Source organism: Pholcus phalangioides, unplaced genomic scaffold (assembly GCF_987345545.1).
Source record: "Pholcus phalangioides strain wild (caught in Gottingen) unplaced genomic scaffold, Ppha-v1.0 ptg000015l_1, whole genome shotgun sequence".
NCBI classification, from domain to species: Eukaryota; Metazoa; Arthropoda; class Arachnida; order Araneae; family Pholcidae; genus Pholcus; species Pholcus phalangioides.
The window spans coordinates 69,127,737-69,181,695 of record NW_028301608.1 but is presented as its reverse complement, the minus strand read 5'-3'; the positions used below and the strand labels follow the sequence as shown (position 1 = coordinate 69,181,695).

General features: G+C 36.8%; 4 protein-coding genes across 4 annotated transcripts; 3 read left to right on the top strand and 1 right to left on the bottom strand.

Moving 5' to 3' along the window:
• Nucleotides 1-443: 443 nt before the first annotated feature.
• Nucleotides 444-31,973, bottom strand: LOC149076614 (zinc finger-containing ubiquitin peptidase 1-like). The gene is made up of 8 exons (XM_089244233.1): nucleotides 30,736-31,973; nucleotides 27,481-27,549; nucleotides 27,117-27,380; nucleotides 17,567-17,755; nucleotides 4,873-5,041; nucleotides 4,163-4,290; nucleotides 1,749-1,972; nucleotides 444-615 (listed from the first exon to the last, which is right to left on the bottom strand). The coding sequence occupies exons 1-8, from the start codon at nucleotides 31,532-31,534 to the stop codon at nucleotides 571-573; spliced, it is 1,887 nt and encodes a 628-aa protein (XP_089100359.1). The 5' UTR covers nucleotides 31,535-31,973; the 3' UTR covers nucleotides 444-570.
• Nucleotides 31,974-46,562: 14,589 nt separating this feature from the next.
• Nucleotides 46,563-48,178, top strand: LOC149076613 (uncharacterized). The gene is made up of 2 exons (XM_089242259.1): nucleotides 46,563-47,151; nucleotides 47,403-48,178. Exons 1-2 carry the CDS (start codon nucleotides 46,563-46,565, stop codon nucleotides 48,176-48,178), a joined length of 1,365 nt encoding a protein of 454 aa, XP_089098385.1.
• Nucleotides 48,179-51,746: 3,568 nt separating this feature from the next.
• Nucleotides 51,747-52,220, top strand: LOC149076612 (protein GVQW3-like). Its single transcript, XM_089242257.1, has one exon. It carries the CDS (start codon nucleotides 51,747-51,749, stop codon nucleotides 52,218-52,220), a length of 474 nt encoding a protein of 157 aa, XP_089098383.1.
• An 18-nt stretch (nucleotides 52,221-52,238) lies between these two features.
• LOC149076611 (histone-lysine N-methyltransferase SETMAR-like) lies at nucleotides 52,239-52,808 on the top strand. The gene has a single exon (XM_089242256.1). It carries the CDS (start codon nucleotides 52,239-52,241, stop codon nucleotides 52,806-52,808), a length of 570 nt encoding a protein of 189 aa, XP_089098382.1.
• Nucleotides 52,809-53,959: the final 1,151 nt, after the last annotated feature.

Genomic DNA, 53,959 nt, shown 5'->3' with positions numbered 1-53,959 from the left:
ACCCTTTCTCCTCCTCAGATACATTCTAGTATGCATTAAAATGTATTTTTAATTTTTTTCAGTTTTAACAATTTAACTCTAATTAATTTACCTCAATTTACTGACACAATCAACACACACGTTATATTTTTCCATCTTCTTTGGCTGTAATAAATTATTCATTTCAATATATTTGAAACGTGAATACTACATAAATAAAATGGATTAAAGACAAAAGTAAAATTGTAAATTGAGCTTACATGGGCACACAGAATCAAACCACCACACTATATCGGCAAAAAAATCTCATTCACATGGCACTTATGCAATTATATATATGAATCTATCACAAGCAATATATACACAGGAGATCAATCAGCCTTATACATACACACGCACATTTGAATGTCCAAATCTCACATACATATATATATATATTTGTATAAATGAATGACTAGTTGAACTCGTTCTGCTCTATTTATTTTGATAGGCACTGGTTATCAGCAAAAATATATGGGGTGTAGCGAAAGTATGACAGTGCTTTTAAAACAGGCAAAAAAGTTCAATGCTGCTTTTCAACAAAAATCATATTCAGTTTGTTGGAGGGATTCGCAGAGAATGCAATGTTTTTGAATCCTGAAAAACCAAAAGAAAAAAAATACAGTGTTCGTTAGCATCAACATTCAATTACATGATATTAGGATCTAAAGTGTATCCCACTTATACCATTTTTCAAAAAACCGTCATGACAAAAATGTTGTCAGTGGGAAAACGCTTTAAACGAAAAATCTCTGAGTATTACTTAAACATGGGACCATGGAAATAAGTTGTACCAATTGGAAAAACATAATAAATGGGATCCACTATAATACCCTTGCCTCAAAAACCAATTGTTGATAATCATAGCTAATCCCTCTTGCTGAAAATTACTGCTGAACCTAGCAGGTTCAGCAGTAATTAGTTGATCCTAGCAGGTATACTTCCAATTAGAAAAAGTATGGAAGAGTAGTTGACTTTGCCTAATAATACTCAAAAAAATCGTCAATGAATAAGGTATATACTGAAAAATTCCTTATGCATTTGAATAAGAATATCACGCTGACCAAGTTTCCCACTTGGATTGATTACCAAATCTTGAATCTCGGTTGCTCAGCAGAACGAAAAACTGTCTGTTCAAGTCAAATGTCATGGCAAGACTGAAGCGAAGCGCCTGAGTATAAGTCTTTTGCAACAACCTGATTGGTTGGTTGCAAAAAGAAGCTGTCCTATTGGGCTATTTGAATTTTCTTTAAATTCCCGCTCATAATGAATTTAACCCGTGGCGCTGTGATCTGATGTTGATTTTTTTATTTTTTAATATAGTCAAAAAATTTGGGATGATCCCGACCACTTACATTTCAGCAGGAACCGAATTCTCAATGCCACTCAATTCCCAATAAGTTTCTTCCTCCACGAATTCTAGCTATGATCAGATTTCATTTTCACTATTTTACTAATGCAAAAAAACTTGTTTCTCCCAAATGTGACGTTAAGAAAAGAAAAACTAAGTCAATTACTGTCTTGAAACGTGATGTTAATCCCCAAAATGTAGTGATGATGTTAATCCCCAATGTCAGTAGAAGATATGTATCTTCTACTGACTATTTTAATTGTAATCCTTTGTCAACCTTTTACCTTTTGTAACATCTTAATTTGCTAGCGCACACACACCCAAAACAAAGGAATTCCTCTCACAAAAGTTTTTCTTTCACGTTACAAACTGCACTTACTTGATACTCCTGCTCAGTTTCACAAAGACCATTGACTGCTACTAGTTGATACTGGCGAGACTTCAGCTGAGATAAGGGTCTACGTAAAAGCCGCATGGCATTCATATTAGCAGTCGTATTGTTGAACTGTTCCATCTGAGATTTTCTATGGCTAGGATCAAACACCAAGAGTTGAAGGCTTCCATCATTGAGTTGCTCCAAGCCAATTATTGTCCGACTGTGGCCTGAAATTTGATCAAAAACGCCAGAAATCAAAACATTAATATTAGTGAAATCTTCTAACGAGACCATCAGAATGCAGTTGTTAGAAGAACATCATTTTTTTAAGGTTTGGCATTTCTGAGAATGAATTAAATTTTTTGATTGCATGTAAGATAATGACAATCCATATTGTAATTAATTGGAACAAAGTGTTTTTGTTAACACATATGCTGTCTAGTAAAAAACAAAGAATGATGCACACTCTAACACCATATTGAATAGTCTCTATCGGAAACTAGCTATAATACCCGGCAGTGTCTGGGTTTTTCTCCATATACTGGTAGCATTAAAGAAGTTACAAACCATTGTAAAAGGATAAATGTTTGAAACTCATTATTATGGAATTGTGGTAACCAAAGTAAACATTCTAAAAATCATTGTTGTGACCTATGAACCATTGTTGCCCAACAATTTTGGTCATTTGCTTAGCTCTGATGAACTTTTAAAGTAGCCTATCATTCACATCTGGACCTGTTATATATATACGAGAAATTTGTAATCTTATTCACATAATATATACGTACATGTATATCACGTACACAGGGAAAATATGTATGTGAAATTTGGCAACAAATAATCTAAAATTGTAGATTTGTAGAGAAACACACACACAGAAAATCAGTTATATATATATATGTATACATACAGATTAAATATTTTTCGGGGCATTAACTTTATGATGTCATTCATGTTCAACTTATGTTTTGCTAAAAAAATTCTATATCAATATTTCTCCCAGATCTTTGGTGGATTTGGGAAGAGCTAAATGACTCCTCAGAATCGCCTCTGATAACTTCCATAAGCTCTTGATCCAATTTATGAAGGAAACTTGTTGGATCACATACATACAATGACATGAAATTCCTACAAACTTTCCACAGTTTGAAACAAATTTATTTTGGCAAAATCATCCTGGGGAACATTTTTTCACTTTCAGAGAAAAGAATGTTCATTGATGGGTGGATATATAGTAATTCGATATGATAAAGTACCTCAACCAAATTCACTTCATTGCTGACCCTGGTCCAACACAATTGAAACAATCCCCAGATTGTAACACGTTCTCCCCACCAAGTGCAGAAAAATGTGTTATGACTTTTGTTATAACGTTGTTACACTTTTTTATACTACTAAGCAGTTATTTTGCTAGACAGCAAGCATTTATTTCACATTAGAAAAAACTTAAGTTGAGACTGCAAGTAATAAATACAAAATTATTTTTCCCATCCAGACAGAAGTTTTTAATGACTACTATACTTGTTGAACCCTCAAACTAATCAAATGAAAAATTAATCAACCAAATGGTCCACGTACACCCCCCCCCCCAAATAACCTTAAAAATGATATAATTTCTGCTTTGGCAGAATCATTAATTGCATTCTTCAACATTTGTAATATTTGGCAATATATCAATGATTTCCTGCTCAATTAAAATCAATTACACAAGTTTTGTCGATAGGATTTAGTAAAAAAGTAGGACAAAAACTAGAAAGTAGGACAAAACCGAGAAAGTAGGACATTTTACCAAAAAGTAGGACGAGTGGGAGCCCTGCAGGTAGTAAAATACATTAAGGCTCGTTGACATAATTTAAAAAAGTGTCCTTCAATTACAGGTGTCCATTATGGGAGGTTCTACTGTACAATGTGGTGCCAGTAGAACAATTTTAATTCAAATGCACTGTAGTACACAAACAGCATTAGAATTGAAAAATAAAAGTCACTTGTCCCACGAACCAGTGAATACGATAACCTACTGGTCTACAGACATCATGAGTGTGGTTCACTAAACAAAAAATCTCTTTTGAATGATTCATTTTTCTAAACATATTGTCATTTAGAAGAATGATATACCACCAAGAGGTGCAAAAAACCATTTAAAAAAATTAAAACTATAGTCAAACCTCATGAAGGCCACCACTGTTGATTCTGTGGCTTTATCGATAAACAATTGTGGAGGTTTCTTGAAGAGGCATTGCTTTTTAAATTACATTTTCAGAAACTTTGATGTGTCAAACTGACTGGCAACGATTTTCGCCACTGGTCCCACGGACCACCACAACTTTTTTTTTGGTGGTCCAATTGTTTGATCACTGGTCTCTGACCAGCGGACCACCAATGATTTGGAATGCTGATAAATATATGAAAGAAATTACCATGGTGCTGCAGATAAATTGGAGGCTTGAAATCTTCTCCACTGGTAAAATAATCTTTGACCCAGTGAAACATCTCGGGATGAGTTCCATTTGGACCAGTAGGCTGATGACAATCAACAAGACGAGTTCTAAATATTAAAAAAATAATAAACCTATTAGGCATGCATAAAGCTCATTTCCTAATCCCTCTATCTCTTCAATCATTTTACTTATGAAAATTTTAAAATTCGGGGTTTACTACAAGATACATTTCAAAATTTATTAAAAATTTAACGCTGGTCGGACCTTGTGCTTGTTGAGAAATTATGTATTGCTAGAATTTATTTATGCTTGCTCAGAAAAATTTAAACTTTGCCTAACTAATTTCTAACATCATCCAACATTTTCAAAACACTACAAGTTCATACAGATATGTATCACTTTATACACATTAGCTTTGAAGTATCATTGCAAATAAATGCAGAGGATTCTTTATACAAATTTTTTAAAAGTCCCTTCAGACTGTGAACTACAATATTTCTTCAATAAGAAAGTTTGAAGAAACAGGGAAAAAAACCGATTTCCTTGGTTGTTTGCTTTTGTTTTGTTCACTTTTATTACCTTTCCCCATTTTTTGACGATGTCACGATAGCAGAGAAGACACCTTGTTTGCATGATTACCTGCCACAATTTTTTTCCCATACATTCTGATAGCGAAATATCATTCTCACCTGATACGAAAAAAAGAAAAAAATGTCACTACTTCTGTTGCACCAATCCATTTGCGAGTGTTGACAATTCTGCCACCCAGCTGCTCGCATCCTGCTGGATCGAATCCTTGTCTCCAAGCGGTTTCAATAAGCTCCTGAAGTTTGGAAACAGCAGGGATGGCCACTCTCCCTTGAAAGTATAATTTTAAAATACATATAACATTATTACTATAATAGTACATCATATTAATTTCACTATGAAAGTGATGGAAAAATACTGCATGTAGAAAAAATAAGCCAAGAACAAAAGGGAAATCAAACATATACTTTTTGTAGGACAAAAATTAAACAAATTATTTAAAATAAGTTTGCAAAGTAATCACAGCATATCAGGGGCATCAGAAGAGTTTCGCACCTGTGGGTGCTTGTCTTTAGTTTTATATAGGAAATTCTGATTTTTGAAACAATTCTGGGGGTGTTCGGACCCATGCCACAAATGATCGAGCACCCGAAGCTCCGACACCACTGCTGCTTATGCCTTACAAGAAAGTACTTAGCAGTCCTGTGTAATTGACGAGATATCTCGTCTTCATAAAAGCCTCTTATTTTAGCACTGACAAGCTCAGATATTTTAAATTTGATTTCTTAATGGAAAACTTTTCTCCATACCCCTGGGTTTACATCTGCTGTAAATCAGAAGAAAGCCTACTTCACTAAAAAAAAAGATTTGAGATTTTGAAGGGAGGTTTGGTGATTTCTAATTGCTGCTTAAAGGATTATACAAGGACTGATACACTGGTCAAAATGACCAGAGGTTGATTTTCACTATAAGCGATTTCCTGCTTAATTATACCTATGAGTATAGGTTAACAATAAAATATGAACTATAAGATTTTTTTGAATAAAATTACATGATTCAACTAGCTGTTACCCGCGACTTCGCTTGCAGGGAATTAGTAATCTGAAAATTACTCACGATGATTCCCCCCATACAACAGTTGAAAGCCTCGCGAACTCCTTGCGAGTTGAATTTTCAGAAATCCCACCTTAGTAGGTATATATTATAAAATATACTATCCAAATTTCATATTTATAGCTGCAGTGGGTTTCAGCTTGGCCATGATTGCCCTATATAAAATTTTTTTTTATTTATTTGGGTCCTTCAGAAACAACTCCTCGTGTTCCACAGAGTATGCCACGAGGCTTACAAACGTAAATAACAACAACAAACATATACAGTTCAAGAAACTCAAAAATTTCAATACAGCGTAATACAAAAGGATAAATCAGATCAGTATGTACAATAACAACATACGGATGCGATTCGAAAGCCCAATATTGCACCAGTGAATGCCATATGGTATCAATGCAATGTCAAAAAAAAAAAATTTTACAATACACATACATGAATAGAAAAATATACGACCACACATAAATATATACATACACATATATATATAAAGATAGTGAGAAAAGATCAAATTAAAAAAAAAAATAGAAGAAAAAGGAATTAGTACTTAAATGAAAATTTGATTAATTATTCAAGAATCAAAAACAGCACTTGCAAGGAAAATTAGAATGTACACAAGTACACACTGTATATACAAAAAATAAAATAGAAACCAATTATTTTTTCGCAAAGATATTTTGTACATATATTTTTAGAATGCGAAGGACTTCCTTTGATCTGACCAAATCGGACAATGCAGGCGGCCAAGAAATAGACAGTTTAAGTTCTTTTCTGAAATGAACCCTCTCCTTCGTTAGATTTTTGCATGACAGAAGAAGATGCGTAGGATCTTCTTCATCGGTTCCACATGTACACAGCAAACTACTGGCGAGTTTCATTCTCGCGAGATAACTTTGAAAATTCCCATGCCCAGTAATAAATTGGGTCAAATGGAAATTTGTGGAGAAATGATAACATTTCGTTCACGCCGGAATCGAAGGGAGGAATTTCTTTACAGGCCTGGCATTTTTGGAACTGACATATTCTGTGTTCCAGTGATGGATTGATTTGTGTCACACATATTTATAGTGAGATTTTAAGACTTTCACATTTTCTATAACATTCAGACCGTGAAGTGTAGCAGACCGTGCGAGATCATCTGCATCCAAGTGATGTCACAGTGACTTCGAACATGTGTGAAATCGATTATATATATATTTTTTTTTAAGATCATTTATAAGACATTGTGTCTCCACCACAAGTTTTTCTGTTGAATTTATATTTTGTAGACTTTGCAAAGAAGAGAGAGAATCTGAACATATTAGCGCGCTATTATTATTGTTTCCAACACAAGATGAAATCCACTTGGTGGCAAGATTCAAGCAGAGGAGCTCAGCGAAACAGGAGCTGATCTGAATTGGCGAAACAGGAGCTCATCCTCTTGCTTATAAACAACGTAAGCGAGACCCACTTTGCCATCAATTTTACTGCCATCAGTGTAACAGATGAGATCGTACTTAGGAAAAGACTCTTCATTGTAATTTACAAGTGCGATAGCAGCTCGTGTCGTCAATCCAAATGTATTTTGAGAGACTATCAAAAGGCCATTCAAAACACTTTCACATTTTCTAGAGAGGTATGTGGTGTTTTTTCCACTGGAATTTTTTGTCGACAATGATTCCTAGATATTTCATTTCTTGAACTTCTTCAACTGCCACTCCATAGGGTTACATTGACTCCACCTCCATATGGACATTTTTTATGCACCATCATAACTTTACTTTTTTCAGGATTGAATTCGATCTTATATAACATTTGAACTGCCTTATGATCCCCCCCTTAGGGGCTGAAATTTGTAAAGTGCTGTTAGATCTACATATATAAAATTGATTTTCTGTCTGTGTGTGTGTGTTCTCTTTACAAATCTACAATTTTAGATGAATTTTACATATATACCAAATGGGACCTGACTTGAATGATAAGCTACTTTAAAATTTCACCAGAGCAGGGCAAATGCCTCAAATGGGCAAAAAACTGTTGGGCAACAATGGTTTTTGGGCCTCAACAATCACTTTCAGAACATTTACTTTGGTTACCGTAGTTCCCTAGCAATGCGTTTCAGACGTGTTTATGCCTTTACAATGGTTTGTCACTTCTCTAATCCTGTTACTATATGTATAATAATAGTTTATGCCTTTGTAGTGGTTTGCCACTTCATTCAATCCTCCCAGTAACGAGAACTTTTTGAATAGACACAATCATCAGCATCACTTTGAGGGACGAGCACAGGATGATCCCCATAGAGATCAATGTTAAAATTGCCTATTTTTACTGTAGAAATGCGAAATTTAGTGGGGTTTTTGGACACATCAATAATTTTAAAAATTGTATTGAATTCTCCATTTTTGAAATATTAAGTTTGCTTAGGACACAAAGCTCAGAAAATTAAATATGAAGTAATTAGCCGGACCTACTTTTGAGTTGGATATCCATGCAATAACATTGATTTCAATTCCTTATTTATATTCTATCAATCATAAAAATTAATGTCCCTGTATTGTCTTTTAATTCATTCATTTCTATGTTTCCTTAAATCTAGATTTGTTTGTTTCATGTGTCACGCAGGAAGTCCTCATATTGGTTACCTTAGACACTGTTTGTATGTCCCTCAAAGAAAGAGGGAGATATCATGTGATCCAAAAAGCCTCATTGAAGAAAACCCGGGCAGTGCTGGGTGTTATAGCTAATATCCCGGGAGAGACAGAGCCTGGGTCGCGTCTGGTCTGACGGGTATTATAGCTAGTCATAAAATAAAACTGACTAAATTTCATATTTGTAACTTCAGCAGCTTCGCCTTGCCGTGTTTCCCTATGTAACCTTTGAACCAGGGTTGGGTTTTGGATATTACAAGCATCAAAAACAGGTTTAAAAAAAGTTAAACAGGTTCAAAAACCTAAATGAATGCTTTTTGATAGTGGGTCATTTCATGTCAAATCACCCAGCCATGACACCCATAGTCTCAGATTTCAATGATTTTTTTTATATTTTTTTTGTTGCTTTTACCATCCTTATTAACCGTGTGAAATATTATTTTCATATCTCTAAAACTTTTTGAGAAAAAAAAATGTTGAAATTTATCAAAAAATGCTGCAGATGACTTTTTCGAGGCTCAATTTTTAAGGGGCATTGTTTGAGAAAATAAATCGTAACTTTTTCAATTTTTAATATATTCAAGTGAAATTTTCACTAAAGTGTTCACAAAAACATACAGAATATGAATAAAAATAATTCATACGCTTACATTTGAAATTTACATGCAAAAAAACTATGTAAACTTTGTTTTTGTGGAATTTTTTGTTAGAAAAAATACAATTTTTCTAACGTATTTTTAGACCAGAGGCACAGCAGTTACCAAAACAACTTTTATTTTAAATTTATTCTAAATATATGAAGTAAAATACTGGAGAAAAAAAATAATGGTTTTTTGACCGTTAATATATTTATTCTGGCTCACTACACAAAATTCATCGAAATAAGACTGGATCGCTCCGATTTCAAATCATTCAACTAGATACTGAAATGCAACACATCATCCCAGATTCCAATTATTATTTTTTCTTTATTACCTCTACCATCCTTGTTGACCATGCAAAATTTCATGTGCATATCCCAAAAACTTTTTGAGGAAAAAAAAATGTTTTCTAACCTCACAAATGACGTCTCTGAGGCTAACCATTCAAGCAATATTATTTATGAAAATATATCATAACTGCAGATTTTCAATACATTCAAAAGAAATTTTCACTAAAATGCTCACAAAAAAATGCAGATTATGAAAAGAAAATGTAAACCTTAGAGGAAAAAAGTCATTTAAATTTAATTTTTGTATTAATTATTAATTTTTTTATTTTTAACACAATTTTTTAAACACTTTTTTGGATGCACAGCATGAATTTTCAATTTTTTTTTAATTTAATCCTATTAATATAATAAGAAAGAAGACTTTAGAAGAGCAAACATTATTTTGACAGTTAATACATTTGAATAACAAAACACAATTGTACTTATATGACTAATTAATTTGTACATTTTGACTTAATAAAGGCAAACTTTTGCAATCTGGTATTATATTTTTGCATAAAGAATTATTTTGTATTTAATAAATCCAGATAATATTATTAATCATATATATAGATGTATTTTGAAGTTTTTTTAACTTTAATTATAAAGTTATTTTACCAAAACAGTGTTAAATTTTTTTAATTTGATTTTTACAGCATATATTTTAATAAACATATCTTATATATAAATGTGAAAGTATGTATGTATGTATGTATGCTCTTTCTACAAATCTACAGTTTTAGACCGATCGTCGCCAGATTTTGCATATATACCAAACAGGTCTGGGATTGAACCGTAGGCTACTTTAAAAGTTCGTCAGAGCTGGGCAAATGCCCGAAATGGGCGAAAAACTGCCGGGCAACAATGGTTTTGGGGCCTCAACAATCACTTTCGGAACGTTTACTTTGGTTACCGTGATTTCCAACAATGCGTTTCAGACGTGTATATATGCCTTTACAATGGTTTGTCACATCTTTAACGCTGCCATCATTACAGTTTATTCCTTTATAATGGTTTGGCTCTTTTCCAATACTCCCAGTAATTGAAGAAAACCCTGGAAGCGCCGGGTATTTCTGCTAGCCTATATACAGGGTATCCTGTAAGTGCTAATGCGGCCTTTATCTCATCAACCGCCCATCGTAGACATATAGTTTCAATTTAAAAAATGCTTAAAAGGCGTTTGAATAATATTCGCTGCACAAGCTGGACGTATGATGTCACTAACAACAGAGAACAACAACTACGACGACAAAACCGAGAATAAAAATGTTCAACGCCAGCTGATGAACTCAATTCTTGCCTCAAATCATCAACACTCTGGCACGAAGCTAAAAAATTATCATTATCCACCAACATATGCGAGTTTCAACTGCAAAATGACTCAGCACTGCTATCATTTTCACATCAGTTGATCAAACTTGGCAGTGGAAGAATTCCCGTAGACCCAAGCACTGGACTGATAATGTTCCCTAATGGATTTTGCCAGTTCTTATATATATAGACTCGGTTCAAGAACTTGCAGACAAAGTCTTCCCAAACATTCAACAAAATCATCAAAACCATGAGTGGCTTTGTGAGAAAGCGATTCTGGCATCGAAAAATGACAGTGTGAACAAGATCAACGGGAAAATCCTAAAAATTATTCCGGGAGACTCCACATCTTACAAATCGGTTGACACTGTCACAGACACAGCGCAGACAGTTCTGTATCCTGCAGAATTTCTGAACTCTTTGGATATTCTGGGTGTGCCACCACACAACTTGACCCTCAAAGTCAGAGCACCTATAATAATTTCAAGAAATTTGGAGACACCGATACTCTGCAATAGCAACAGACTCTGCGTGAAGAAATTGCACAATTACATCATCGAAGCAACGATTCTAACTGGATGTGCCAAAAGAAGACGTCTTCATTCCACGTACCCCAATTATCACTGAAGAAATGCCATTCACTTTCAAGCGATTACAGTTCCCGATTCGTTTAGCTTTTGCCATGACAATAAACAGAGCGCAAGGCCAGTTGTTAGTAGTGGCAGGTATCAACCTACTTGAGCCCAGTTTTTCACACGGACAGCTTTACGTCGCCTGTTCGCGTGTTGGTAATCCTAAAACTTTTCACATCTACACACCAGATGGACAAACAAAAATATTGTGTATCCACAAGCGATTGCCTGAAGTTTTTAATTAAAATTATATTATTAATATTATTAATAATAATAATAAAATTAAAATAATTAAAATTAATTAAAAAATGAAAGTAATTTTTTCTTACTTAATGCAGAAATATTTTGATTAAGAAATAATTAATAAGCTATATATATGTAAATTTTTTACAGGGCGGGCAACGTCGCCGGGTATCAGCTAGTATTATATATAAATGTGAAAGTATGTATGTATGTTCTTTATACAAATCTACAGTTTTAGACAAGATCATTGCCAGATTTTGCACATATACAAAACAGGTCCGGGATTGAACCGCAGGCTACTTTAAAAGTTCGTCAGAGCTGGGCAAATGCCCGAAATTGGCGAAAAACTTTCGGGCAACAATGGTTTTGGGGCCTCAACAATTACTTTCGGAACGTTTACTTTGGTTACCGTGGTTTCAAGCAATGCGTTTCAGACGTGTATATATATGCTTTTACAATGGTTTGTCACACCTTTAATTCTGTTATTATAACAGTTTATTCCTTTATAACGGTTTGTCACTTTTCCAATCCTCCCATTAATTGCAGAAAACCCGGGAAGCGCCGGGTATTTCTGCTAGCCTATATACAGGGTGTCCTGTAAGTGATAATGCGGCCTTTATCTCATCAACCGCCCATCGTATAGGTATAGTTTCAATTTAAAAAATGCGTAAAAGCTGTTTGAATAATATTCGCTGCACAAGCTGGATGTATGACGTCGCTAACAACAGAGAACAACAACTACGCTGACAAAACTGGGAATAAAAATGTTCAACGTCAACTGATGAACTCAATGCTTGCCTCAAATCATCAACACTCTGCCACGAAGTTAAAAAATTATCATTATCCACCAACATGCCAGTTCAACTGCAAAATGACTAAGCACTGCTATCATTTTCACATCAGTTGACCAACCAGTAGACCCAAGCACTGGACCGATTACATTCCCAAATGAATTTTGCCAGTTGTTAAACTCAGATCAAGAACTTGCAGACAAAGTCTTCCCAAACATTGAACAAAATGACCAAAACCATGAGTGGCTTTCTGAGAGCGATTCTGGCACCGAAAAATGACAGTGTGAACAAGATCAACGAAAAAATCCTAAAAATTATTCCAGGAGACTCCACATCTTACAAATCGGTTGACACTACTACTACTTCACCAAACACCAACTCTGGTCATATCACTATATTGCAATTTACTGCCATTAGTGAGATGGGTTGGAAGTGAAGGCGCTGTCTATCGGTGGTCGCCTCGAGTTCGTTAGGGAAAGTATCTTATCGATATCCTCCCTTGGGTTCGAACCCGGGCCCCTGACAACAACCTTCATGATGGTAGACGAGCATCTTACCACGGGCATCTTGACGGGCACTAAATCGGTTGACACTGTCACAGACACAGCACAGACATTTAGTTCTGTATCCTGCAGAATTTCTGAACTCTTTTGGATATTCCGGGTGTGCCACCACACAACTTGACCCTCAAAGTCAGAGCACCTATAATAATTTCAAGAAATTTGGAGACACCGATACTCTGCAATAGCAACAGACTCTGCGTGAAGAAATTGCACAATTACATCATCGAAGCAACGATTCTAACTGGATGTGCCAAAAGAAGACGTCTTCATTCCACGTACCCCAATTATCACTGAAGAAATGCCATTCACTTTCAAGCGATTACAGTTCCCGATTCGTTTAGCTTTTGCCATGACAATAAACAGAGCGCAAGGCCAGTTGTTAGTAGTGGCAGGTATCAACCTACTTGAGCCCAGTTTTTCACACGGACAGCTTTACGTCGCCTGTTCGCGTGTTGGTAATCCTAAAACTTTTCACATCTACACACCAGATGGACAAACAAAAATATTGTGTATCCACAAGCGATTGCCTGAAGATTTTAATTAAAATATTTAAAAATAAAAGTAATTTTTTCTTACTTGATGCAGAAATTTTTTTGATTAAGGAATAATTAATAAGCTATACATACATAAATTTTTTACAGGGCGGGCTACGTCGCCAGGTATCAGCTAGTATTTAATATATATGATAAATATGAAATGGTTACACTTGTGTGGCAAAAAATTCTACATTGTAAAATTTAATGCAGGCCTATAGATTTTCCCAAGAAATAATTTAAAATTGGTGATAAAAAGCCAGAATATGAGGCATCAAATCACTGAATGAAATAATTATCAGATACAGATGGCAGATGGAAGAGAGTAGAACTACAACCTAATGTGTATATAATGCCTGTGGCATATATATTAGATGGCAATATATTAGATGTGTGGCAATATATTAGATGTGATGTTTCTTGTTGTGATGATGATTGTAAAAAATAATAGCTTCTGTGAAGATATAAACTATGGCGAGGAGTGGAGAAGTTCTGAACATTTATCTACTGTGTGTAAGCATCATAGAGCTTTTTTCTCAAAGAAGTATGAAATATACCCGAAAGTATGCTTTAATCCTTTTAAATGTCAAGAAATGAGAAAAAATAACAAAAGGTTTAAAGATATTAAACTTGTATTTTTCACAGAAAATAAATGAAATAGATGGTTTTACAAAATCAATTGTAGGGCAAAAAATATGCCATGCTTGTAGGGACAAAGTGAATAAACCGAACCGAAAACCGTAATTGGTGAAACGGGGTTCCAATGGATAGTTATAATCCATCAAACCCCCTTCATCATGACTCTGCCCAAAGTGAATAAACACATCAATAAATTAGGTGAAGAAACTGAATACTGTGAAGAGATAAACAGTGATATTGATGTAGAAATAAGTAACTTGGAAATGTCAATTTCTAAACAAGAAACACTTGAAGAAATAAATTCATCTCTACAGAACATAGAAGAGTCATCAGTTAAACTTCATAAGGTAGCTCCACAGTGCAGGTCAAACTATGCCAAAAGAAAAGTTGAATCTGCCTATAACACTTTAAAATCAAAGGTTTGTAAAGTTTTTGAAGAATAATTACCAGAAAATGAATCTTAAAGCACACTCAATGAAGATTAAGTGTTAAGATAAACATTAATTTATTATAATAATTAAAACAAAATATTAATTATAATTTGCAATTTTGAATTTTTCAACATGAGAGTCTAGAACATATAAAATAGTTTTGTGGTTCATTTTATCTAAGCTACTGATTACCTGTGTTCAATTTGCTAAGTGGAAAAGAGCTGCTTATTCGAAATATGTATGATAGGGGCATCACAGAGTTAGATTTTAGACTTCAGAAACTATAAATCAGTATTAAAACTGTGAAAAACTTATTGTCAATGATGTCAAATAATTTTTGTTAACCTGATAGATATGCTAAATAAAAAATACTTACTTTTATGTAGATTAAAGGGTTTTATATTAATTATAATTACTGAGAATCTATTTTGATATATTGAATTTTCTGATCTGCCCAAAATTTTATTCCATGTAAAAATTCTCACACAGAATCTGTTAATACACTAATTAAACTCATTCATTTTCATTTAAAAATTTCTTAGAGCTCAGGGTGTATAAATTCACAGAGCGTTAAAGAGTATTTTCAACCAAAGCAGAGCTGACAAGACTTGATACCCAAAGCATTTGTTTTGCACATTTAAAATTAAATACAGCTTCAATTGGAAAACCATTGCATTATAGATGCTAGTAAATATACCATATCATGTGAAAAAGTAAGAATAACCAAATTTGACTCAAGATAAGTAACAGGAGTTTCTTAAGCATCATGTACAAGCTAGCATTGCCAAATTAAATGACATTTTAGTTCTACAATTTAGTATTTTGATCGCTAGATATATTTCAATGTTATGCACAATAAGAATATCTCAGTGATTATCTAGATAATTTAATAACAGACATCAACATTACATATATGATGTAATAAATTTTTTTTAAACATTTATCTGTTGCAAAAATAGTACACCAGATGGTTTATATCATAGCACATATATATATATATAAGCAGTTGAAGAAATTTTGGAAGGTCAAGAATCATCTTGAATCAAAGAATGTCAAATCATTCCATAGTTTTCCTTCCAGTGTTTATGCTATGCTTTATTTAAATTGTATATTTTATAAAAGAAAAAAACATACATATTTTGTCCAAAATAATTCTGCAGAGAGTAGAAAATTATTTTAGAATCATATCAAATATTTATTCTTTGTATAACATAGTCACTTTAAACATTACATGCAATTAACGTGTGCATTTCCAATGGGAATTTTTATATTGAAAAGCAAAATTTGAGGTTTTTGACGTGACAGTTTAAACCATCAAAAACTGTCATGTGTCAAAAACCTACCAACCCTGCTTTGAACCCCCAAAAAACTCACTGGTTTTAGCTTGGCGTGATTTCTCTATGTTACCTTTGAACTTCCCCCCCCCCCCCATGACCCCCTTAGGGGTTTGAAAAATCCACTTCTTAGCAAGTCTTTATGTTATGAAATAAAACTACTGACCAATTTTCATAATTATATAATTTATGTTCATAATTTAATAATTACAGCTCCAACGGTTTTGTCTCAGCGTGATTTCTCCATGTTACCTTTGTAGCCCCTAATGGGTCAAATTTAAAAAAAAAACCCTTCTTAGCTAGTCTTTACGTTATAAAATGAAACCAAAAACTATTAAATGACCAAATTTAATAATTATACAGGGCTCCCTCTCAAAAAATTAGAAAAGGCCTCCTTAGACAGCATAATCATAGCATAACAAAAAAAAAACTCCTTAAAAAAAATTTATTCCATTAATTTTTCTTTTTCATATCACCATTTCAGTATCATATAAGATTGGCTCAAATCAAAGCAAAATGACAGAAATGACTTGGTTACAAAAACACTTTTTGGCCAAAACAGTGCACTAGCAACCACAGATAATTCTTTTCTGTCTCTCCTCACAATAAAAATTACATTGTTGTTGTTTTTTTTGGAGTCTTTCACAGTCCAACCTGTCAACTCTCCTCAACAATGCATATCAAATTATAAAGACATCTAAGATTTTTAAGAATGACCCTTTTTGAGACTACTTCCAAAAGCACAGTGCTAAATGTGTAAATAAGTCAAGGTGAACTGGATGGTTTAACTTGGTTTTACTGCATAGCCATCCCGTTTTTTAAAGGGATTTGTTTACATTTTACTGTTCAATACCAGTGTAATTGTTTTCGAAAAATGAAGCACTTTCATTTCTAGCTCTTTGCAGAGTATTGTATACATTGTTTATGCCTCTGCACATGCCCTAAAAATACAGAACACAATGAAATGCTATTGGGTAGCATCAAAATCACCAAACTTAGAACAGGCCTATGCATTCAACTGCTTTGTAATGCAAACTGTTGTTTCACCTATACACAAAATGTGCACCATAATTCTGAATGATGACTGCTAGTTACTGTCCAAGACCATGAAAAGTAAATACAAAATTATTTTTTATTTACTTTTCATTGTCAATAATGTTACTGGTCAAATTGACTGGTCATAGTCCTTTTAGGTAAAAATAAAACAGAATAGATAAAAATAGAAAAGATGCATCTCGGGCGATTCTTTCTTAAACTGATAATAGTTGAACAGAATAATGCTTCAGTATTTTTTTAGGCAAAGCCATTCTAAACCAGTTTCTTACAATGGGCAATATCAACCCGGGGGGGGGGGGGGTTGATGGAATTTTCCAGGGGAGCAATAGAAGTTGTGGATTTAGTATAGGATATGGGTGGTTGACTTGAGTGGGAGCAATGAGAAAAAAAATGCTAAGGGAGCAATGGAACAAAAATGTTTGGGAAACTATGTTCTAAGCAATCTGGCTCATTATTAAAAGGGAGTGAGAAGATCAAAAATAGTCAAAATGACGGCTTAGTCCTTCTAGTGCTAAAGGAGAAAAGGCTGTTTCAATGATCAAAGTTATTTTTTTTAAAAAAACTGAGCAAGAACAGCGTATCTTAAACTGGAAAGAAATTTCAAACATGTACCATTGAATAGTCTGCTGTTGTACCCTGTATGATGAACAAGAGAAGATAGCAACATCTGGATATTCCTGTAGCCACAGCCCCATCCTTTGTCGCCATATGTGGAGCCATAATGGTCTACATTGCTGCATAACCATGTATGTTCCACATTTGCAGTTGCCATGCTGAAAGCTCTAACTTTTGGAATGAGACCTGAAAATATAAAAAAACATAAATCTGTGATGACACAATAATAATGATAACAAACATTAAAATTGATCACTGCATTCATTCATATATACTGGTAATGGAAGATAGTTGTGTGCAGGGCACTTGTTTTGGAATCCAATCATTGTAAATGATCAATATGTCTGTCGGGGGGGGGGGGTGATTCAGTTTTTGTGGAACTGGCCAGGTTCTACCCACCCTCTTTTTCACTCAATGTTCACATGCGCAGCTTGCTCTCAAAATCACAAACTGATATAAAAATATTCATATTTTTCTCTCTCACTTAAATCACTTAAAGGCTGATCAGTAGAGTGAGGTGCTGGTGGACAAAGCTAGAGATAGTGATTTCCGACTATTTACAGGACGATCATACATTACAGGGTGTTCAATGGTTGTACGCAGGGATTGAAAAATCCGGGACACTGGGTCACCACAGCAATTAAAGAATTGGTATTGGTGAAAAAAATTTCAATGTACAATCTTTAACCGCTTAAATGTGGCACATATTTCAGATAAAATCAAAAATAGATATCTTTCCAGTTTAATCTTCTGCATTATTTCAATTAAAAAGATGAAAGAAATTGATAGCCTTCACAAAAAAAGTAAAACCTTTTTTTTCACAAAAAATAAACACCTAATCACGAATATTGTACCTTTTCAGTTGTCTGAACAGAGTTCTGATAATACAGGTAAAGAGTTTAATTGGTGTTTAAGGACAATACAAAATTTTCAGAATTCATATCAGTTTACATAGTGATACAAAAGGGGGTCGAAGTAAGGAAAAATTATTATAGACCATCTTTCTGGGGAAAAAATGTTTGGCTAACAACTATTTTTCATTTGTAAAGTGATGGGGGTGCACCACCATCTGATTCTTAATAAGAATGTGTTTTTTAACTACAGATTCAACCTTTAGCTAAGAAGTGAAAGGCAATTTCACAACCACATTCTTAACTAAGAATCATATCCCCTCCATAGTTAAGCTTGATTCTTAGTAGACAAATTTTTTCTTACATGCAAAATGTAAATTCTTTCTTTAATAGAAGCTTTTTTTGCGATTCATATTTATGATCATATTTTAGAAAATGAAAAAGTATTTAACAGATGCATTTTTATTGTCAAATAAGAAATTTGTCTAACTTTTTAAGTTATCAAAAAGATATCTGAAGGTTGCGTGGGAGAGTTGAAGACATTGTTGGAGTCTATATACAGTACACACACATGGGCTATATGTTGGAAATAGTGATAAAATATTGGATCATCCTGATAGTTTGATATATTTTGTTACATTTATCACATTTACCAGTGACTATGCATAATTCTCAAAATTTGAATTCATAAATATCATGATTCATTATGTCACAAATAATTTTCCAACTTTTATTGCTTTAATATAAGTTATAGATTTGAAATTTTTTTTAGTTTAAAAATTGAGGAAAATTGAATTTCTCACACAAAATATGTGAAAGGAAGATCTAATCGGCCAAAATATAAATATTACATAGAGATATAAAATTTATTATTTTGAATTGATCTTAATTTTTATATCACTGTACTATCTATCTAATAAGAACTATTTTCATTTAACTATGAACCAGTTATGCAATATATGTACAGTACCACATGCACTTTATCACAGAACTCAATTTAATTAAAGAAACGTGAAGTAAAATTATTTTCAGTCTTGTAATGTCAGCTTTGCTTAAGTAATGTATACACGATAAAGGCTTTTTCATTGCATTCACCATCCTAGACTACCCCAAACCAACTCTGGTCATATATCATCATACAGTGATTTCTAACCATTGGAGTTGGGAAGAAAATTGGGTGGGCCATTTATCGGTGGTCACTCCAGGCTCGGTAGGTAAAGAAATTGTTTCTGATGTTCTTGCCCAGATTCAAACCTGTGGACCTTGATAGTAACCTTCATGGTGGAAGACGAGCATCTTATCACTGTGCCACTCAGGTGCACCATCCTAGACTGAGAATTATGCATAATGCACTACAAATGTGATAGATTCATGGTATACAAACAAAATTTACCAGACTTACTGAAATGGCCATTGGCAATGCATAATAACCGATGTATCACTTTTACCGTAACATATATTGCATGGCCCTCATTGGGGAAGGCTGGAAAGGCCCCATTCCAGTGGCGTGGGAAGAATCTATGGATTAATCATATTGGGTGAAATTGGATATATAAGTTTTTTCATTTCAATTTTTTCAATTTTTTTTCATTTTTTCAATTTTTTCACTGAAACATGGCTTCAATAATATTATAATTTATTCTCAACTGCATATATCTGGATTTCTTTAAATAAAAAACATTTTTTTGCCATAGCATTGTTCTAAAAAATTCCTTTCTTTCCTCCATCTTGTCAAAACATTGTTTCAGTTGGGCACTTATTGGTCAGTGGCGAAATTCCCCAAAAGAGAAATTTTTCAGCCTGTCAATCGTCACATCACCTCAGGAATTACATTTAGCAATCACATCGTGGCTGAATTTGAAGCTTGATTTTTAATGTGCTTTGTACGAACCGACTCTTAAGTATGGATGATCGGTTGTTAAGAATCAGTTGGTGATACATTCCCTGGTTGTATTGGAGGGGGTGGGTCTCTTGGGGTTTAAATTGTCCATTGCATCAGGCTTAATTACTACTGCATTATTTATTTATTTATTTATTTATTTATTTATTTATTTTTTGTGCAGTTATCAGCCTCAGTCTGTCTTCCATCGGCCCGAGTGGCGCAGTGGTAAAGATGCTCGTCTTCCACTATGAAGGTTACCATCAAGGTCCATGGGTTCGAATCCGGGCATAGAACATCAGAAGCAAGTTCTTTACCTACCGAACCTAGGGCGACCACCGATGGATGGAGCCTTCATTTCCCACCCAACTCCACTGGTTGGAAATTGCTGTATGGCGATATATGACTGGAGTTGGTGTGCGGTGAAGTAGTAGTAGTAGTCTGTCTTCCAATTTGGAGAATATCAGATGAATCTTACACAACAATGTTGGATATTTTGTCCAGTCATTCATATAACTGTCTGATGACAGAGACATAAATATTTTTATCTAATCTGCAAAAAGCTCCATCACCTTTCATACCATGGAAATACTACAGATCCTCCCTTATTCAAAATAAAGGGGTTGAATCCATTTTGGATAATAAAAATTTAATACATGAATCATTATCAACAACCATTTTCAATCCACAGATGGATGAAGGTCTCCTCTAAATTTTTCCCATTTTGCTTTGTCTGGTGCTTTAGCCATCCTGTTGACTCCAGCCACTTTTCTGATGATCTCGTTGATCCATCTTGCGGAGAGACGCCTTCTCTGACGTTTAACACCACTGGGGTACCAATCTAGAATACTTGTGATCCATCTGTTCTCCTGTCTTCTTACAATATATCCAGCCCAATTCCATTTTAGACGTTTAATTCTTTCCTTTATATCATATACCTTTATGTAGTTCCTCATCCAAGTGATTCGTTTTCTGTCTCTCGTTGTGATGTCTAGCATACACCTTTCCATGCTCCTTTGTGTTGTCTGTAGCCTTTGTATTGTCTTGCTTGTAAATGTTTTTTCAGCTCCATGTCAGTGCTGGTAGCACACACTGGTTAAACATTTTTCTTTTCAGACATAATGGCATGTGACTCTTCAGAATTACACAGTTTTTGCCAAAAGTGCTCCATTCAATCCTGGTCCTTCTGTTTATTTCATTAATGATTCGGTTGTCTATGGTAATTTCTTGTGCCAGGTATAAATAGCTTTCTACTTCTATCTTTGTGTTGTTGAGCAAGAATGTACTTTTCAACAAATAGGGGTTGAATATAACTTTAGTCTTTTGCAGATTCATTTTCAAGCCCACCTGAATACTTGCCTTCGCTAGTTCTTGAACCATTTCTTCTAGTTGGTCTGGATTACTGCTGATAACAATAATGTCATCAGTAAAATGCAAATGGTTGAGAAAATTCTCCATTTATTTTAATTCCTTTTTCAGCCCAATCCATTTTTCTGAATACTTCTCCTAAAATAGCGGTAAAGAGTTTTGGTGAGAGAGTATCACCCTGTCTGACTCCTTTTCCGAGTTTAATCTTTGCTTTTCCTTTATCCAAACAAATTGTTGCAATTGCTTTGTCATATATTTTCTTGATAATATTGATATTAGTCTTCTCCACCCCAATTACATCTAGAGCTTTAACAACAGCAGATGTGAAGACAGAGTCAAACGCTTTCTCAAAATCAATGAAGGCCATACACAATAATAATTCCTTGTCTCTCTCTCTGAGTTCCCTGATTGTTTGGATGTGACCCATTGTACTAAATCCACTTCGAAATCCTGCTTGTTCTTTTTGTTGAGCTTCGTTCAATATGGATTCAAGCCTACATGTCAGCACTTTGGTGATGATGTTATAAATTACTGATAAGAGACTGGTTGGTCGATAATTCTTGATATCCTGTTTTTCACTCTTTTTGTAAAGAAAGATCACTGCGTTATTTCGATCTTCAAGCACATCCGATTTTGTGAGACAATTTGTGAACAAAGCAGCTAGCATACTGGCAAATTTTTCTTCTGCTTCTTTAGTAATATCTATGGAAATCCCATCTTAACCTGGGCATTTCCCTTTTTTCATACATCTTATAGCCTTGTAGACTTTCTCTTTCAGCACAGGTGCCACTTGTACAAATTCGGCTCCATTTTCTTTTCTTCTTGCTCCCTTTCCTCTGTTCCAATCCTTTTCTTTACATTTGTACAGAGTATTATAAAAATTTCTCAACAGTACTAATAATTTCATTTCCATCCTTTGTTATGGTTCCATCTTTTCTTTTTGGTGCCAAAATTTCCTTTGTCCCAACGCAGTTTTCGTTTTGTTGATTTTAAGCTCCTATTATCTTCCACTGCTCCTATTATCTTCCACTGCTTTCTTTACAATATCGCAATCAAACTTCCTGACATCTTCTCTAATCTGCTTTCGTACTGTCTTACAAAGTTCTGCATATTCCACTTCTGATTTAGGATCATTCTTCCTAATCTGAAATTCTCTCTGGCCCTTCATCAGTTTCCATGTTTCTTCTGTTATTTTCTTCACAGGTTTGATTTCTTTTTTCTCCAGCGACTTCTTTTGCTATTTCTTTTAGGGTAGTGGTTAAAGTTTTGTTCATCATGGTGACATCTTGTTCATCCTCAGTGGTGTTATATAGCAAATCAAATCGGTTCTTCAACTCTAACTGGAATTGATATAGATGTTCTTGAAGCTTTACCATATTTCGATGCCAGTTTTTCTATTTTTGATAAGTTTTGCTCTTTCCATTCTAGAATTAAGCCTTATTCTACATCTAACCAGTTGATGATCACTTCCTGTATTGAATTTGTTGAGAACATTGTAGTCTTGGATCATATGCTTCTTATTAGATAAGATGTAGTCTATCTCACTAGTTGTTCCAGTTGGGCTTCTCCAGGTCCACTTTCTTCTGTAAAGGGTTTCTTCTTAAAAAATGAATTCATGATGCATAACTGTTCCCTTTCTTCAAATTCGACGAGTCGGTTTCCTCTGTTGTTTCATACACCGTAACCATAACTTCCAACCAAGCTTTCACCATTTCTTCTTCCTCCATTTCTGGCCCTGAAGTCACCCATTACTATTTTGATATGATGGTTTCCTTTACTATGAATCTCATCTAATTCTTCATAAAATTCTTCCTCAGAATAGCTTGTTGTTGGTGCATAGACTAGTATAATCTGTATCCAGTATCTGCTTGATATTTGCATGACCAGCTTTGCAACTATATCGGATGTACTATCTAACTGAACAATGTGATTTTTTCCACTTTTTATGAATGAGAAATCCTACTCCACTAGGATTCCATTATCTGTTCCTCTGCAGTAAAATACATGTCCACTGGGAAGTTCGATTTTCTCCTCTCCTTTTCTTCTTACTTCACAGATACCTAAGATGTCCCAATTTATTCTTTCCTGTTCTTCTTCCAAGTCCTGTAAACGATTTTCAGATGAAAGATATCGCCCATTATACGTGGCCAAGGTCATCATGTTATGGCAGCCTGGTCCAACAAGATTCTTAGCGCCCTCTGTCTTCATGTCTTGCTGGTTGCTGCCATAACCAGGGGCACTCAGACCAGGCCCGTCATTTAGGAGAGGGCAGGGGGGGGGGCGTTGCTCCCCCCTGGCTTTTGAAAATACACTACAAATAATATATATATATGCGTACCTTTAGTACATGCTCTTTGCCCCCCCCCCCCCCTGGAAAAAGTTGAAATGACGGCCCTGACTCAGACTATTGGGAACTGAAGACCTTAGTTTATAGAAAAATTCAGAGCTCCCACTCTTTTAAAAATTAGAAAAAGTAGGAAAACGCAGGACTAAAAAGTAGGAAGGGGGAGGATAGCTCCCTTAGACAACTTAACCATAGCACAATGAAAAAATCCCTAAAAAAAATTTTTTTTTTAATTTTGAATTAACTTTTTTTTCATAGCACTATTTCGGTATCCTATAAGATTGACTCAAGCTAAAGCAAAATGACTTGGCTACAAAACTAATTGGCCAAAACAGTATACTAGCAACCACAGATAATTCTTTTCTGTCTCTACTCATATATATTACATTCTTTTTTTTTTTGGAATCTTCCAAAGTGCAGAGTTTGTCAACTCTCTTCAACAATGCACAACAAATTTTGAAGACGTCAGTTTTTTAAGAATGATGCTCCTTCGAGACCACTTTCAAAAGCACAATGCAAAATGTGTAAATTACAAGATCCAATGTAAATAAGGCAAGGTGAACCATTCTTTTTTTAAAGGGTCTTGTTTACATTTCAATGCCAGTGTAATCGCTTTTGACAAATGAAGCACTTTCATTTCTAACTCTTTGCTGAGCACATTATAAATAATGTTTATCCCTCTTCATGCCTTTTTTTTTTATTTGGGTCAGACAGAAACAACTCATATTCCACAGAGTATGCCACGAGGCTTACAAACGTAAGTAACAACAACAACAAACATACGCTTCAAGAAACCCAAAAATTTCAATACAGCCTAATACAAAAGAAAGGATAAATATCAGATTAGTATATGCAATAACAACATATGGATGCAATTCAAAATCGCAATATAGCATCAGTGGATGCCATATGGTATCAATGCAAATGTCTTCATGCCTTAAAAATACAGAAGACAATGGAATACTATTTGGTAGCATCAGAATCACCAAACCTAGAATAGGCTTATGTATCCAACTGCTTTGATCATTTTTGTCGCACGTCATTTTCTGCACATGAGGGCTAATTAGACAGGGACCTATAATTTATTGCCGATTCCGAAAAGGGCAGGCTAGTTTTTTTTTTATACTCATTGAGTGGTTGGTGCGCTAACCCCTGAATGTGGTCCTTTTTTTCTGTGGTCATGTTGCCGTTTCTGTTGTACCCCTGTGTCAGGAAAATTTTCTGACAAGGACGAACCGGGTATCGAACTCGCGACACCTCTAAACATCCTTTCGTACTTTGGGCGAGTATCTTATTGTCCAGGCTACCGCGCCCTGTTTTGCAATGCAAACTGATTGCATCTCACTAATTGCACCATAATTTTCAATGATGAATGTCAGTTACTGTCCAAGACCACAAAGTAATAAATACAAAATTATTTTTCCCATCCAGACAGAAGTTTTTAATGACTACTCCACTTGTTGAACCCTCAAACTAAGCAAATTAAAAATTAATAAACCAAATTGTTCACATACCCCCCCCCCCCCCCCCAAATAACCTTAAAAATGATTTCTGTTTTGGCAGAATCATTAACTGCAATCTCCAACATTCGTAATATCTGGCAATATATCAATGATTCCCTGCTCAATTAAAATCAATTACACAAATTTTGTTGATAGGATTTGGTGGAAAAGTAGGACAAAAACTAGAAAGTAGGACAAAGGTAGGACATTTTACCAAAAAGTAGGAAAGCATGAAAAGTAGGACGAGTGGGAGCCCTGCAGAGTTCATATTTCTTTTTATAGGGTTTTTGGCCATAATCCTCCACGCTGGTCAGTGCAAGTTGGGAGAAGCCCATCCGCATTCGTTCACCACGTGTAAAACATGCTGCACCACAAGATGGTGCAAATTGGACTTTAAGCCTCTATTCCTAGTCAATCCATTTCAAGTCCTCATAATGAAGCAATTGAAGTGCCTTCTCCTAGTTAACAAGTAAAGACTATTCAACAGCCCAATACATGAATAAATCATAATAAATAAATATCTTTGAGAAGTTTTAAAGCTAAGGCTTTGAAACTATATGGCTCCAAAGCAGAATGTTTTGCACTGTTCTGAAACAAACCATCGGCTGACTGCAAATGTTCTGCAGTAAAAAATCCCATAATAGTGTTTTCTACATTTTTTTTTTTAAATTTACAGATTGTTCTACAGTAGCACTGATTCTTCTGCGAGGTTGAGGTATGGTGCAGATTTCTGCATATTCTGCCTTGGGGCTATATATTTGGGGTAAAACATAGTGGGAAAAGGCAATTATGTCTATTTGTTTAAGGAAATTATTTCTTTTCTGCGAAGATGAAACTGGTTTAGCATTTCTATTGATATCATACAAAAAATAAAAATGAAAACATCTTTCCATTTTTATGAATTTTTATTAAATATAATGCCATAATTCAACAATTGGTGCCACCCCTTCTGTTACAAAGTAATTAGGCCTGCAGATTGGTTTTCTGCATGGAAGCTTTACCATCTATTCATTGCAAATCAATGGAGTATGGGTAGTTCTTAGCAATGTGACCCTTATGAGATACAATAGATCCAAACAATTTTTTTTTTGGTACAGCCAAATTTATTGTACGCTGGTTAATTCTTGACATCCATACAGTCTTTAACCCTTTCACCGAGGATGGACAAATCCGAGGAGACTAAAAAAATTGGAATTGATGCTTAATATTTTTTATTAATCATAACTTAATTGAAGTCGAAGGACAGCACAAAATTATCAGAAATTATGCCAATGTGTCTACTAGCATGATTGTAAAGGGGTCACTAAGTTCTGGGCAAGTCAAAAAATACACAATCTTGCCTTCAAATTTTTTCCCGATTTGTCAAGCCCTGCCTTTCACTACCAATTTTTGAACCTGTATGGGTCCTGTTTGTCCCAGTGGGAGTGAAAGGGACGAAGTGAAATCCAATACAGTTCTCAGTGTATATACAGTACTCAAATAAAAACCAAATAACTTTTGAAACATCAAAAATTTTACTTTTTTTCTAAAAAAAATTAGATGGTACACATTGAATAACTCAAAAAGAAAAAAGTTAGCCAATTTTAATATATAAGGTACTTGCCTTTTGTGCAAGAATGTCCATCATCAACACCATCTCTCTCTGCAATACACAGTTCTACTTGGCGATTATAATAATCTGAAACACTCATTTCTCCAGCATAAACAGCACGTTGCATATTAGTTATAGATTGTTCCCTGAAGTTTCCCTGATTGTCCATGCCATATTGAGCTTGAAGTATGCGGAATTCCCGTTGTTCCCTTACTTTTAATTCCTCCCGTTCACGCCGTTCGATTTCCAAAGCAAGAAGATGATCAGCACTGGACTCTGCAAATAGCAAACCAAAGAGAATTTTAAAACGGTATAAATTTATCTTGAATTTTACAAAAAATGCAAGCTGTTTTCTTTCTTCTCATAACAAAAATACCTTTATTTGTTGGTTTTGCTCTATAACTTTCAATTGCTTTACTTGGAGTTTCATTTGGCAGATAAATAGCTGTAAACATTCATCAAAATAAAGGGACATTAATGAGATGGTGTATGAAATACAATTGAAACAGTGTATGAAATAGAATTGAAACAGTCCATGAAAATATTGATCAAAATGGGAAAAGCATGCAAAATAAATTATAGTAAAAAAATTAATTTTAAATATTTTTAAAAAATAACTTGATAAAGCGTCACATCAATCAATCAAATGTTTCAAGTGACACCCCATTCCTGTGGTTGAGTAGGTTGGATTATATCTTTAAAAATTACTTTTGTGTGACTGTGAAAAATTTAACATTCAAACTCTCCTTTAACGTGGATACTAAAACGTAATAGCAACTTTAACAACAAAAATTACTCCTGAATCATACAATGTAAGACAATGAATGAAAGAACAACAATATTCGTGTAACTTTAGTTACTTTGATACCACACTTTATTTTATATTCAACTGTTTTTCTTGACGATCTGAGACAATAAAACTAACTTAAAACTGTTTTACCTACATTTATTTATTTTTTCTTAATTTTATGAAAAAAATCATTTCAATTCTTTTTCAACTTCAGTACATATATGTTTTTTTTATATCATGTGAATCATTAAAATAAGCTGATATAGGCTTGAAGGTCTGAGAAAAGGTCAGGATGATGATGTCAATGCATCCACAGTGAGTGCCCAACAATTGAGCTATGGCGTCACACTGTTGAGGCTAGCACAAAAAAAAAGGAAAGGAGACAGTAGTATAGTAGGCGAGCACCCGAGTGGGGTAGTAGTATAATCCTTTATTACCTAAAAAAACATCACAATGCTTTTTTCAATTTCTTCAATGTTCAATGGATATTTCTATGTATTTTTGGTAATTATGGATGAATGGGGAAAGGCAAGTTTCTTCAGAATTCCAGTGTTTCATTAGGTAATTGTGGCTTTTGTCCATCTTTTTTCCATAAGCCACCCAAGTGGTCTATGGTGTTGTCTAAAATACTTTTGTATTTCTACTACATATTTTACCACATTTTTAGTGGTGATATCTTTAACAAGATTCATAAAATGGGCGGAACAGCCAAAAGCAAGGATATGTGGATGGTATTGGACAATTATATCATGAAATTTTTCATTTTCTTCTTGTTATCACAAAAATCAGCAAAACACTTTTATTATACTCTTGCTTGATAGTATCTATAGCCCTTTCAGCTATTTCCACACAGAATTCTGCTGTTTTCTTGTGTGAGCCACATTCTACAGCATCTATTAAGTGGGTGCTATTGCCAGTGTGGATACTCATTGTGATAATGGAGTCAGCATTTGCATTTGACCAACCATTCAACATCAGAGTAATAGTTGAATTTTTCGATTCCTCTGCCATTAGCATATCAACAGTTTTATCTGCCTCATCTAATAATGATCCAGCTAATTGCTTCCTATTAGTAGAGATATAACCCGGATGCAAAGCATTAACCATTTTTCTAAATGCATCCCTATCGGCTATGTTAAAAGGTATATTATTAGCATTAAAAAATTCGGATACTTTTTGATCAAGAACTAACCTCTGGGGGTCATTTGTTTTAACAATAAATTGTCCTATTGACTTTTGATGTTACAGCATCCACAATAGTATTTGAACTTTCGTATGTAGAAACATCATCTTCAAGAAGTTGCTTTCTTTTCAATGAAGTAGATATCCCTGCACTGCATGAAGATTCATTGTCATCAGTATTTGATAAACATGGAAAAAACAAGAAATGAGCTTCCGATTTCTTGAATTTATTCACATGAGCAAGGATTCTTTTCACTTTTGCACCAACTATGGTATTGCAAAACTTACAAGTCACTTGCCATTTGTTATCAGTTTTATTCACCATAGTCCATTCAATGGACAGTTTTCTTCCAGAACCTTCTGTCCTTGGCATCGCGGACTAAATTTTACTACCAAAATTCAAAATTTACACTTCACTCAAAGTAAAATTTTAGAACTTGGACAGTTCTTATCCAATACATACAACTTGTCTAGCTAAGCAAGAGAAAGAAATGGTGAAATGTGGTATCCAGGAGGGAAAGCATCCATTATCCAGTCCAGACCAGACTTGAGGTGTTGATGAAACTGGTCAAAGTAGTTTGAATGGAGAAAGGGAGATAATGCTGAAGGAAAAATGGAAAGAATTTTCATTGGTGCGATTTGTATGTCACTGTAAACTCTATCCAATAAGAGATCAGATGGCTTGCAGCTGGTCTTTTCAACTTAACAGGTGCAATAAATTTTTTCCCTTTTCCTCCCTCTTAAAAGTAAGTGGACTGTATGGATGTCTTAAAGTGTTGCAAATAAATACAAAAACTAAAATTATCTAAATATAATTTGTTTAGTATTCAGGTAAAGCAAAGTTATATATATATATATATATATATAGAAGAAAATTAACCTACACTATTTTTTCAGAGAATAAGATTGATCTGTTTCAGAATTTAGTAGCTCACAAATAATTTGTTAGGATTTTTGTTTTTTTAGTGATACTTCTAATAAACTGCTATACTCCTTCTTATCATTTGGAAACAGTGTTTCTCCACTAGATGTGTTTGAACTCTGGTTGCAGCACTTTAAGCATACATGAAACCATATAAAATTTTTATCAATTTTGATTTAATGTTGTGCTAATTATACACTTATATACATAATTGCCATAAATTACAGTCTATTATATTTATTTCCAGCATATATAACTTTCTTTCCTTATGGTTATCAAAAACCTTGAGAAGAACCCAAAAACCCTGAAAAAACCCAATGGGTTGGGTTTTGTCTAAAAAACCCTGGTTTTTGCCATCCCTACAAATTAGTCATAATAAAGTGGCCACTCAATGTTGGCCTATAGTCTACATATGCATATTGGGTCACCTGCTCACATCTTAGATGTTGACCCCTACTCATATCTCCACCCGCGATTGTTAACATCAAATTGCTTTTCCCGCCATATTTATGTACAACATAACAAAACTAAAAACATTTAACAGGCTATATTACAATCAATCGGCCACAACTTACAATGAAAACAAATTTTGATGAAATCATGCAAAACAAAATCTACGCCAAATAAAAACTGTTTGAATGTGCAAAAAAAAGCTAACAATCCAAACTAATAAAAAAAAGAAGGAAGAGAAAGGAGGGAAGAGTAGCTAAGTGCATGAATTTGAAAATAGAGTTTACCTTCACCACCAAGAGGGCCAAAACGCATTGGCGTCCTGGGCGACACCAATCCATTAGGAGATCTGGAATTGAAATGCTCTTCGATGTGTGATGCCAACTCTAATCCACACACAAAATTGGAACATCCACAGACCGGACAACAGTCGTTGGAATTCTCGTCGCAGGGAGTAGTTTGCATAGACCTGACCGGACTGAGGACATCGTTGTGTTCCATGTTGACGTGGAGTTCCAGATCTGGACTAGTTTCAAAGTTCCTGTCGCATAGGGGACACGTAAACGGACTGCCAAGTCCATCTTGACTGATGAAATCGGGGAAGGAAGGGCTCGTGAGGTCAAAGTGTTGGCGGTTAACATGCTCCTGGAGCTTCGTCGGTGATTTGTTCTTATAATCGCACAACGGACAGGCTGTCTGATTACTGCAAAGGGGGCTTATCAGGTCGAGCTTATTTTTCTCAGGATTGAGATTCAACGACAAAGCAGATCGCTGAGGCGACGTTTCGGCACCACCGGCCACACCGTTGCTACTCTGGGATCGATCGAAGAGGGAGAGCTTTTCGATCGACTCGCTCGGTGTGATAATAAATCTAACGTTATCATCCATGGGTCCGAGATATTCCAAATGCGCAGAATTGACGTGGTACAACATCTCTTCGGCTGATATATCTCCCAGATCGCAAAACGGACACGCGATCGCTCCCTCTATGTGAGCGACAACTATGTGAGCTCTCATCTCGTCTTCGGTAAGTTCTTCCTGGCCACATATATCGCAACACAGGGGATCGGGATGCTTAGCTGCCATTATTCGGGATGAGAGACGATGCGAATATCAATTAATACATCAATTCCTTGCCAATCAAGTTAATAAATCCTGAGAAGATCTAAACAGCATCGTATACACGCTCCGAATAGAAAAACGGAAGATATTGAAGGAACGTAAATATTTCACACGCATAAATACAAAAATAGATACAATTTTTTTTTTCGTCTTTTTTCGTAAAAATTTTACTTGGTAGAGAGTTATTGAGATATTACCTAAACTCAGCTGAACGAAAAAATGTAAACACCGGCGGCGACGAATATGACCATCCTCCGAGGTTCCTTCACTGCCAGCAACAAAACCGATCGAGCGGAGAGACCGAAACAGGGGCAAAGACTCTTCTCAAATCATTTCCGTGCGCAATTTTAAGAATTCCAAACAAATACATTTATGCACTCAAACTCGCGAGAAATTTTTATTATTAGCCAAAAATAAAAATCTAGCCATTGAGGCTGAGGAATATCAGCCAACCAATGCTCGTTTCTCCCTTCCTAACTGGACTGACCATATTTGCTCGAGAAAAATACGGGAAATTGGACTTTGACTGTGAAAATATGGAACTCTACCAATAATCGCCAAAAGAAAGCAAAGCATCTATAGTCTGTTTCAGGTTAACTTTGCAGTGAAGAGAAAGGTAGAGAGTGTATTCCTTCGTCGCAAAATATAGTTCTCATATATCGGAGGTTTAAGATGAACCTTTATACATAATATTTCAATTTTTTCTATGATTTTGAAAAAAATACTAAAAAAAGTCGTTTTGAACCGATGTTTACTTGTTTAAAATTTTTAAATTATAAAAAATATTGGTTACCATTATTAAAAATCCATAGCAACGGCAACGACACTCTGGCGCGATATCCTAGTTATTTTCCCCGCCAATATCACTGTCGTGTTTTTTTTCGTTACACAATTATATACTGTATATATACATTTTTTTTTTTTTCGTTATTTGGTTGAATTTTCCATAACGATACAATTTTTCATTCAGTTTTACATGCAGTTGTAGGTTTACATAAAAACGAATATTCAATCAGTTTTATTTTCTCCTAAAAATAGGCTTCGGTGAGTTCAGATATTCACTCATAGATTACAAGAAGTGTTTCTCTTCCAGGAGAGTGCCGATACTATTGTGACTTGTGAGAGACCCTCTATGGGTGCAGAAGTTTTGGTTATAGATCCTCCTTTTTTTAATTATTTATTTTTTGCTATGTTTATGGGATAGTTTTAGTTTCCGATCACGGAGTGTGTTGACAGAATCGCGACTTCCACTCACACGAACGGACGCCATCTTCCCCCCACCTGTTTCTCCTCATGCCCCTTGCCTATAGCGTCTCTTCAGATACAATAAATGAGTGGTGGGGGGGGGTCCACAGTGGTTTGGGCTTTCATCTGCTATGTGACAGTTGTCTTAATTTTCACCAGAGATAGCCACGTTAAAGTTCTCTGTTCTTCCATTCCTGAATACTATATTTTTGATTTTTGAATATTCGTTGTAAACAAAACTCCATAAGAATAATCCGTAATAACCATGAGCAGCACATCAACCGTAACAAAAGACTAAAGCTGTCGGGAAAACAAGTGTCATCAACGTATACCGTTAGGAGAAGTGGGGAGGTCGAGTGACGGAAATTTCGGCAAGAAAAGTGAGTAAAAAAATTCTAAACTTTTCCGTATCATTATTATTATTTGGTGCTATTCCTGCATTTACATGTGAAAACAGAGTTAACCTGCTTCTTAATTTATTTAACATTAATTTTTTCCATATAAATTGAAGAAAAAATTAAAAATCCCCAAGTTTTTGAGAGCCATGGTTAATATACAGTATTTTAAAATTACACGTTGCTTTCATAATATTGTTTAGATTTTTTTTTGTAAATAAATTTCAGCTGAGGGAAGGGAAATATTGCAGAAACATATCACTGTTTTTGGAAATTTTTAGTGTTACTTACAGCACATCAGTGAAGAGTAAGTGACACGCTGATAGAAGATAATTATTTTTTTCTAAGTTTTAAAACATTTTCTAATCAAAAAACAAAACAAATGATTTCAAAAACCTCACTTTAATTTCTGAAGGTATCGGCAGTGGTTTTCTTTTAATTCTATAATTATTACTAATTTAACTGTGCAATTACGTTACACGTAAAAAATATTTTTCTCAGTGAGATTGGCGAGAATCGGCCATACCTTACCGAGGCTGCGCATCGATACATTGGTTAAGAGGCTTTCGTTCCCATAGCAACGAGTGATGCGGTTCCCTCGTAGCTTCCCCTTCACTGCAAAGTTAACCTGAAACGGACTATAGGTATTTATAGGGAAAAGATAATACATCAAGCTTGCATTACTGTACAACAGGGGATGAACAATCCCACTTTCCTTATATAACGCCCGTTCCGCGCTTGTCGTTAGATAAGGAACTATCGTAAGGAACGTGCTAAGGAAAATTCCTTAAGCGACACTCTCCCCTTTGCGTTGAGCATTGTCCTTAGGATCACGTGACGGGTTGCGGAGGTAAAAACGCAAGTTCACCATATCTACAGACAAAATGTTCGAGAGTCCAGATTCTGCGCCTTGATTGGGCGAAACGAAGGTTGCCGGAGCGCTGTCTGTTTAGCTACTTTCCCTTTGCTTGGCTAGTTTCTCTTTCCATGTCGTGTCATTCTTTATCAGTGATGGTAACTCGTGAGAAATTCCCCATATTCGTGGGAAAAATTGGCCAAAATTTGGCCAAGTGGGAAATTTCTTAGCATTTGTGGGAAATTTTGAGACTTCATCAAGCAAAAAAAAAATTCTTTTGAAAAAATAAAAAATATTAATGCAGTACAATACTTTTCTACTGTAAAATACTTGACTAATTTTTAATCTTGCGCTTAATTTTATTAATTTAACAAAAGGCGCTTCTCAGGACCAAATCACATTGATCGCAATGGAGGATCTTCCTAGTAATTACTGTTATAAAGTAATCAGAAATGACGAGGAGAGAAAAATCGTTGTTTTTAGAGTAAAAGATGTGACAAACGAAGAAACCGCTATGGAATTATACCAGAGGGCTTCAGCGTGCGGCCCGCTGATCATTTTCTGAAAATAGTTGAAAACATTGAAAAACGATTTATTCCAGAGAATTTTAATTGAAGAAATAATTTCGAAATCAATGAAAAAAGTAATTTCAGAATTTATGCAAGAAGAAATATATACTGTAATTTCGGAATTTATAAAAGAAATAATTCTAGAATAAATGAATGAAATAGTTCTAAAATAAATGAAGGAAATTGTTCTAAAATAAATGAAGGAAATAGTTCTAAAATAAATGAAGGAAATAGTTCTAAAATAAATGAAGGAAATAGTTCTAAAATAAATGAAGGAAATAGTTCTAAAATAAATGAAGGAAATAGTTCTAAAATAAATGAAGGAAATAGTTCTAAAATAAATGAAGGAAATAGTTCTAAAATAAATGAAGGAAATAGTTCTAAAATAAATGAAGGAAATAGTTCTAAAATAAATGAAGGAAATAGTTCTAAAATAAATGAAAGAAATCTAAAATTTAATTAAGAAATTATTCCAAAACTAATCGAAAATTCAGAATTAATGATAGAGATAACTCCAAAATTGATGAGAATCCTGAATTATTAGAATAAATAATTCCAGAATCGATTCAGAAATAAAAAATTTCCTATGTGAAGCTCAAGACAATCACCCACATGATTGAAACACTTCTGACACCATGGAGAAGTGATCAGCCCAGTTTCCCAAACTTTAAATTTTTTCCTCCTTGTCAGCCAATAACTTCTGAGGGGGTGATAAAATGGTCCAGAGGAGCGAAGGCAAGAATTAACATTATGCTGGGTGTAGTCAAAGCACAAGGTCATTGAAAGGGATAGATTCCTCTCTCCCCGCAGAAAAAATTTCTGGGTATGTAAGAGAACTTCAGATCTTAAACAGCTACCTGAGGCGAGAGTGGATGTCTGGCCAAGATTTTTCTGAGGTCCTACCTGACTAAAAATGGTCTGCCTATGAATTTACATGTATACTAAAGAAAATTTGAAGACGACCTCGCCAGGCTCGGGTGAGTTAGTGCTAAGATGACACTGTTCCACCCGTGCAAGGCATACATAGACAAGTTCTGGGGGAAGGGCACAGTGATATGCAATATATAATGGTCGCCATGGCCCCGCAAGGTTAAGTAGGGCCCGGGACAATCATTTCCCTTCATGCTACATATTCACTGTTGAAGGATCCATGAAAAGTTTGGTCTGCGGGCCCACAAAATATCCCAGCCTAGGGACCTTTCTTCAGGCTGTGGGGGCCGTGATGGTCCATAATCACCGGATTTATTACATTTACGGTAACTTACACAAAAAATGCATAGGTTACCCCACATCCTTCGGCTGGGATCTTTGGCGTCCCATCCCGCACAGTAAATTTGTTCCGTGAAAAATATAAAAAAGTTAAAAGAATTATCCTGAGCTCTGTCAGACCCGTAATTATGGGTGGACATGGGTCACCAGCATAGGCGGCGATAGGCGCGAACATCTGGAAGAACACGATGACGTCAATTCATATATTATATATATATATGCCTACGGCTGGAATCTCAGGGCCGCAACCACGGCCCCCACATGGGCGGGGCTGACAGGGCTTTAGCTCTGGGGCACGAGACAATTCTCATAATTTTTTGCTTTTTCACGCTATAAATTAACTATAGAAGAACCCGTGGAAAGTCTGACCGGGGGGGGGGGCTGTAAAAGATCCCAGCCTAGGGGCCCTGCACCAGGATGTGGGGGCCATGGCCGCAACTGGGGGGGTCAGGTGCCTCTGAACCAGGAGGGGGCGCCGAATTCACCTTTTAACTGTTTCTTCTACATCAGGGAGCGCCAAAATACCGGCTTGCCCTGGATGACGAAGTATTTAGTTGCGGCCCTGCTCGGGGTATGCACCTCAGGAACCAATTTTTGCAAGGGCCCCCACGAGGATGGGGCTGACAATCTCCAGCCCTGGGGTCCAGGCATAGGCGTAAACTTATTGAAAATGTTGGGGGGGCTCAGGCTCTAATGGAACCTCGTTTATACGACGCGTCGTATAAATGCGAAAGCAGTACTGCAAAACGAACTTTTTCCGAAAATTACCCCCCCCCCCACCTTTTTTTTACAGACGTTTCCGAAAAAAAAATTTGTGAAAATCTGTCGTTTTGATTCAAAATCTTATGCTTGAGAAGAAATATACTTATAATACTATCATAACATTACTGTTGCTCAAGCAATTCTTCAATTCAATAAGTCTCAAGCAATTTTACGGTATTCATTTCAAGATTTAACCGAAAAAAAAAGTGTTATTTAAACGTTATATAAAACGTCCTTTACTTGACAGAGAACACCGTTACAAAATTATCGAATGTGGGGGCGACAAAAATCCCAGTTACAGCCCTGGCTATCAGCATACCGTAGCCCGTTCAATAATTATTTCAGTACATGTCAAAAGCCATTGAACACAGGGCCACAACTAGGGAGGAGCAGGCGGGTCTCGTGCCCCGGGCGCTAGACCGGATGGGGTGTAAATTTCATTCTAAAACCTCTCCTTCAACATTACAAGGGGGGTTACCCCGGGTAACCAAGCATCTAGTTGCAGCCCTGATTGAACCAGTCAATCATCTTAAATTTTATTACTTTTTCAGTAAAAAATATGCATGAGAAACTACAGTCGATCCCGCTTAGTTTTTCCGCTTACAACGTTTCTTCATGATGGGTTTTTGAAAACCGTAAAACACTGTATTTCAGTGACACGTTTTCACCAATTGAAAAATTATGTGATTCGATTGATAGAAAAGGTGTTTTCCAAAGACTTGGGAGTTCGAATCGAAGTGAAAACGTCGATTAATTGAAGTGTATACAGGCAGGGCCCTGGGTAAAGCAGGAATTAGGAGGCTCTTGCGACAAGAGTCAAAGATGTTAATTGGTCAGTGAATGTATGTTGTTTGAATTTCGGGGGTCAAAGTTATAAAGGCTTCATTTGCCCATGAAGAAATTAGGCCCTGTATACAGGGATAATGTATAGAAATGTATAGCAACTGAAGCAAAACCTCGTACAAATAAGTAAGGTCAGAAACGTAATAGGGAGATAAAGGAAAAAGATAAATAGGGAGACAAAGGGTTCCATTACATTTTCCTAAATACAGTAAAATCTCCACAAATGATCACCTGTACTCAAACACAAATATGCATCAGTGGCCGCCTCTATTCGGCGTAAAATTTCTATAGTGGAGCCCCGTACGCTCTCCTCTTATATTCATTTATCGAATTTACTGATTTATTTTCTTCGAGTGGGTGCGGAGCCCCCGGGAAGTGTACACGGAGCACCGGTTGAGAACCGCTGCTTCAGTGAAAAGTTTCCCAAACTTTTTGTGTTCCATAGCTCTTCTTTAAAAAAAATTTCTTTCTCATTTCTCCCAACTCAAGCCCACCCATAGGATCCTATACTAAACCCATAGCTTCTATCGACCCTTTGGACAATTGCATCGACCCCTTTCCCCAGGGGTCGATATTTCACACTTTGGAAAGCACAGCTTCAGTGGCCATTCTTGGTTATTATACAACTTAATTTAATGAAAGGTCACGGGAAATTGACCTTTTTATTTTTGATTTATTCATTTTTTTTTTTTTTGCACTATTTATAAATTTGTTATGATTAGTCCTGTTTGTAGCATTTATATAAATTAACCTCTTTTTAGCATTAATATGTGTATAAATGTATGTAATTGAAGAATTTTCAGAATAAGTGCAAATTTTCAAGTTGTGCGGAAGATTAATTAAATTTTTGTAATTTTTCAAATTAATATTGCTCATAAATACAATAAAAGTTCGTTATAACAACAGCTCACAACCACAAGAAAAGTTTTCGCTGTAACGTAGTTCTCATTATAAACGAATTTTCACGTTTCGCTCTGTAAGAACATAAAATTATTGAAAATTGCTGCTTTATCTGCATTGGGACGTCTTTGAGATCATTTCGTTCTAATATTAACGATTGAACGGAACTCTAGTCATGTGAAATTGATTTTTGATCTCAAATCAGTTGATTCTCTAAGAGTATAAGACGTTTTCCATAGAATTTCGTATCATCAAAGCGGTTTAGATGACCAACTGAACAATTAAAAGTCTGAACTTATTACATTCATGCTCACTTCCATGGATTTATGGATCAGTCAACATCGTCTATCGAATCGGAAATTCGACATTTTCAAATAGTTTGGTTGTTCAACTCCAAGGACCTTCTAGCTGCAATGGACCATACCCGAAGCCCGGGTGCTTTATTTGCTTGTCATTTCTTTTTTTTCAAGTAAAAAGAAGTAAAATCTCAGGAGAAAAATCCGCCCATTTTTGACATTATTCATGTTTTGTTACTTGTGTGCACGTGTAGTTTGCTTCTTTTTCGAGCAACTTTTTCTTTCTATTAGTGAGCAGCTACGGTACTAATAACTAGAAATTCCTAAATAAAATACATGTAGAAATCATTTGCATGGGAATGTTTTTGCAAATGAATATGCACCGAGATAAATAGAAAAGATGCATTTAAAAACGCATTTCCGTTTTTTGCTTGGTTATTTGTTCTTTAGCACATATTTTCTCAGTTTTAGTTCATATTTAGCCATTTTTTTTAAGTGGAAAATTCGGGCTCTAATTACAGGCGAATCCCGTTTTAACGAATACCGTTACAGCGAAAATATCGTTTTAACGAATGGTTTTCTAATCCCTCTAATAAGTATACATAGGAACAATGCAAACAATCTGAAATTTCTTTATAACGAAGTGTTTTCTCCGGTTTCTTGGACTTCGTTATAACAGGATATTCGACTGTATAACAATCATTTAATGTATTGTTACCAAAGTGAATGTGACAAGGGCGTAGCCAGAAATTTCGTTCGGCAGGGGGGACCAAAGTGATAGAACAATAGATTTGGTCATCTTTTCCCCTTTTTTCGGTCATTTTCTCACATTTCGGACGAGGGGACCAGACCCCCAAGTCTTCCTCTTCGCTACGCCCTTGGAATGGGACTACCCCTGAGCATGAGCGTACCCAAGAAAACCAATCTATTGGGGGGGGGGGGGCACGGAATTTCTTCCAGAGAATTTTTGAGTTGGTGCCAATTTTCCAAAAGCATTTAATTAACAAAAATTTATTTGATTGTTGGGGGCGTAGCCTTTGCCCTTGAGCCCCATTCTAGTTTGATCACGGTCCAAGTAAAAATATACTTTCATTCTCTCTCTCTCATTGAAACGAGCACAACTCCGGTCTATCGCCATAGGCAATTTATTCAGATCTAGTCATGCCGTAAATCTGTGTATATCCTCCCAGGATCCCCCAGATCTCATGAATCCCGAAATCCCCTGGGCGGGGTCATGAAAATGACTATATACAAAAAATATATTCAGAACAGTATATGCATCTTTATTTATTCCAAGGTTGGACAAACCCCAAGTGCCAGGTCACCATGGTGACTGGAAAATCTGTATTCGCGCCTAAAATTTTGTATATGTGATTGCTAAATCAGAATCTAGTGATGGCTCAAAATTTTCCGATTTCATAATTGTCTTCCAACATAGAAAGGAGCAGAGCCACAACTAGAGAAAGCAGGTAGGTCTGGTGCTCCGGACGCTGGACCAGAATGTGAGTCGAATTCACCCTTTAACTGCTTCTTCTACATGCAAGGGGCGCCAAAATTCCGAATTGCCCCAGATGACAAAGTATCTAGTTGCGGCCCTGGGAAGGGGGTCATCAATTCCCAGAAAGGTTGAAAAAAGATTATTTAAGATACTTTTCTCGTGAAAAAACCATGCTTGGCTCTTACAAAATTTGGCTGGTGCCTAAATTTTTTAATGATTTTTGTCGAGCCCTGTATTTATTTATATTTTATGATACAGTGTATATTTCCCCCAAAATCAAATTACATGTCACTTATTTAAGATTTATTTTACTCTCATATATTGAGTCATATATCAGGTTTTAAATTAGAAAAATAATAATTTTTTTAGTTGCATAAATTTCTTATTAAAAACTCGATTCAAATATTGTCACTTTTACAAGTATGCAAGCCAAATGGAGTTTAAATTTTTCTTAAATAAATTTTAAATATGATTGAAAAAAATAAAACATGGTAAGTTTTATTAATTTATTGATATGTCTAACAGAAAAAAAATATTTTATACTACGCTTTATTGATTATAAGTATTAGAGGGCTGCAAAATCTAGATTGTTTTTGAAGATTCTGAATAAATTATCATTAAAGAAAATGTTTAAAATGCATGGATTTATCAAAAATGTGTAGCTATATTTAATATTGCTTACTTTTTCTGTCAGGAAACTGCGCGGAATCACGAGGAACTTTTCCGTTTTCTTGTAATACAACATGTTTTACTAACAGAAGGTTATACTGTACGTGCACAACCGAATGTGGTCCACACAAACCATCAAATACTGTGGAACTGTCCATCTCAACATTTGTGGGGGGGGGGGGGGTTCAGTGGAAAAACAAGGAGTTTACTTCAAGTGGCTCCAAACACAGCTATTCTTATATTCTTATTTTGCAGAATCACAAACTTCGTCTAGATTTTTCTTCACCACCGTAATTTCTTTATATTCCAATTAGGATCATCTATGTCGGCGTCCTTCACGGATGGCCATCCATTAAGCACAAAAGCTTTTAAAGCCTTGACCGGCGGCGTCAAGAAGAATGTAGTTTTCAGGATCAGAAGGGGGGTCCCCATATGGACGGATGCCTCCAGGTGACATATTCCCCACATAAGCGACACGCTATACACTCCCTGTCCTTCTAATTAGGAAATGGTGATTGTATTCAGTAAACCTGCATTGAAGCAGCCGAAACTGAACCCTATTGAAATGCTCTTTGTCAGCTGCAGAAGGTGCGGCCCCTTGATCATGAAAAAAAAAAAAAAATACATGGAATAAAAAGCCTGCCAAAGATCCCAGGCTAGAAGCCCTTCTCCAGTATGTGGGAGTCCATGGCCGTGCTTATAGCTCGCTGAGTGCCCCCCCCCCCCCGGGAAACACGGCACTAGATGCCACGGACGGGCTGTAACTAGGAGTGAAGATCATTTTATTGTCGGGAAGGGGGGGGGGAAGCATCGAAATGCCTCCTTGAGATCGACTGTGATGCCGCAAGATATTTAAAATTTCTAACAGTGCTGCGAACGTAAACAGGGTATTTAAAACCCCCTCTTTGCGGTCACCGGCTGGACAAATAGAAATTCGTCCGTAAAAAAGAATTGATCGGGAAAGGAGGAACCCTATTAAAACCTTGAGAATAATTCTTCATTTTGAAATAAACACAATTTTTTGAATAACATAAGTAAGAAATACTATATCCTTTTTAGAAAAATTCCCCAATTTAATTTGCAATGGAACATAGAAAAAATTACAGTATTTTCCGATAAATAGAGGTCGCATCCTGTAAAATGGCCGGAAAAAAGTGTTTGTGGAAAAATCGCCACTTTTTTTTTTACATGTCACAGCTTCGTGTAAGGCCGAAACTCACTGTACTGACGTGACGTGATTATTCCGAGTCTAGGTGTGGAAAACGTATCCATGCGATTTTTTTGTGGGGAAGAGGGGAAGATTGAGCCAGCTCTCCAAAATTAATAAGAGGGGGGTGGGGGAGTCTCGATCCCATTGGCTTAAAACAAGTTACGATTTAATGCACTTAACATACGACTTAATACAAGTTACGCTTACGACAGGTCCAAGCACTTCCCTGTGAAAAATCGGGGTCCTCGCGAAAGATCTGTCCAAAAGCCCGGTCCAACGGAGACAGGATCATTTTAGTCGTGGAGGGAGGGAAGAGTATGTAATTTTTTCACCCTCTCCCCACTAAAAAAAACGATCGAAACGATATTTTTCGTTCTTCCACCCCCCCCCCCCCAGAATTAGCAGTCCCCACAAGAATTCCGCCTGTGAAAACTGCCTTCTTCCCTAGTTCCGGCCCTGGCTACCTAAGTGTTGGAGTACTGGAAACAGGGCTGGGGGGAGGGGTCAAATGTCTAGGGTGCCGGACCAGAGGGGGGACGCAAATTTCACCTTTTAACCTCTCTTCAACATTTATTGAAATACCGTATTTAAAATTTCTATATAAGAGTGCTGCTAACGTAGATAGTTTGAGAATCCCTGATTTATAAGGAGGAAATTTCATATTCCTAGTATTAGAATGCAATGGTACCCGGCTCAGGGGGCTTTGAAATTTTCCATTCATTTCTTATTTTCTTTTTTTTTTGTGTGTTAATTTTATTTTACTATTATTTATTTGATTCCCCTCAAAGGCACCGGAACCTAGGAGTGGAGGATATTTGAGCCCAAAAAATTTTGTAAGGTGGTTGAGCCCCCCCCCCCAATAGTTTTCAGAAGAACAATGCAGTGCGTCCTCTGTTTCCTGCGTATGTGCTTCATTTCAGTGCAAGCAAGAGAAAGGACCCCCCCCCCCAAGTTATCTACACTGGTGCCTTCAGGCACCACTCTGGGAGGACGCAATTTAGGATGAATGTATGCTGGATTGATTGGGAGATAAGACTACTATTGTCACAGAACAAGTGCGTTGAGATTCTGAAGAAAAGTAAAAAAATAAAATTTCGAGCAGATGGATTTCTACTATTTAAAGAAATTTTTTGTCAAAAAGTTTTTTCTGAGCCAAGTGTGAGAAACATATCCACGCGAATTTTTGGGGGGGCCGAGCCGGCTCTTCTAAAATGTTGGGGGGGGGGGGGGCTCGGCTCGGGCCCACGGGCCGGATACAAGTTTACGCCTATGTTCTACCCCCACCCCCAATCAAATTTTGTTGTAAAGGGGCTCGAAAAATGTTTCGGCATCGATCCTCAAGATCTGTTATGAATGGGCATTTAGAATGTGCTTTTTTCCCCAATATTTTTCAAAAAAACATTGGGGGGGGGGGCCTAACTGTTATTGGTCCTCCCGCATATACGGAACTCATGCGTGTACGAAGGAGAGGGAGAATGCATTGCACAATGGTTTTTTTCAGTAATTACTGGGAGGCTCAGTCCCCTTACAAAATTTATTGCGGGGGGGGGGGCTCAAATGGCCTCAGCCTCTAGGTTCTGGCACCTATTCTTTATAGAGTGTAATTTATTTCGGTTTCAATATCATTGCTTCCCAATTTTCAACCTTCCCCCTCCCCCCACCATGCATCTTTGGGCTTATTTTCATGTTGGCGCCATGGCCGTCCTCCGGTCGCAGTGAACAAAAGAAGAGACACTCAGTTTTTGCCACAGGCAAAGAAGAAAGAGCCCCCTCAACACCTCAAAGAATCTTCCTCTCAGCCGTGCCTTCTGGCAGTAAGGATTGGAACCGATGGAGGGTGCAATTGGGGATTGAACGGCAGGGAAGAAATGAGATAAACGTATTGTCATGGAACAAGAAAGCCAAAGACCATCCAGATTTTTTAAAAGAACTAAAATTTTGAGCAGATTGTTTCCATTAACTAATTCATAATTAGGACAACTTTTGGTTAAAAAAAAATTTTTCATCATTGCAAAATGAATAAGCCATATTCATACGAATTTTTGGGGGGGCTGAGCCGCGTCTTCAAAAATGTTGGGGGGGCTCGGGCCCATGGGCCCTATAGAAGTTTACGCCTATGGGTCCAGGAATATGGACGAGATGGCCTGGGACGCTTCTCAGTATTCTTCACGTTATAAATTCATGATATAGGGGCCCGTGAAAGATCCCAGCCTAGGGAGTCCTGCTCCAGGATGTGAGGACCATGGCCTTGGGCAAAGCAGACATTAAATAAAACCCAACCCCTCAACATGGGGGAGGGAATTTTTTTTTCATTATATAATATGCACTAATAAATCCGCGTGAACCGAATAGGACCATTTCCGGTCGACAGAAACGTAAAAAAATTTAATTATGCTAGGTATTTGTATTTTCCTAGCGTGGCGCATCTGTTCCATCGTTTGCATATCCACATATTTTTGCCTTTTTACACAATAAAGAAGAAAGAGGAAAAAGCGATGAAATGAAAAAAAATGATTATTTCTTAAAATTAATATTCATATCACAAAAAAATCCAATGAAAAGGGGGGGGGGTTTCTTTTCAATATTTACTATTTCGCTTTTCCCGTGGTATTTATGTTAGGATGTTTGCTAACGTTATTATTTTGTCGCCAACGATAAATGGCCAGGCCTGACCACCCTCTACTAAATTAACCAATCAGGGAACAGATTACGGGCTTCCGAACATTTTGTCTGTAGATATCGTGAATATTCAGTAAAAACCGGTCTTTCGGTTCATTCGTTCTTTTCTATGGTTCAGCTCACTATTCAACCAATCAACATAAGCGAAAAGTTTACAACAACTACTACGTATTAAAAATCAATATTTCGTCAACATTTGTGGCAATGATTGCTTTATTTACTTTAATTTCGTGTAATGTTTTTCTTTTTTTTACGTTAGATTGCGCACAAGTTTCCTCGCATTTTTAATAACTTATAAGATATTTTAATAATTTTCTTACTGGACATATAAATTTGTTTTAGAGACAATTCGAGTTTTTTTAATAGAAATTTTACATAAATTACAATTTTTTCTGAAAAATTATAATTTCTCATTACATTACATCATAGAGGTTAATACAGCAAGTATCATGCTCAATCATGGGGGGAAAATATTGATTTTCCAGGTCTATGAATTTAACGCTCATGTTTTAATGTTATAACGATTCTCACTTAGGAAAATGTATTGAGATTGCTTATTCTTCCATCAAGTCTTGACATGTTGGAACTGTTTCCCCCATATACATGTTCGGCAAATATTATTTGATACTTTATATTTTGATATTACTAGAACCATGTCATTCACCATATCGAGCAATAAAATTTTAAGTTCTTTCCAATCGTTTCATTAAATTTTTTATCAACTGCAGTGAATCCCGCTTGTTTTTCAAGAAACACTCATGAGAAAGTAAGCAGAGAAACGCTTTGGACAGAAAATTTTGATGAGTCGACAAAAATAAGTTATTCTAAATGGGAATGTTATTCGTTTTGTGATTTCAGCTGCATTTAATCAAAAATAAATTATATAACTCTGGTTCAGATAAATCAAAATCAACACTTCATTCCACTGAGCTGTTTAAATCCTGTTTTCTATGCAACTAACTCTCGAATTTATTGTAGTACAAAAATGTACCATTCATAAACATTTTTTCTAATTATAATCACAAAGAACACAAAAACTCATTTTCTGCTTACGATCATGGATAAATTTATTAGATAAATGTGTGAACGGTATTTCATACACACATATATGATTGCGGCTGTGTATGAATATAAATATATGATTGCGGCTGTGTATGAATATAAATATATGATTGCGGCTGCGTATGAATATAAATATATGATTGCGGCTGCGTATGAATATAAATATATGATTGCGGCTGTGTATGACTATACATATAGGTGCTGGTTAATTGAGTTGCTTAAAAAACAAAAATTTCTAGTTTTACACTCGTAGGCCATAACTTGTGTCATTGCAGTCAACATTTTTACCTGAAATGAAAAGGGTATATTGTATGATAGTTTTTAGTATTGAACTTTGTGCACGTCATAAAAAATTCCAAAGATAATAATGAAAAAGATTTGTAGTGAGATTCGATTTGTATTTTATCTCACAGATGGCGGCACTTGTAAAGCCGACGCCATCGGATTGTCTCGCGAGAGAAGCGATCGAACCATCAAGAGCTCAACATGTCGCTCCGTAGATTTTTTATTTCGTCTTATGTTTCGTGTTGCAAATAAATAATTATTTTAAGAAATTAATCAATTATCCTGAATCCATCATTTTATTCATATCACGCACCCTCATAACCCAAAGTATGGTGACCGCGGACTTCAAATAAGTTCCAGTTTCTTCACTGCAGCACGAGGCAATCTACGGGCGTTTCTCGAGAGAGAACTTTCGCTTTCCGGAACTTGACATCACTTTTCCTGGATTTTCAACATGGAAGTAAGTGCCGTTCAGGTACCACTTTTTAACCACCATGATCCAGCGCTGTGGTTTATCATGTGTGAAAGCGCTCTCGCTGTTCCGAAACCGATAACCGAATCTGTCACAAAATACAACTATGTCGCGAATCTGCCTCCGGAAAGTCCGGCTCTTGTCAGAGACATTCTCGTTAATCCGCCGGCCACGGATCCGTATGAAAGGCTGAAATCGGAACTTATTAAACGGTCGAGCGAGTCGTCGTCCACTCAACTTCGAAAGCTCTTAACATGCGGGTCATTGGGAGATCGGAAACCATCCGACATTCTCCGCGAATTGCGACGACGAGCGGAATCGCATTCTGTCTCCGACGAATTGCTGATGGAGCTTTTTCTCCAACACCTACCTGCATCAACTCAATCCATTCTCGCTGCTGTCACTCCACTCGTTCTCGAGAAAGCTGCTCAACTCGCCGACAAAATTCACGAAGTCAACCCTCAGCATGTTGACGCAGTTGAGAAACCGCAACAGCCGGATTCCGTCGCGCAACTTCGAGACGAAGTGGCTCAGTTACGCCGCGAGTTAAAAAACGTCCTGCGTTCGCGTAGTAACTCTCGTCAACGTACCTCACGTGCGTGCAGTCCGCATCCACGATCGGAAAACTGCTGGTATCACAACAAATTCGGCAACAACGCCAAAAAGTGCGTGTCGCCGTGCAAGTTTCAAAAAAACGAGGCGGGCGAGGAGTAATCGCGACATGCTCCTTGCCACAGGCATCTCGTCGCCTTTTTACCATGGACAGAAATTCCAAAATTCGATTCCTGATTGACACTGGATCCGATGTTTCTATCCTTCCAGCATCACCATCACAACGACGCCGTGACGCCACTATGAAGCTCTCTGCTGCTAATGCTTCATCCATTAGTGTTTATGGTCAAAAGAGAGTGACATTGGATTTCAATCTCCGTCGTAATTTCACTTGGACTTTCCTACTGGCAAATGTTTCCACACCCATCATTGGGGCAGACTTTCTGTTCAACTTTGATCTTGCTCCGGATCTCCGACGACGATGTTTACTGGATAGGACAACAAAACTCAATGCTGACTGTGATCTTCACATTGCTGAAGTTCACTCAATCAAACTCATCGAAGGTGACACCATCTACCACAGCCTTCTCAGCAAGTTTCCCGACATCATCAAGCCACCACAACCTGGACAACCCGAGAAACACTCTGTCGTGCATCATATCGAGACTGTTGGTCCACCTGTGCATGCCAAACCAAGACGTCTAGCTCCTGATCGATTGAAAATCGTGAAGCAAGAATTTCAGCAGATGCTTGACCTCGGCCATTTACGACCATCGAACAGCTGCTACGCATCACCTCTGCACTTGGTCCCAAAAAAGGACAGTGATGAATGGCGTCCAGTTGGTGATTACCGAGCTTTAAATGCACAGACTGTGAAAGACCGGTACAGTGTTCCAAATGTTCTGGACTTTACATCTGAATTGCATGGTAGTAAAATCTTTTCTCACATAGATCTCATCAGGGCCTATCATCAGATTCCTATACTTCCTGAAGATGTCCATAAAAGTGCTATTATCACACCATTTGGGTTGTTCGAGAGCACTTGAATGCAATTTGGCCTTTGCAACGCTGCAGCCACATTCCAAAGGTTTATTGACGAGGTCACTCGTGGACTTTCATTTGTATATGCCTTTGTTGATGACATACTGGTAGCCTCGAAATCACCAGAAGAGCACATCGAACATCTTCGGTTGTTATTCGTACGTCTGCAAATATATGGCCTCAGCATCAAGCCCTCTAAATGTGTATTTGGTGTTTCGTCAATTGAATTTTTGGGTAACAAAGTTTCTGGATCTGACATCGAGCCTTTAACAGATCGTGTTGATTGCATCCTGAACTTTCCTAAGCCAAACACCATCACTCAACTACGACGTTTTCTTGGTCTCTTCAACTTTTATCGTCGTTTTGTGCCCAGAGCTGCACACATCTTAACACCTTTACACAAGTTTTTGGAGAGGATAAAAAACAAGAAGAAATCCAAAAGAGCTACTCAAACCAAGCCAGCTGATATCCTTCAATGGACTGATCCAGCCGAGCAAGCATTCATCGATGCGAAGCAAGCTTTAGCGGGTGCAACATTGCTTCACCATCCAATTCCTGGTGCCCAGATAAGTCTTTGGGTCGACGCCAGTGATTTAGCAATCGGTGGTTCGCTAATGCAATCAAATGGAAAAGGATGGGAACCCATTGCATTCCTGTCCATGAAACTGGCAAAGAGTCAACAGAAGTTCTCCACTTACGACCGAGAACTGTTAGCAATGTACACTGCTGTCAAAAGATTCCGACACATGCTAGACGGCCGTGAATTCACAATTTTCACGGATCAGAAACCTCTCGTCATCGCCTTCAAGCAAAATCCTGATAAATGCAGCCCACGTCAATGGCGACACCTTGACTTCATCTCGCAATTCAGCACTGATGTTCGTCATACTAAAGGTGCAGATAATGTGGTAGCTGACGCTCTTTCAAGAATAGAAATCAACTCGATTTCCAAATCACCATTCCTAGATTTTGACCTTTTTGCAACTGCTCAACGAGAGGATCCTGAATTAAAACAGTTACAGCAAGACAACTCTAGTTCACTGACTTTCAAGTCAATGCCAAGTCCATTTACCGCAACAGAACTGGTATGTGATGGGTCTACAGGCTCACCAAGACCATTTGTTCCAGCGAGCTTCCGCAAGACTATTTTTCATCATTTCCACAATCTTGCTCATGCAGATGTAACATCATCTACTCAGCTAATATCTACACGATACGTTTGGCCTAACATGAGAAGGAACATCAAAGATTGGGTAAAGTGTTGCAATGAGTGCCAACGCTCAAAGGTTCATAAGCATACCAAAACACCTTTAGGCACCTTTGCAACACCCGATGCAAGATTTTCTCATATTCATATCGATCTGGTTGGACCTCTGCCTCCTTCAGAAGGAAAGACATACTGCTTAACAGTAATTGATCGCTACACCAGATGGCCGGAAATCATACCTGTAGCAGACATCACAGCAGACAAGTTTGTCGTGCCTTGTTCGATGGTTGGATTTGCCGTTATGGATGTCCATCAACCATAACAACCGATCAAGGACGGCAGTTCGAATCATCGCTCTTCAGAGAACTGATCAACCTGCTTGGCACTAGCAGGATTCGTACCACTGCTTACCATCCACAGGCCAATGGCATGGTCGAACGGTTTCACCGTGTCTTAAAAAGCTCATTGAAGGCACATGAGAATCCAAAGTGGACCGTCACATTGCCAGCCATCTTACTTGGTCTCAGGGCAGCCGTCAAACCGGATATCAAAGCCTCTAGTGCCGAGTTAGTTTTTGGTACATCTTTGAGATTACCTGCAGATCTCTGCACGGATACACCCAGTCAGCTCTCATTAACATACACATACGTACAACAGCTCAGAGAGCGTATGAATAGTATCAAACCATGCAAAACATCAGCTCATGGTCAATCCAAAATTTATGTGCATCCTCAACTGCAAACTTGCTCACATGTGTTTCTTCGAATTGACAAGATCACACCACCTTTGACACAACCATATACTGGACCCCATGAAGTGATTTCTCGTAATGAGAAAAAAATCACTTTAAATGTAAATGGGAGAAAGACCTGCGTTTCACTTGACAGAGCATTTATCTTTAACGATGTCTGTGTGGAACTTGACAAAAACAAGCTCGAAGAAAAGAAAAATGACACTGTGCCAGTACAACCATGTGTCACTAGGTCTGGCAGAAAAGTCAAATTCAGTCGTAGACTGATAACCGAAATTCATTTGATTTTGAATTGTGCATCATAATATTTTTTGCATCATATAATTCTACAATTCATTGATTATTTTTCTTTTGCATCTTGTATTTCATGCATCTTATTTACACTGTGCATCCATATATTTTTTTACGCCTTATTGAATTTTCTGCATTTAATTGTACATTTTGCATCGTATTTTTTTTAAGTGTATACTTATTGCACATGATTTCCTGCATCATTGTATTATGTCTTGCACATCTATTATTCTGCATCTTATGATTAATTTTTTCCATCACATTTTCATTTTGTATCTCATTTATCGTTCTCTCACCATGTTCCTTCACTGGGGGAAACTCATGTGGTGAGATTCGATTTGTAGTTTATCTCACAGATGGCGGCACCATCGGATTGTCTCGCGAGAGAAGCGATCGAACCATCAAGAGCTCAACATGTCGCTCCGTAGATTTTTTATTTCGTCTTATGTTTCGTGTTGTAAATAAATAATTATGTTAAGAAATTAATCAATTATCCTGAATCCATCATTTTATTCAAATCACGCAACCTCATAACCCAAAGATTCAACTTACCTGCGAAATCTATGGTTTAATCCATCAGTACATAAGTACACTTCATGAGCACCGATTTCTGTCTTCAACAGGCATGTAATGTCTTCATTTTGCGACTCTCGTTTCAGTAAATGGTCAAGAACCTAATAAGCATTTCAAATAGTATATAACAAAGTACCAATATATAAATAATAGTACCATATTTCAATGTATCAGTGGTGTAATGGAATAAAATAACATGTTAGTTGTCAACTAAAACAATTTCCCAACAAACTGCTAGTACTACTAAACCACATATACAAGTGATATAGTTCTGAGGATTTTCTAATTGAACATGCCTTGGAAAGTGTTATGTGTATACATAAGTTTTTGTGTCCTTAGCAAATTAATTGCAATATATAAGGAATGCATGTTTCATGTTCGACTTACTACCATCTATTTTTGATACTGAAAGTGATATGTGCTTGAATTTTTGTGCTCTGAGTACTATATTAAGGGTCAATCTGTTCTGTGGACAGATATATACATTTCAGTCACCACCTTAGGTAATTTGTCTATTGTAGTCTGTTTTATGTACAAGGGTGATCAAATGAAAAGGTACGAAACGACGTAAAAACGTAACAGTTAAATATTGTATATTCCGCCATGGGAGAACGTAGCGAGACATCTCGGGATGTGATTGGAGTCTCTGACTGAGATCGGAGCATGCGCGGGTGCCCACATGCGCAGGAGAGAGCAGAAGCTCTTATCAAAAGCGGTGTCCAAATGATGCGGCAGTCCGTATGAGGACAAGATGACGTTCGTGTTGCAAAATTCGACGATTGAGGAGCAGCGAGGTGTTATCCGATTTCTGACAGCGGAAGGTGAGAAACCGGCAGCTATTCATCGCCGGATGGTGACAGTTTACGGGGAGAAACGTGTCTCTGACAAGTCCGTCAGAAAATGGAGTGCCCATTTTCGTGCAGGCCGTGAGAGTGTGGGTGATGACCCGAGACCAGGCCAGGCAAACACTGTCATCACGAGCGATCTCATCGACAAGGTCGACGACCTAGTGAGAAGTGATCGGCGTGTCACATTGCGAATGTTGGCGGTGAAGGTGGATGTCAGCTATGGAACCGTGTGGACAATTGTTCACGACAGGTTGCGATATCGGAAGGTGTGTGCCGCTTGGGTTCCGAAGCAGCTCACCGACCAGCAAAAGGAACTGCGTATGGGGCTAGCACTGCAACATCTGTTTCGGTATCAGGAAGACCCCACTTTCATGTGACGCGGATCGTCACAGGTGATGAGATCTGGTGCCATCACTACGAGCCAGAGACAAAGCGGGACAGCATGCAGTGGAAGCATGCGTCGTCACCTCCCCCCTAAAAAGTTCAAAGCCGTGCCGTCAGCAGGCAAGGTGTTGCTCACCGTCTTTTTCGACGTTCAAGGTCCGCTACTTGTGGAATTCCTCAAGCACAGAAAAACCATTAACTCCGATGTGTACTGTGAGACACTCCGACGCCGATGCAGGTCCATCAAGAACAAAAGACCGGGGCTGCTCACGAAGGGTGTGGTTCTGCTCCATGATAACGCGCGTCCACACGTCTCCAAAGTCACACACATGGAACTGGCCAAGTTCAAGTGGGAGCCGTTGGACCATCCGCCCTACAGTCCGGACATGTCGCCCTGCGATTTCCATGTGTTTGGTCCACTGAAGAAACACCTGAAAGGGGAAGCGCTTCAACTCGGACTCAAGGACGCTGTGAAGGACTGGGTCTCGTCACGGCCACAGGAATTCTGGGAACAAGGAATCCTGCGGCTTGTTCATCAGTGGGATCGTTGTGCTCAGGCCTATGGTGTATTATTTGAATAAAGTCTACATTTGTACCCACCGTGTCGTTTCGTACCTTTTCATTTGATCACCCCTTATATATATATTTGTTAAACAGGAGAAAAAAATACACCTAGGAGCAATTACTAATCCATAACCAATTGTACAATTTGAACAACTATATTGAACACTTGTAGCAGTGTTCCTACACAATAAGTGTAACACAGTAGTACAGACAATTATTTTCTGAAATGTCTCTACAGACCAGTTAATATCAAGAATTCGTTCTTTATAATTTATTATGTTTTATGTTTATATCTCATGGGGGAAATCATCTGAAGGACCCCAAACTTTAAATCCTTCTCCACGAGTGATTTGAACAAGTTCATAAAACAAAATTGTACAGGCCAATTTTAAATACATGGTTTAATGACATGAATGCAAATGACATATATTATATTGTATTCATAGGTGCCGGAACCTAGGGGCGCCATTTGAGCCCCCCCCCCCAATAAATTTTGAAAGAGGACTGAGCCCCCCAAATAATTTCTGAAAAAACAATGCACTACACCTTCCCCCTCCTGCATACGTGCTCAAGTCACATATATACGGGACAACCAGCAAGTTTCAGTCCCCTCAATGTTTTCATGTCTGCACCTCTAATTGTACTGTACAGTATATCAAAAGATTTAATACATAACTGATAACATTGAAATTTTTTCAATCTGTGTCTGCACCCAACCTATCACTAAGAGTGCTGCAGTAATTTAATGATTACAAGTTCTGCAGAGAATGTGGACGTGGTGCATGTGTGGTTTGGTAGTGTAAATGAGATTTGCGTGCAATTTTTGACAGAAGTATGTAAATTGGTCAGGTATTTATAATTCTGGAGTGGGGGGAGGGGCCTTCAGAAAAATTACTCGGTCTATGCAGCACCTCCTAGAGATAGATGGTGCTGGTCTACGACTCTTTAGATGGCACGAAAATATGTGCTAACACAGAAATATAAAATGTGACCTTATCGATATAGTCCAAACATAATGCATTATTATGATACATGTTTTCCATGTTTATATATATATATGAAGGAATTAATATTTGTGAATATAGCTTGCATATATGATCATCTCCCTATCTGTACATAGAGCCGGAACTGGGGGGGGGGAGGAACAATCGCCCCGGGCAGCAAAATT

Bases quoted from the DNA above. Each gene is read 5' to 3' on its own strand.
- LOC149076614 (XM_089244233.1), bottom strand. From the start codon at position 31,534: ATGGCAGCTAAGCATCCCGATCCCCTGTGTTGCGATATATGTGGCCAG. The intron at 17,756-27,116 runs GCAAGTACCTTA...TTATATTTTCAG, and splicing joins TGGACATTCTTGCACAAAAG to GTCTCATTCCAAAAGTTAGA. The intron at 616-1,748 runs GTAAGTGCAGTT...TTGGTTTTTCAG, and splicing joins AAACTGAGCAGGAGTATCAA to GATTCAAAAACATTGCATTC.
- LOC149076613 (XM_089242259.1), top strand. From the start codon at position 46,563: ATGGAAGTAAGTGCCGTTCAGGTACCACTTTTTAACCACCATGATCCA. The intron at 47,152-47,402 runs GTAACTCTCGTC...CTATCCTTCCAG, and splicing joins AAACGTCCTGCGTTCGCGTA to CATCACCATCACAACGACGC.
- LOC149076612 (XM_089242257.1), top strand. From the start codon at position 51,747: ATGACGTTCGTGTTGCAAAATTCGACGATTGAGGAGCAGCGAGGTGTT.
- LOC149076611 (XM_089242256.1), top strand. From the start codon at position 52,239: ATGAGATCTGGTGCCATCACTACGAGCCAGAGACAAAGCGGGACAGCA.